Here is a 72,089-nt window from a genome sequence, read left to right as displayed (position 1 = left end):
TGATGTAAGAATGTCATTTCTTGAGTCTAAGTTCCTAGTTCCATGTCTAGTGTAGATTTCTTGTATTAAACAATATTTGTTGTCAAGGTGCAAGTGTGGGGTCTTCAGCCTTGTTTGGCCTATCAAACCTTATTAGGTCATTCTTGTAGGTTGTACTTTCCTAATCTACCTTATTAACACTTTGCCACTTGTATCACTTAGACCCTTTTTTATGCCTTTGAATGCCCTTGCATTATCCTCATAGTTACTAGTGTATAGGTCAATATTTGAATCTTAACATGTGAATAGTTTTTCTTAGTCCTCATATGTAGTCAAGGTCCTTGACATCAATTACAAGCCATAAGTTACATGCATTAACAAAATGAGATTGGGTCTCACAAGCTTGACTGCAAGTTTTCTCATGCCTAAGTGGTTGGCAGGCCTTAAGACCAAACCAATAAGTCATCCTTCTATGTTCATAGGCATGTATTGTAATCAAGTCTCTAAGAATTGATTATAAGCTCTTTAAGCATCTTCATATGTCACTAGTTTAATTCTTGCATCCCTAAAATATAGTTTGAAGACCTAATTGTGTATCACCCTCTTAACATAATCATAGTTAAGTATTTGACACCTGATTGCATATCAACATGTATTTAACTTACAACTTGTAATGTAGCTTTATGACCCAATTACATATTGTATCTCTTCTACACTTGCAATAAATTCTTTAGGGTATGATTACATATCTTCATTATATACACTTGTAGGAAAAGTGATGTAGAGCAAGATGGGCCCTTCCAAGTTTTATGAGAAAATACTCCAAACTATGTGTTTTCCCAAAGGTTTTTGAAATAATGCTTAAGTTTCTTAAATTAGGTAAATGACTTATCCAAAGACTTCTTAGTAATATAATGGTTTTTAATACCTAATACACCCCAAACAACTAGTTTACCAAATACCAAGAGCCTATCGCTAGGGTAATCCAATCATCCTAGCCTACTAGGCCTACAAGCCCCAATTAGCACTCAAATGTTTTCCTCTTGCATTTTTCTCCACATTTTTCCATAAAATTAAAAAAGTAAATTGAAGATTAGATATTTATTTGGCTTCTCTATAACATATCAAAAGACAAGGTATGGGTTTTGTGTACCAAGTCTTTGTTGTTACACTATGGGACACCTTTTAGGTATAGAAACCCCTCTATTTGCAATGGAACTATATGGAATAATTATCCCCCAACCATAAAACTTCATTAAGTATCTTAATATGATCCTAAAGCAAGGATTATTCAATTGGATTGAACCCATAAACTCTTTATATGTGCCTTTTATGAAACCCTCACTAAACAAGGCCAAAAATTCAGGCCTCTTCAAATTTGACCATAAAATGACTTCCAGGACCTATTAGTTGCTCCTACACCATGTTTATGATGATAAATTTGACTATTTTACATAAAACCATGGCCTCCTTTAGCCAGATCTCCCACTACTATACCTATGGCATCAAATTTAATGCATCTTCATGCATCCAGGCACTCCAAACTTGTCCAGTTGGATGCAATTATAGTTGCATGTCTTGGGTTTAAATCTCTCTTGCATTATATTTTTTGGAAAATAATATTGAGAATTCAATTCAAGATGCAATAAAAATACTTGCTAAACACTATAAAGAGTGGAATATGATAGGTTATCATATCATCTAAAATGAGTTACATGATTAAAAAATAATCTTGGCACAAATTTCCATGAAATCTATAGATGCATTACATAGGCCCATATCAAAACATACACTTTTCACTTTATTAGATTAGGTGGTTAAGGGAAGATAAGTTTTAGGATCTCATATGCAAAACATTCTCTTCATGTTTTTCTAGAAGTCATTGATAAACTTCCATGAATTAAATCTATAATGATGAGAGGTCAAACTATTAGCAAATTTATTTATAATCATACAAGTGTGTTCAATATGATACCTTCCTTCACAAGTAGTAATGAATGTTATCCAAAATGACAAAGTTTTCTACCCACTTCTTTGCATTCCAAACTCCTTGGTCATAGAAGAGAAAATAAATATTAAAAAACACATGAAATTTCCACAATCCATATTGATGGTTTCTTAATATTTTTGAATTTGACCATATGGAGATTTTTTATTACAAGGCCAAATCCAAAAAAGCACTAAGAAAAATTGATTTTTTTTAATAGAACAAGCTGAGATAGGTTTTCTAATCATTTGAAGTATATTTATATACTTTGTGAGATCTTTATTCATATGAGAAAGAATTGCACAAATGTAGAAGTCTCCAATTAGAGTTTTGAGACTGACTGGTGGGAAAAACGGTGTGGATTATTCATATGAGCAATCGATACAACCAAGGGGATCATCAAGTCTAAAATACACAATAGTCTGAAGGTATACATGCTAATATACACCATCATAATGATAAATAGGATTAGTAGACACAATGTTCCCTCCATTATCTTAAGAACTATCCCAATCTAGTGGTTTTTAAAAAATTCATAGAGACATACAAAGGTATCAAAGGGCCTCTTCAAATACATCATGAGATTTCCTATAATTTAATGGAATGATAGAAAAACATGGTAGAGTTGTCATCATACTAATAGGAAAAAGCATCAACCTCCAATTTAGGTGTTATACCAAATTTGAAACCGATAAGCCAATAAGTGCTTGCAACTTGGTTTATATTTTGGTTTTCATGTTTATTCACCTACTTAGGCTAGAATAAACAACCCTTGGATGAGAAGTCCATGGTTGTCAAAGAAAGACACCATTTTACATATGCTTAAGGCACTTTATGCAATTTATAAGCAAAAGTTGTTCATTAGGAAAATTTGGGATTTTTAATGTTTTTCGTCAAGAAATCATAGGACTAAGTTTTTCTTAGTTGTTTTTAGATATGTTGGAACCTTTTCCAAGTCCTATAAGTGGAATCGAGTGAAAAATGTAAAAATTGCACTTTTTGTGCAAAGTTGCATTGTTGAATGTTGCAAAAGTTGTTGAAATTTGCAACTTAGTGGGAAAAGGGTTATAACTATTAAAATATTGGTTCTAAATATTATGGAGGGCATTAATATATGGATTGGAAGAAGTTACAAAGAAAGAAATTTAGCTTTTGAGTCATTTTTACTATTGTTTGCATACTTGACTAAATTTATGGACTTTTAGACCAGATGTGATGATTTTTGAGATATAGCTTTGAATCACTTTTCTTTTTCTTCTAGTCTCATCATTCTACATGTTTTCTAACTCAAGTTATTACATTTTTAGTGAAACTAGGTTTTTAGGATAGCATTTTGGTGCATACAGCAAAAATGGGCCACTAACTGCAATTTCCTTGGTTAAAATTTCATGCCCACTTGAGAAATGGTAGTTAGTAGGGTCCTTTTTAAGATTCTAGGGTTTTAATATTGGAGGATGTGTTCTGTGATTTTTCCAATCAAGCCCTAAGTCAAGTACCATGAAGGATTTGACCTCTTATAGTGAGTTGATTTGTGAATGGTAGAATTTTGGAAATTGGTGAAGGTTTGAGTATTTGGAAATAAATTATTTTAGTGTTGCCAAACCTTTTCCAACTTGTAGAAGTGGAATCAAGTGAAAAATGTAAAAATTGCACTTTTTGTGTAAAGTTTCATTGTTGAAAGTTGTAAAAGTTGCTCAAATTTGCAACTTAGTGGGAAAAGAGTTGTAGGATCAAACTGTCTATTTTTTTAGCTCTGAGTGGATAGGTAAACCCTAGTCCCAAGCTTGTCTAGTCTTGTTGATTTCTTGAACATTCTCAGGCATGTCGATCCAAAATGTCCCTAAGAGTCACTTAGGGCAGCGACCTTTTATAGGGCATATCTCGAAGCTCATACAAGGAATGGATGCAATTCTAGGTCATATAAGACCATGTTGTGGAGACCTACAATAACCTCTCTCTCTCTCTTTGGAAATCTTACTCCATTTTGATTTTGTGATGCAATCTCGTCTGATTCTGAAACTCATAATGTTGGCCAGTACAAAGTTGCCAAATGCTAAATCTCCCTCACTGTTCATCATGGGATCAAACTTTCAATTTCATTCACTTTGGGTGGCTAGGTAAATCCTAGCCCCAAACTTGTCTCATCTTGTTGAGTGCTCAAAAATTCTTAGGCATGCTAAATCGAAACATCCCTAAGGGTCACTAAATGCCATAGGGTAGTGATCTTTGACAGGGCATGTCTCAAAGATCATGTAAGGTATGGAAGTGATTCTAGGTCCTATAGGACCATGTTATAGAGACCTACAATAACCTCTCTCTTTTTTTTGAGATCTTACCCCATTTTGATTTTGCGATGCCATCACATGTGATGCTGAAACTCATAGTGTTGGCTAGTACAAAGTTGCCAACTACCAAATATCCCTCACCATTCCTCATGGGATCAAACTAACTATTTTTCTAGCTCCAAGTGCTTCGGTAAACCATAGCCCCAAGCTCATCCCATCCCACTAAGTTCTTGAATGTTCTCGGGCATGCCGAACTGAAACATCCCTAAGGGTCACTAAATGTCATAGGCCATCAATCTTTGATGGGGCATATCTTGGATCTCATATGAGGTATCAATGTGATTAAAAGTCTTATAGGACCATGTTGTGGAGACCTACAATAAACTCTCTCACTTTTTAGAGATCTTACTCTATTTTGATTTTGTGATGCCATCTCGGGTGATTTTGAAACTCATAGTGTTGGCTAGTACAAAGTTGCCAACTGCCAAATCTCCCTCACCATTCATTGTGGGATCAAAATTTCTATTCCATTAGCTCTAATTTACTTGGTAAACCTTAGCCCCAAGATCATCCTATCTTGTTGAGCACTCAAACATTCTCGGGCATGCCTAACCAAAATGTCCCTAAGGTTCACTAAATGCCATAGGACAATGATCTTTGACGGGGCATATCTCAGAGATTCTGAAAGGTATCGATGTGATTCTAGGCCCCATAGGACCATGTTTTAGAGACCTAAAATAACCTCTCTATTTTTATGGATATCTTACTCCATTTTTGATTTTGGGATGTCATCTCGGGTGATCTTGAAACTCATAGTGTTGGCCAATACAAAGTTTCCAACTACCAAATCTCTCTTACCATTTGTTGTGGGATAAAATTGTCTATTCCATTAGCTCTAAGTGGATAACTAGACTCTAGCCCCAATCTCATCTTGTACCATTGAGCACTCAAAAATTCTTGGGCATGCTAAACTGAAACATCCCTAAGGGTCACTAAATGCCTTAGGGCAGTGATCTTTGAAAGGGCATATCTTAGATCTTGTGTGAGGTATTTATGCGATTCTAGATTTTATAGGACCATGTTGTGGAGACCTACAATAACCTCTCTCACTTTTTGGAGATCTTACTATGTTTTTATTTTGTGATGTCATCTCGAGTGATGTTGAAACTCTTAGTGTTGGCTAGTAAAAAGTTGTCAACTACCAAATCTCCCGCACCATTCATCATGGGAACAAACTTTCTTTTCTATTAGCTCTAGGTGGCTAGGTAAACCCTAGCCCCAAGCTCATCTCATCCTATTGAGTGCTTGAACGTTCTTGGGCATGCCAAACCAGAATGTCCCTAAGGGTCACTAAATGCCATAGGGCAGCAATCTTTGACAGGACATATCTTGGAGCTCGTGTGAGGTATGGATGCAATTTTAGGTGCTATAGTACCATGTTGTAGAGATATACAATAAATTCTCTCACTTTTTGGAGATCTTACTCCATTTTTATTTTGTGATGCCATCTTGGGTGATGTTGAAACTCGTAGTCTTGGCCAATATAAAGTTTCCAACTACCAAATCTACCTCACCATCTGTCATGTGATCAAACTATCTATTCCACTAGTTCCAAGTGGCTGGGTAAACCCTATCCCCAAGTTCATCTTATCCCATTTATTGCTCAAACATTCTCGGGCATGTTGAACTAAAATGTCCCTAAGGGTCACTAAATGCCATAGGGAAGTGATCTTTGAAGGGCATATCTTGGAGCACATGTGAGGTATAGATGTGATTCTAGGTGCTACAACATGATGTTGTAGAGATATACAATAAGTTCTCTCACTTTTTGGAGATCTTGCTCCATTTTTATTTTGCAATGCCATCTTGGGTGATGTTGAAACACATAGTGTTGGGTAGTACAAAGTTACCAGTTGCCAAATCTCTCCCACCATTTGTCATGAGATCAAACTATCTATTCTATTAGCTCCATGTGGCTATGTAAACCCTAGCCCCAAGCTCATATCATTCCATTGAGTGCTCAAAAATTCTTAGGCATGTTGAACTGAAACATCCTTAAGGGTCACTATATGCCATAGGAAAATGATCTTTGACGAGGCATATATTAGAGCTCGTGTGAGGTATGGATGTGATTACAAGTCCTATAGGACCATGTTTTAGAGACCAAGAATAACTTCTCTTTCTTTTTGGTGATCTTACTTCATTTTTATTTTGTGATGCCATCTCGAGTGATGCTAAAACTTGTAGTGTTTGCTAGTACAAAGTTTCTAACTAACAAATCTCTCTCACCTTTCATCATGGGATTGAACTATCTATTCCATTAGCTTCAAGTGGCTAGGTAAACATTAGCCCCAAGCTTGTATCATTCTTTTGAGTGCTTGAACATTCTTGGGCATGCTGAACTAAATCATCCCTAAGAGTCACTAAATGCCATAAAGCAGTGATCTTTGACTGTGGCAACCGGATACATCATCTCATCTAATGATTGAGACTCATGATAGAAGATAAATGGGTGATCATACACATAATTTTGAACATGTTATTTTTTTATAGTAATAAGGTAATCCTTGTTTGTAAGGTGAAGGAACTTGAGGTCACCTAAAGACTCAAATTACCTTAGTCCTAACGATTTTCCTTTTTTTGTTATTTTTGTTAATAAGTTGACTCAATAAGTATTTTGAGAGTTATTAAACCTTATATAGCTACATGTTATCACTGAATGGAGTTAGTGGAAGATGTTAATGATCTTATTGGTTGTCTTAATAGTCATTTAATGGGTTTGAAACATAACCACTTCCCTTTGTGAAGAGTTGTCCAAAAATCAAAAAATTTCATTTTGTTGCAAAGAAAATACAGTCATAGGATGTTGGAATAGGATGTTGAAGAATCTCTTGGAAGTTGGTGAAGGAGAAAACTTTCAAGGCTCCCACCATATCATTTTTGGTGTGATGAAATTCTTTGAAGAAGTATGTGAATACAATAAGGGCATTTAGCTCATGCTTATGTGTCCAAGCTAGGATAGGTCTTAAAGTTTCTTCTTTGGTCTCTGTTGAAAATGGTACCTTAAGTTTGGGTTGGTATCCTTCTTAGCTCCTTGTTGGGGGAAGGTTGATTAAGAAGTTTTTATTGCATTTTAGGTATGGGTGTGCACTAAAAAAACCTTCCAAGGTGAACTATTTGTTTAGAAGTCCAAAGTGCATGAACAATGCAATGTTATGTAAATATTTCACCTTATGGAAGGAATGTTATTATGAGTTTGAGGATTATTAGATCAAGAAATATAGTGAAATTTTCACTCCCAAGGATATTTTGGGAGGGTATAGCATCATCTTGAAATGTGAGTCAAAACAAGACTCCAAGACATCATTACATCCCTTCAAGATTGTGTCTTCTATACTTTTGAGTGATTCTCCCTCATTCATCTTACAATTCTCATATCTTTTTATGTACTCCATCATGCATCCTTCAAGGGAATCTACTAAAGAATGAAAACTCTTAACAATGGAGTGGTGAAGATCCTCTCCTACTCAAGCAGGAGAAACATAGAGGTCGATAAGGAGGGCTGTGCTGAACCTAATTGCCATTGTGTAAAGGCGTTGGCAACAAATAAAAAATATATTGTCAACTATGTATCCAAAAACTGTTATCATGTTGAAATTGAGTATGAAAATCAGCAACCCATAGTCATATTTTCTCTTTATCTTGGGGAAGAAATAAAAGAATGTTGCACTTGCTCCAATGATGAAACAAGAAAGAGCAATAATGATAGGCTCTCCAACTACACCAGCCAACTCTACAATATGACTAACCAATATAGCAAGAGAACTTGCTACCACTATGCCCATTCCTCTATTGAGCCCCTTATAGAGAGTAGCACTGATGACTTGTCCATATGCACTTCCAAAGACTAGAGCAAATTTGTAAAATGTTGGGCCTCTGTTTGATATGTAGTTTTGAGTAGCTAGTATAGGACTTCTGGATCTCCATTGATGGAAGCAAAATCCATTGCAGTATCTTTCCCTTGCTCATATGGATAGAAATATGCACTCATTTCTACATGCCTCAACACTCTAAATAACCAACTATGAATGCATATAGCCATAGGTTGAAACTCCAGTAAATGTAAAATACTAACTTTAATAAGTACTTCAATAATATTATCTCACTATATTCAAGCCTAAGGAAATTACACATTGTTTTTACAATTTAGATCACCTCCCATTACACAAAAAAAGAAAAGCCATTCACATATACAACTTCTAATGGAGAAATTTCAAATAGGTTAGAGAAATTTTCAAGCAGGTTAATAACTGTCTCAAAGAGGTTAAAAAAATACATGCTTTTGGAGAGGTTAATTAACCTCCTCCAAAATACATTATTTGAATCTTATGATTAACCTTTTTGAGAGGTTAATGAGTACGTGTTTTTGGAGAGGTTAATTAACCTCCTCCAAAATACATAATTTGAAACTATCATTAACCTGTTTGAGACTTGTTAATGGTTAATGATAAACTTGAAAATGCGTAATTTGGGTCTCTCCATTAACCTACAATAACTTGTGGCTCAAAAGCCAAATTTTGAAAATTTCAAGTGCTAGGTGGAGCTAGGAACGAGCTAGAGATAGGAAGATTCAAAAATTCACAAAAATTTAGAGATAAAATAATCATTTCAATGATCAAAATGGGATGTATTTCACACATAACCATAAAATCAACAAGGTCAAAATTGAGGCATTTTGATGACCATGCAACAACTTGCTCTATCTGGGGACAAGGACTAACAAGGACAAAGCTCAAATCCAGAATAATGAGAATACTACTTTATCCATGGGGCTATAGAGTCATAAACAAATAAAAATGCTTTGAGTGAGTTTGTCGTTGGACTCACCCTCTTTAATCACCCATCAATTTAACCATTGGTTGCAATCTCAGTGCCATCTATGGGGATGGGTCCACCTAAGAGGGTGTTAAGTGCTCCACGCAAATCAAACTCTACTCACTTGGGTTTTTAGTGGTTTTTATAAGTTAAAAAATTCTTTGAATGCGCATTAATCTCGCTCACACTTTATTTGGGCATAAAAATTGGACAAATCTTGACGTGGAGGGCCTCTGGGAGCGCGCTTGAAATTGAATCTCACACACCTTTGTTTTGGGCTTAAAATAAACTCACACTCAATCTTGAATGCCTTAAAGAAAAATCAATCGATACTTGATGTGGAGGGCCTTCGGGCGGACGGGTTTACCTTCTTGTTGACCCTAACTCTTCTTCTTGTTCGCATTCTTCGATCAATTTTATTTTTGTCGATGCTTCAAAGTTGGAATAAACATTGTATCTTAAACATGAGTGCTTGCAAAGTCTAGATCAGAAAACTTAAGCGTCAGTTGGTAAAAGAACAAGCGTGTTTTTTAGCCCAAGATCATCCAAGTCTTCTCTCCCCTTGTTGTCTTTTGAGGCCATCTTGGGTGCATAAGATTAGGATCCAAAATCTTGTCTTAGCTTTTTAGGAGGCCTGCTTGGGGATTTCATCACCCCTTGGGATGACCTCAACTCCAGCGTTCCGACGGAGTATAAAGATCGAGAGGTGAATCCAAAGACACCTCTCTTGGGATCAAGATTTTGTCACTCGGGCTAAGCCTCAAGGAACTTTATACCCTTGAGAAGTGAAAGAGGAGAAGTGGGTTACCGCTCCTCTCGGCTGTGTGACATCTTTTTGGTTTCATCTACGGATTTGGGCCTCACGTACCTTGCGTATATCGAGGACTCCCTAGCTATAAAAAATTTCATCTTTGTAGAAAGCTTCCTAGGATGTTGGTGTGTTTGACATGCTTGCTCAAAACTTTTGTCTGCTTGTTTGTTCATAGCTTTTGAATGAATGTTTGCCAATTTTGGTCGAAATCCCAGAAAAGCAAAAATCTCCCAACTTGAGGCATACTTAGCATAGTCACTGCCTTATCAAAAAATCATCCAAGCTCCCCCGATGCAACCGAATCTATCTAGTTCTTTGCCTTAGAACAATCCCAAATCCAAAGTCCATCCAAATCATCCCCCCAGCCAGCTAGCAACCCAATCCAAAATCACACCCAAGCCTTTAGAGAGTTGTTGTCATTCTGCTAGAATTTGTTATCCAATCAATCCGACCAATCCACCAGCCTCACCATGGTTATCCTTTTGACAGAGCTTTGTCTAGGGTAATCTAGCTTTGTCACCTATTATCCCTCATCACCTTGAGCTAAAGGTTGGGATCCACAAGTGATCAATCTCGTGTCATGCCCATAGGATCATTAGTCTATTCTTAGGTTGACACAATCTCCACCAATCCAGCGCATAGGAAAGAAAAACTCTCACTTTTTGACAACATGCCCTTGAAGTCTTCCATCCATAGGAAAGCCAAAAATCTCCAGCCAATCCTCCTTAGGTCCGTCATGCAGCTTTGACTCTCCCTAGGAAATCTTTCATCAGCCAATCCAAAATTTGTGCTTAATCCAAATCCAACCATGAGCTTCCGTGTTAATCCATATGCAAGACCCCATCCCCATCAAACTCATCATCAAAGCATGAAGTACCAATCCTATCATGATGTGTTTGGTCGCATTGTCCTTGCTCCCGCCACCTCCTATTCCAATGATGATGAAAATCTTGTTGACTATGATGGGTATATTGAAAGCCTTAGAAACATTCCCCCAAGCATCCCCCAAAATCCAAGAGTTATTCCAAACTATCTAGTCATGCCATCTGATATTCCAGCTTCCCCTCCATCACCCCATCAACCAAGCTTCCAATCTTCCACTCCCATTACACTAGCTATTCCTGTCAATCCACCTCCACCTTCGACACACAAGTCTCCAAGGAATCTCCAAGAGGAAATACAAGAAAATTTGCCTCCAACAGTCGATAAGCCATGTCATCTAATCCAACCATGTGAAGTAGTCAGTGATGAAGCTTCCCCATCTATAATATCACCTCCATCTCCCATAGCTATCATCCACATACCATCCATCAAATTGCTTAAAATCCTTCCACTTCCCGCAAGCATCAAAATCCCACCACCTATCAAATCCCTCCAAATCCTATCCACATCGCCTCCAAGCATTTCCCAAATCTCTCATAATGACCCTTATGCATCCATCTTCTACTCACCCATCTCCACTACTGAATCTCACATCTATCCATCCGCTGCCTTTGAAGAATCCATCCCTTCACCTCCTATCGCACCATCCACTCCAAACCAATCCTATCAAGATCCTGCCCAAAAGCATGTTGACATCCCCCAAAGCATAAATGAAGATATCATCATACCATGTCTTCCATCCATAGTGCAGTCACCATATCCTCCATCTCCAAAACCTCGAGCCATATCTCCTCCACTACAAGATATCTTGTCATCCCACCAGCTACATCAAGATCCTATCCTTCCATCTCCCCCGCTCCATGCTTCCATCTTACCACCTATCCAAGCTATTCCACCATCTATAATCTACCCTCTTGGTTCACTTACATTCATCCACGGTGGCCCTCTCTCAGTAAAAGAATTAAGAACAGTATCTCCCCGTTGCAATACACCTAATAAATCACTTCTACCATTTTCTAGAAGCAAAAAGTTTCCTCAGCTTGTTCAAATGCTCAATCGATGGCATTATCAAGGTCAAGGTTTAGGACCACAAGAGCAAGGAATCAAAGAGCCTATTATTGCACAAAAAAATCTAGGATTTCATGGTCTTGGATATGTATCCAAAGACTCACCATCTAAAGGTGTTGGTAGACCACACCCCCAAACCAAGCCTATCTCCAAGCCCACCATGCCAGCCTCCCATCACTCCTTCAAGAAATCTTATGTCATCCCCCCTCCACCATCTTTGCAACCCAAAACAACCTACCATATCCCCCCTTCATCCGCTAAATCCATTTTTGGTCCCTATGTCCCAAAATCTACCATCCTCCATCCTCCTATTAGCCATCATAAAAATCCTATTCCATCCATTCCTATGCAAGATCAACAAAGGCACATATCAGGGCACATCATCCATCATCATCCCCCTACATGCTCTTTCATATCCTCTCCATCTCACAAAGCTTCTCCTAACCATCTTCCCAAAGCTTACCACAATAATGTAAATGCCAACTTCAAAATGCATAAAGCTAAAAATCCACATCCTAGGAAATTATATGTCTATTCTAAAAGACATACTCCAAAAAGGAAAAATCCAATCAAAGAATGCAAAACAATGCAAAAGCCTATGAAAAGAAAATCCAAAACCATGTGGATCCCCAAGAAAAAATTTGAAACCCAATGCATAATGGCATCCACCATTGCTAATCCCCCATCTAGTGACTCATGTCCCCCATCTCCTAACTCCATCTTGGGTGCCTATATCCCCAAGCACACTTCCACAAATCCTCCATCACGCCCGCATCTACCATCTATCACCCATATGCTCTTTTCACACCCGTTCCAACATGTGCCAATGTTTCTCTTGCAAGCATCCCCATCTCATGCTCCTTTCCAGCATTTTCATCCCTCCATCTCCTACCATCAATCCCATCTAATCCAATCTATTGCATAAATCACACATCCGGTGTACCAACAACTAGCAACAAAATTGAACATTCCAACAGCTAGTGAAAATCCCAAAAAAGCCAAAATAGCTGAAGAAAGCCAAAATCATTCCAGCTAAGTCCAAAGTCAAAAAGTCAAAAAAGAAAAGAAAAATAAAGCGTCCACTGGTGAAAACTTGGCAATTCAAGCGCCTTGGACAAGTACCATGATGAAAACTTGGCAAACAAGCATCATGCGTAATCTAGCCATCCCCAGCTTAGCCTATCATCCTCATGCTTTTGGTCATCTCTTGACATCCAACTCCATCTTCCAATCTATCCACCTATCCTCCATCCTCCAGCTTCCATCTCACACCATCCACTAATCTTATGCAGCTTTAGCCAATCATCTCAGCTATCATCCATCTCCCTAGCCCCTTCAGCTTTTTCCATCCTAGCTTCAATCCTATCACATACATCATAAGACCTCCTTTCGCATGTTATCTTCTGATTGGGGGCACTATATTCCTTGGAGATCTTGTCTTGTCCATCCTCCCTTGTCATTGGTATCTAGCTCTAGGCTATCCTCATGCAAACCCAATGTCATCTCTTTATATCCATCATAATCCTAGCTATCTACCATCCTATCCATCCATCTCATCCTGCTCCTCTAGGTATCCTTGGTCACAAAATCTCTCCTCATCATTGGATGCATCCTACCAAATCCATATCTTTCACTATCACCCCACCCTTAGCTTTTGCATCTTGCACAACATCGCACCATCCCGCTATCCTCTCATCTTGAGTTTTTTATCCATCTGTATCATACCTATCATTGGTCTATTAGCTTGTACCATATCTTGATTAGCCCGCTTGTAAATATCTTGGTCTGTCAGCTTGTACATCCTCTTTAGCTTAGTACCATTGTATCTATCCAGCGTTCTTGTTAGTTCGTCCTTGATCAGCATCTTGCACCCATCACACATCTTGGTTAGCTATTCCAACGCATCCTTTAGCTAGATTTCCTATCACCAAAGTGTTATCTTTCTTAGTTCAGCTTGCCAGACGCATCACTCATCCAAATCCACTAGCTTCGGTGCTCTCCAATAGGTCCTTGCAGGATATAGCTTTCCTCATGTTTGATCTTGGTCCGTTAGTACCTTGTCCTACCCATCTCGTTGGCAAACAGTTCTCTTTTGGATTTTTGCTTTCTTTTGATTTGGGATCTTCCCTTTTGGGTCTTGAAATATATTTTCCAAGCAATCTCCTTGTTCCCTCCTCAAGGTTGCCACGATCTTCCATATCATGGTATGCTGCGAATGGGGCAATTAGAGCGTAAGGTCTTGATCAGGTCTTTTGCTTGTTTTCTTTTTCTTCTTGTGGGTTACCTAGTGTCGTTTCCACGCTGCTTCCTCTGGGATTCATGTGTGATATTGGGGCAATCCTTATGTGTTTTTGAGTCAGTTCGTCAGTCCTCTGGACGGTTGGTAAAAAGGCCTTGATGTTCTTGGTAACCCTGACAATTAACCAACAGTCCTATAGCAAATCTAGTGCTCAACTATATGGTGGTACTTCTCTTTGAAGTATCCCCCCGCTCAAAAAGCTTCAATGGTTTTCCTTCATCTCCATTATCCCCCATCCATATCCAACATCCATCTCTCCTACCCCAGCTTATGCATCAGTATCTCTTTGAATTACTCATCACTCTTAGCTTTAGGGATCCACAATCCTAGTCTTAGGGATCCACCAATCCAAATCAATCCACCAAGCCTCATCTTTCGAGATCCACAATCCTAGTCCTAGGGATCTCCGAAACCCATCTTCCACCAATCTGACTCTTTGAAATCCTATTGCATGAGCTTTATAATCCCCTCATCCATCTCCCTATCCTGGATTCCTTTTTATAGCGCTCTGCTCCTTCATCCTCCACCTTCCCTAAAGTCTTAAGCTTGCTTCCTCTTGTGCATCTGATTCTCCTTTATCATTCTCCCATAGTGAGAGTTTGAGCTAATTTAGCCCCTTCTCTTTGCCAATCTGAGTTTCCTTGCTCATCCGAGATTCTTGTACATTTCAAGAAGCCATCGAGCCTCACTTTCTCTCCCCGCTGCCTTCTTGAGGGGGCATCTCACAGTCCATTCTCTCCTCTTCTGCTCTAGCCTTGGGCATCTTATTTTCTTATCTTTGATGCCATGCCACTTGCGGCATCACATCAAAGAGGGGCAAAATGTAGACACCTAAAAACCTTTAGAAAATAAAGTATTTTTATTTTCTGAAAAAGTCCTGATGACATCATCATTTATTAATTAATTAATTAATTAATTAATAAATTAATTTTTATGCCATTAAATCCCTTTATCTTAATTAAAAATATTTAATTAAGGAATCCCTCCCAAAAATGTTTAAATCTTATTTAAACATTATTTCTTTATTTATTAATTATTTAATTAATAAATTGACCAAAAATCCTAAAATAAATAAAAAATTTATTTTTTGCCCAAAACTTGGCCAATTTCCTTATGACCAATAACCTCTTCCAAAATCTTCTAATCCTTCTTTAATTTTAATTAAAGGCTAATCCCATCATTTCCTACCCCTAATCCCAACTCAAAATATTTAATTAAGATTAAATATTAATCCTCATGTTTATTAAAAAAGTTTTAATAAATATCTCCTCAACCCAAACCCTTGAAATAAATAAAACTTTATTTATTTCCTAAAAATCTAATTTATCCTCATCCTAAGAAGTTCTAGACTCTTCTAGAAAGTCTTCATCCTCATCCTAGGAAATTCTAGACTATTCTAGAAAGTCTTTATCCTCATCCAAAGTCTAGACTCTTCTAGAAGATGTCTTTAAACCTAATCCTAATCCCCTCCTAACCTTGTCACATTCCCTAAACATGGGTTAAAACGTACTAACCCAAGCCAAAGTTAACAAATATCTCCTCCTTCACCCACCCTCATTAAATGCCATCCACTTGCCTATCCTTAAGCTAATCCTAAACCATCCTAATCCATCCTCTAATCATTTGCACAAGCCTAAGCAAGCTTAGAACCTTCCTAATCAAGCCCAAGTCGAAATTTCTCTCATCACCCTCAAAATATCTCAACCATAAAACTTTATGAAGTCCACTAGGTCATAAATGACTCTTACAAGCCCTTTTATTGCTCTTACAAGTCATTATGAGGGTCTTTATGAAGATTTTATCTCTTGAGCCTCCTTTGTTGACTCATCCTTGCCCTTTCCTCCATCCTCTCACCATGTGACATGTGTCACTCCTTGATTGGCTATAAGGAAGCACAATCCATGTGCTCTCCTCTCATGCAATCTAAGCCCTCCATGAGCTTTTTCCCATCCTTGCATCTTAGCCCTCAATCCCTCAAGCCTCTTGCCTATAAATTGGATCCTTCCCCTTTGCAAAATAACACAATCCATGAAGTAAACTTTTAATGCTATTTTGAGAGCCAAATCCATACTAAAGCCATCTATCCACACCAAAAATCCACAATCATCCATTGAAGCCTTTGGAAGCATATTGAGCATACATCCTATCCATTTAGATAAAGCCACTCAACAAGAGAGCTTCTCATTGAGAGAGTCCATTAATGGCTCATATTCTCAATTGAGAGCTCATCTTAGTCTATCTTGAAGTTTATGAATTTTTTTTAGTTTGTAGAAGCTTTATTTAAATTTGGTTTCTATTAGCATACTAACAATTCTCATATACACAATTTACAAAAGAGAGGAAACTAGCACCCAAAACTAGACAACTGAAAGAAAACTAGGCACAGCAAAAACTCCTAACTAGACTATATACAAGGTAGGTTTTCCTACCTCTAGTGACTCAAGGTATAATCATGTAAATCCATTCACTAGTTGAGGAAAATAAATACCATGGTATACCAATGTGACAATTATTAAGCTTCCATGGGTTCAAAGATAAGTGTGCTACTTGAATTATAACTTTGAAATTCATAGCACACCCCACATCTCTGGATGAAAGAACATATCCAAATAACCAGGCTTCATAAAAAATCTCAGACTTCAAAATTGACTTTGGCTCTTGTGGCATGGCATTGATAACTTCATTTTCAAAGTGTTCGAGTATAAGATTATTAGGTTTAAGAATGCATCTCTGATCTTCTCCTTTACTTGGCAAGCCTTCTAGTTGAATTTCTAGTGATCGATCATCATGGAGTCTTGAAATCATTTTTGACACTAGATGCTCCTACTTTTCCATTGGCATGATCATGGTTGAATCTTCTATAAAATTATTCCAACAAGCATGTACATCCATATTATATTGAATCTTCTCATGATCCATTTCTTCTTCCTTATCTTCTAAAAGAACATCTTGAATTTTTAGGCACTTCTAAGTTACATGGGTACCATCTTCAACATTGCAGGCCATAACTTCATTCTTCATCCCATTAATATCAAAATTTCCCATCTGAAGTGTCTTCTTATGGTTAAGATGAGAAGATACCAAACTTCATATTGGATTTCCTTCATACAATCTATGGAGTGAAGTAATCTATGGAGTTATAGCCATTGAACCTTGTCCTTGAAAACCTATTTGAGAAGTATCAATAGAAATGATTTCATCTAGAAACAAAGGATTAAAGTAAACACTTTCTCCATAGAGGAAATTACCATCCAAATCTTTTGAGCACAAACTTCGGATAAAAAAATCATTAGAGTTGCCTTCATTAAATTCTTCCATGAGATCACCTACTAACTCATTACTCATTTGATCATCATTATTCTCCTCATAAAATTTCTTAGACATAGAATCTCCTATTTGATGAGAAGGCTCAAAAAGAGGATTTCTTTGTCCTTTGAATGATCTATAGGATTTTAATTCCACTTCCATTTGATTAGAAGAACTTGTTGACATATTCATACAAATTTGATTTTCAAAATGTTCAATGACATTTATGTCCTTATGAATCACTGATTTTTCTCCAATACATCTTTCATGAAATGTAAAAGTTGGCATGTATGATAAAGAATGAAGATTATATAGTTCATCTTCTTCTCCTAAAAGATGATTTTTAACCTTTTCATCAATTGATCTTCTAATCACAAGTTCATCAATATCATCAAATGTAAAGGTCTCCATTTCCTCAGGGAAAGTAGATATTTGTAGAAGTTCATTGATGCTTTTATCTTCGTCAATGGTAGTCATTTCAAATTGTTTCATAACATTTGAAGTATTGATGTCATCAATATATTCATCATCTTGAATGATCATGGAAGGGTGATTAGGAAGATTTTCTCCACATAGGAAGTCATCATCTGAAGCATCCAGGCACCAAGTAGGAATAAAAGTAGTATGAAATTCACCTTGATTCACATTTTCCTCATCTTCAACCATATTTTGCATAGTTTCTTGAGATTTTGATATTTTTTTTTCTTTCTCATTAGGATTAAGCTGATTGAATAATTTCTCCTAAATTTTGAAATCTTCATAGTCATGCCTTAATACATTAGCAAACCCTTCTTCTTTTATAGGCACCATTTCTCGACCATCTCCTTGATTAGACATAGAATCTTTGTCTTCTTCCATGCATGAAGATTTAGATGAGACATTTGGATTTGGTGATGTTCTCTTATCAAGAAAATAATTCTTACATGTGTCTTCTTTCTCAAGTTCTCACAACATTTGAAGTAAAGAAGGATGTACTTTGTTAGGATCCAGGCATGCATTTCCATAGAAGCTTTTTAAAAATTTAACCAGATTGGGATCAATGGAAGTATGAACTTGATGAGAAATAAGTGCAAGCATGCAGACACCTTTTTGACCACCACTATCCATCTTTAATTGACAAGAATCACTTTTATTATCAAGTTCTTCCTTATGCTCACATATGGAACTTACTTCTGAAAATGATTTGGGTCTATGAGAGAAAAACTGATTATCTTTACCATTTTCTTCATCCATCTTTAGCAAAGTTTGGAGCAAAGATGGATGAATCCCTCTGGGTCTAGTTTCTGTCCACCATAAAAAAATTTCAAGAAGCTTGCCTGCTTAGGATCAATCTGATTTTTCTGAGATACAGGTGCATGAGAGACATTTTTAGTATTCTTCATTGCTGATTTAGGTGAAACACATTTTTCAGCAAAGCCTTCTTTATCTTTATATGCTGAATCTGTTTCCAAAAAGAATCCTTGATCACGAAAAAGAAAACCATAATCCTTTCCATCCTCTTCTTCAATATTTTCAAAAACTTGAAGTAAATGGGGATAAACCATTTTATGTTCTAGCCCCCTGCCACCATAGAAATTCTTTAAGAATTCAACTTACAGAGGCTCATCAAGAATCTGTTTCTTAGGATATTGAAATTATTCATCATCACTGTGACTATCACTATCACTTTCAACTTTTCCCTTGTACCAAACCATGATTTTGAATTACCACCTTCAAATAGAGTCATCGATAATCAATTTTTAAAATAGAGTCACCAAACTTCATTCCAGGGAAGGTACCTTTTATCAACTATGTTATTGATTATTGTGCACTTGGTTTTGGATATGACCAAGATTTTGCTTGTTTCTTCTTGGGATAACTACTATTCTTTCAACAATTACAACATTGTGACCAATAGGAGCTCTTGACAAAATTTTCTCAAAATCTTCTTCTTCTTCGAAAACTTGATTCACCAGATGGTATTATTGAGCACTTCATCTACAGCTCTAGGATAGAGTGTTCAAATCTGAAATAATATCCTCCTAGGTGTCTTGGAAGCCAAGGTTTGGTTGGAGAATTGGAAGCACATTCTCATGTGGCAACATCATGTCATTTCATCATAGGAAACTGATTAATATTTCTCATTTGATCCCCAATGGAGTCACCAACAATCTATTGGTAAATATATTTGTCACAGTAGAATTTGCCCAACAGAGTATGTGAGAAATCATTCAAAATAGTTGGATAGGCCCTTGATATGTAGCCTTCCTCTATGTTTAGAGGGCAGTTCCCTCATATGATATAATTTTTAAGGGGTTTTCAAATAAAGAATCTAAAACTTCAAAGATCAAGAGAAAGGAATTCACGATGAATGCACAACATGGCCTCACAACCTTCTTAGGTAAACAAGAATGATAACAAAGGTGATCAAGAACTATACTTGAAAGAAACCAGTATTACAAAACATATTCATTAATCATAAACACTCGCACAATACCATGAGAATTTTTACTATAGTAGATAAAAAATTTGATTTTAGAATAAGAAACTCAAAGCACATCTCATTTCATTTCCTTGCACCAAGAAGATAATAGAGATTTTTTGATTTCAGAGACAAAATGTCTACGTACTTTCCAAAATTTATGTCTAGATAAAAATTTCAGCATAGCGTTCCCTTATTTTTAAAACTAAAAAGTCCCCTTCTCCTTTCAAAGCCCATAAGGAGTCCTTATATAGACCTTTCCTTAACTACGTGATTTGGGTGAGGTTAATTAACCTCAACTAAATTAACCTATATGCCCTAAAACTTGAACCTTAGATATTTTGAGAAGATGATTGAATAATCAATTCTTATTGATCCCTCTAATAGATTAAGTGCACAAAAGAGGATGTTACTAAATAATTTGCAACAAGGTTCCCCTTCTTCTTTGAGCTTCCAAATGTAAAGAAATCTGGCCAAAACTATCCTTGGCATATACTTTTAACTGCCACTTAGCTACCCAATCCTTACAAAAGTTGGCTCGTCCACTGAGTACTACCTAGTCAAGAAGGCTTCTTCCCCATTTGTCCCTTTTGTTCTCTCTGTACACATCTCCATGTGTCTCACAAGAAATTGGAAGACTTTTTCATTTCTAGAATCGGTTGCATAATGGAACAATGGCTTTCCATATTTTTCTTGTTGGAGCTCATTACCAACTTTTTCCTTTAATAAATTTGAAAAATCAAATAGGCATTGTAGATAGCCTTATGCACGGCCCCTTTTGCAACCTCCAGATAGACATTTTTGGTGAGTTGTTCAACATAATCTCTCAATTTTAATAAATCTTGTACAATTTGAGCATACCCTCTTTCAATTGCCTCAACAAAAATGTCTCCAAACTTATTTCGAATCTTAGAAATCTTATTTTCCAAGGAATGTTGATCAAATATAGACAAGAGCTTTTTCAATGCGGGAATAAAATATTGAGTTTTATTTAATCACATTATGTATATTTATAATAACAACTATATATATGATTTGTCCATTATTTAACTCACTCCTAGATTATATATGAGCTAAAGTTCAAACATAGCAACCTTCGCAAGTTCATGTATACTCTTTACAAGATGCTCCAATCTACCTACAATCTCAATCACAAGTGAAGGAAAGGAGGCAAATGGTTCACCACCTTTTGCCACATTGCATGTACTTTCACACTGCATCTTCATATCACCATTTCTCTTCTCTGATTCATTAAGGTGAGGTATTGTAATGCTAATATGCACTAATTTTTCGTAATGCCCGCTTGGGTTTCTAGTTAAATTAGTGATTTTCATAGTACTTGTGAGCTTTTCATCTAGATTGATAAGATGCCATATTTTATGCTCACTATAGACTAAGGAATTGAGCTCCTCAATTGCAACTTTCAAATTCTCCATCATGGATTTTGTAGGAGGACATTTCTTCATGCATTTTATGCTCTGACCCAATTCATGCATAACTTTCGTTGCCTTCATGCCCACTTTATAAAACCATGGCTTTGTAAATTCAAATTGGCTAAAGTTGGATTTCTCATGTGGGGAGTGAATTCAATCATGCAAGGTGAGCACACAATAAGCCATGTGATGAAGCATGCCTCCTACTTTCACATATTGCTTCCATGGATTCCTAAATCTAAACTTGCCATGGGTTGGTTCCCAACATGAAAAATTTTCCAAGGATTCTTCACTAGTTTTAGACTCCAAGACATCATTACATCCCTTCAACTTTGTGTCTTCTATACTTTTGATTGATTCTCCCTCATTCATCTTACAATTCTCGTATCTTTTTATGTACTCCATCATGCATCCTTCAAGGGAATCTGCTAAAGAATGAAATCTCTTAACAATGGAGTGGTGAAGATCCTCTCCTACCCAAGCAAGAGAAACACAGAGGTTGATAAGGAGGGTTGTGCTGAACCCAATTGCCATTGTGTAAAGACATTGGCAACAAATAAAAAATATATTGTCAACTCTATATCTAGAAACTATTATCATGTTGAAATTGAGTATGAAAATCAACAACCCATAGTCATGTTTTCTCTCTATCTTGGGGAAGAAATGAAAGAATGTTGCACTTGCTCCAATGATGAAACAAGAAAGAGCAATAATGATAGGATCTCCAACTACACCAGCCAACTCTACAATATGACTAACCAATATAGCAAGAGAACCTGCAACCACTATGCCCATTCCTCTATTGAGCCCCTTATAGGGAGTAGCACTGATGACTTGTCTGTATGTACTTCCAAAGACTTGAGAAAATTTGTAAATTGTTGGGCCTCTGTTTGATTCATAGTTTTGAGCAACTAGTATAGGACTTCTGGATTTCCATTGATGGAAGCAAAAGCCATTGTAGTATCTTTCCCTTGCTCACATGGACTGAAATATGCACTCATTTGTACATGTCACAACACTCTAAAAAACCAACTGTGAATGCATACAACCATAGGTTGAAACTCCAACAAATGTAAAATACTAACTTTAATAAGTGCTTGAATAATATTATCTCACTATATTCAAGCCTAAGGAATTTACATATTGTTTATACAATTTAGATCACCTCCCAGTACACAAAAAAAGAAAAGCCATTCACATATCCAACTTCTCATGGAGAGTTTCAAATAGGTTAGAGAAATTTTCAAACAGGTTAATAACCATCGCAAAGAGGTTAAGAAATACACATTTTTGGAGAGGTTAATTAACCTCCTCCAAAATACATAATTTGAATCTTATGATTAACCTTTTTGAGAGGTTAATGAATATGTGTTTTTGGAGAGGTTAATTAACCTCCTCTAAAATACGTAATTTGAAAGTTATCATTAACCTGTTTGAGAGGTTAATGGTTAATGATAAACTTGAAAATGCGTAATTCGGGTCTCTCCATTAACCTATGATAACTTGGGGCTCAGAAGCCAAATTTTGAAAATTTCAAGTGCTAGGCAGAGCTAGGAACAAGCCAGAGATAGGAAGATTCAAAAATTCACAAAAACTCAAAGATAAAATAATCATTTTAATGATCAAAATGGGATGTATTTCACACATAACCATAAAATCAAGAAGATCAAAATTGAGGCATTTTGATGACTAGGGAACATATTTATAGAAAACCTAAATTTATGAGTCATGATAATGATTTTTCAAATCAAGAATAGTGATAAAGTTTGCAAATGTAATGTATTATTTTTAGTTTTAGATTTGTTATATGTTTGTAATAATAATTTATGATAAATGTTTAGATTCTTAACATAGAAGGTAGACTTTAAACATGAACAAGAAGATCATAAATCATATGAAAATGATATATTGCAAATGATAAATATCTGGCTTTAACACTGATACAATTTATTGTTGATCAATATTATATCAAAGTTTCAAACTGATTAGGTATTGAATTAAGCTTGATAAATAAATAACATAGAAGGAAAACTTTAAACATGAACAAGATCATAAATCATATGATGATGACATATTGAAAATGATAAAATTATTCTTGAACAGTGATAAAGTTTATTGTTAATCAATATTATATCAAAATTTTGAACTGATTAGATATCAAATTAAGCTTGATAGACAATGAGCCGATACAAAAATAAAAAAACCCAAAAAATAATCAAAAATATCAATCAAGGTCCTTAGCTATGATTCTCTCCACCGAGTACCCAATAGTTTGGATATGTGTACCTAGTACTTGGGTATGTGTGTAGGAGTACCAAGGGTGTGGGTACAAGTACCCATGCAACCTCATAATATATTATGATAATCAATAATTTCATACATGAATGAACATATAATATATTATGATAATTTATAATGTCATACATGAAAAAACATATAATATATTATGATAACCAATAATGTCATACATGAAAAAACATATAATATAAAATGATAACCAATAATGTCATACATTAACAAACACATAATATATTATGATAGCCAATTATATCATACATGAACAAACATATCATATATTAACCAATAATGTAGTAAGTCTAATAATGTCATGCATCAAATATATGTCATACATCAAAAAAAAAATATCATATATACATCAAATGTATATTGAATATGTCCGCTGACATAAAATCCAACATATGTGTCCATTGATGGCTATACATGTGTGAATATCAAATATATCTTCTCCTTCCCCTAAAGGAAAGGAAACATATCTCTAGAGGTCTTCAGTCATTGTGTGGAGGGAGATGATGGGGATGATGGGGTCTTCCTAACACACTTGCTCATCCTCTTGTTTAGGCTCTTCTCTAACTCAAGCTGATACAAAAAAAGTAGATATGAATCTATAATTATTATAAATTAAAATCAAATATGTGTACACACAAAATTAATTATTTTCTTACCACCATCAAATAGTTTCTCTGCAAGTCCACCTTAAAGGCTCATGGATGACCGAGTGTAACAAGACCCTACAAAAATTCAATCAATATAACCACTTATAAATAACATTAGAAATTTTGATACTAACTATTATAAACAAAAAATAAAACTAAGAAAATTCTTTCATACCTCAGTCAATTGCTTTGAACTAGCCATAGCTATAGCCACTCCACAATCAATGGATTGCCAAAGATGAGGAGGAGTCTCAGATGTCAAGAGTTGGATGTCATACAATACACGTTACATGTGTATATGAGAAATGTTAGTATGCTAATAGAAACCAAATTTAAATAAAGCTTCTACAAACTAAACAAAATTCATAAACTTCAAGATAGACTAAGATGAGCTCTTAATTGAGAATATGAGCCATTAATGAGCTCTCTCAATAAGAAGCTCTCTTGTTGAGTAGCTTTGTCTAAATAGATAGGATGTATGCTCAAGCTTTATGCTTCAAAAAGGGCTTCAATGGATGATTGTGGATTTTTGGTGTGGATAGATGGCTTTAGTATGGATTTGGCTCTCAAAATAGCATTATAACTTTACTTCATGGATTGTGTTATTTTGCAAAGGGGAAGGATCCAATTTATAGGCAAGAGGCTTGAGGGATTGAGGGCTAAGATGCAAGGATGGGAAAAAGCTTATGGAAGGCTCAGATTGCATGAGAGGAGAGCACATGGATTGTGCTTCCTTATAGCCAATCAAGGAGTGACACATGTCACATGGTGAGAGGATGGAGGAAAGGGCAAGGATGAGTCAACAAAGGAGGCTCAAGAGATAAAATCTTCATAAAGACCCTCATAATGACTTGTAAGAGCAATAAAAGGGCTTGTAAGAGTCATTTATGACCTAGTGGACTTCATAAAGTTTTATGGTTGAGATATTTTGAGGGTGATGAGAGAAAATTCGACTTGGACTTGATTAGAAATGTTTTAAGCTTGTTTAGGCTTGTGCAAATGATTAGAGGATGGATTAGGATGGTTTAGGATTAGCTTAAGGATAGGCAAGTGGATGGCATTTAATGAGGGTGGGTGAAGGAAGAGATATTTGTTAACTTTGGCTTGGGTTAGTAAGTTTTAACCCATGTTTAGGGAATGTGACAAGGTTAGGAGGGGATTAGGATTAGGTTTAAAGACATCTTCTAAAAGAGTCTAGATTTTGGATGAGGATAAAGACTTTCTAGAATAGTCTAGAATTTCCTAGGATGAGGATGAAGACTTTCTAGAAGAGTCTAGAACTTCTTAGGGTGAGGATAAATTAGATTTTTAGGAAATAAATAAAGTTTTATTTATTTCAAGGGTTTGGGTTGAGGAGATATTTATTAAAACTTTTTTAATAAACATGAGGATTAATATTTAATTTTAATTAAATATTTTGAGTTGGGGTTAGGGGTAGGAAATGATGAGATTAGCCTTTAATTGAAATTAAAGAAGGATTAGAAGATTTTGGAAGAGGTTATTGGTCATAAGGAAATTGGCCAATTTTTGGGCAAAAAATAATTTTTTAATTTATTTTAGGATTTTTGGTCAATTTATTAATTAAATAATTAATAAATAAGGAAATAATGTTTAAATAAGATTTAAACATTTTTGGGAGGGATTCCTTAATTAAATATTTTTAATTAAGATAAAGGGATTTAATGGCATAAAGATTAATTAATTAATTAAATAATTAATTAATTAATAAATGATGATGTCATCAGGACTTTTTCAGAAAATAAAAATACTTTATTTTCTAAAGGTTTTTAGGTGTCTACATTTTGCCCCTCTTTGATGTGATGCCGCAAGTGGCATGACATCAAAGATAAGAAAATAAGATGCCCAAGGCTAGAGCAGAAGAGGAGAGAATGGACTATGAGATGCCCCCTCAAGAAGGCAGTGGGGAGAGAAAGCGAGGCTTGGTGGCTTCTTGAAAAAGTACAAGAATCTAGGATGAGCAAGGAAACTCAGATTGGCAAAGAGAAGGGGCTGAATTAGCTCAAACTCTCACTATGGGAGAATGATAAAGGAGAATCAGATGCACAAGAGGAAGCAAGCTTAAGACCTTAGGGAAGATGGAGGATGAAGGAGCAGAGCGCTATAAAAAGGAATCCAAGATAGGGAGATGGATGAGGGGATTATAAAGCTGATGGAACAGGATTTCAAAGAGTTAGATTGGCGGAAGATGGGTTTCGGAGATCCCTAGGACTAGGATTGTGGATCTCGAAAGATGAGGCTTGGTGGGTTGATTTGGATTGGTGGATCCCTAAGACTAGGATTGTGGATCCCTAAAGCTAAGAGTGATGAGTGATTCAAAGAGATACTGATGCATCAGCTGGGGTAGGAGAGACAGATGCTGGATATGGGTGGGGGATAATGGAGATGAAGGAAAACCATTGAAGCTTTTTGAGCAGGGGATACTTCAAAGAGAAGTACCACCATGTAGTTGAGCACTAGATTTGCTATAGGACTATTGGTTAATTGCCAAGGTTACCAAGAACATCAAGGCCTTTTCACCAACCGTCCAAAGGACTAACAAACTAACTCAAAACAAACACACAAGGATTTCCCCAGCATCACACATGAATCCTAGAGGAAGCAGCGTGGAAACGACACTGGAGAACCCACAAGCAGAAAAGAAAAACAAACGAAAGACCTGATCAAGACCTTACACTCTAATTGCCCCATTCGCAGTATACCATGATATGGAAGATCGTGGCAACCTTGAGGAGGGAACAAGGAGATTGCTTGGAAAAGATACTTCAAGACCCAAAAGGGAAGATCCCAAATCAAAAGAAAGTGAAAATCCAAAAGAGAGTCGTTTGCCAATGAGATGGGTAGGACAAGGCACTAACGGACCAAGATCAGACATGAGGAAAGCTATATCCTGCAAGGACCTATTGGAGAGCACCGAAGCTAGTGGATTTGGATGAGTGATGCATCTGGCAAGCTGAACTAAGAAAGATAACACTTTGGTGACAGGAAATCTAGCTAAAGGATGCATTGGAATAGCTAACCAAGATGTGTGATGGGTGCAAGATGCTGATCAAGGACAAACTGACATGAACGCTGGATAGATACAATGGTACTAAGTTAAAGAGGATGTACAAGCTGATGGACCAAGATATGTTACAAATGTACAAGTTTGTTCATGTTTTGGTTTTTTTTGAGATGGAAATGTTTGTGAAGGATGGGATGTCTATAATAGGTGATAGGTGGATAGGTAGATGGTTTGCGAAAAGCTTAAGGAAAATGGATTTTTGTGTGTGCACGTGATAGTATACAAGCTAGGATACAGGATTATTTATAGGCTGGAATATGGTACAAACCTTGGACAAGATTTGGATAGACAAGGTATGGTACAAGATTTACAAGGTATAATACAAGCTTTGGTACAAGATTTACAAGCTGTACAGGAGGTATTTACAAGCTTCATCAGATTTTGGATATTTGGTTGGAACACCAAAGGAACAAGCAAGTGTGTCTTATGGGATGGTGGGTAAATGGATGAGGGATAGGATAGTGATAGATAATGGATTAGTCTTTAGTACACAAGGCGCCTGAATTACCAGGTTTTCACCAAGGTACCTATCCAAGGTGCTTGAATTGCCAAGTTTTCACCATTGGACGCTTATTTCTCTTTACTATTTTTTTCTTGTGTATTTTTCAAAAGCTAGGTATACCAAGGATCTTCAAGCATAGAACTTCTTGAGATGACTGATGTTAGTAGGATCATTCAAGAGTTCTCCTTCTGGTGTAGATAGCTGATAAGCTCCAGAGCCAAAGGAAGCAGTGACAACATAAGGACCAAGCCATGTAGGTTCAAACTTGCCTTTCTTTTCTCGATCTACTTGGACTTTCATGTTTTCTTTGAGGACCATGTCACCTGGCTGAAAGTGTCGTGGAAGCACCTTCTTGTTGAAATTTCTTTTGAGACGAGTTTGATAGACTATGAGATGATCATAGGCTTGTTGCCGCTTCTCGTCTAAGAGATCTAGCTGGGTGAGTCGAGCTACTCTATATTCTTCATCTGATATTTGCCCTTGCAAAGATATGCGCAAGGAGGGAAGTTCAACCTCTATAGGTAGTACCGCTTCGGCACCATAGACTAGGGAGTATGGAGTTGTGCCTGTGGATGTACGGAAGGAAGTTCGATAGGCCCATAAGGCTGGATTTATTTGTAGGTGCCAATCACAGCCGGAATCATTGACAACTTTCTTTAGAATTTTGAGGAGGGTTTTGTTAGTTGCCTCTGCCTGGCCGTTACCTTGTGGGAAATATGGGCTAGAAAAGCGGTGATGGATGCGGAGGGAAGTGCATAATTCTTCCATGTTGAGATTTTCAAAGGTACCTCTGTGGTCGGTGAAGATGGTGGATGGGATGCCGAAGCGGCAAACAATGTGGTACAAGATGAACTTGGAGACCTGAACTCCTATAGCTGAGACTAGGGGGACTGCTTCCACCCATTTAGTGAAATAGTCTGTAGCTGTTATTATCCATTTATGTCCATCAGATGAGAGGGGTGTGATAGTTCCAACTAGGTCAAGGCCCCAACAAGCGAAAGGCCAAGGTGGTGCAATAGGCTGTAGATCCTGTGCCGGAGCGTGCACAAGATTTGCATGCTGCTGACATGGGAGACACTTTCTGAGAAAGTCACAGGAGTCTTCTTCAATGGTAGGCCAATAGTAGCCTGCTCTAAGGATTTGTCGTGCTAGGACAATACCACTCGTGTGGGCACCGCAAAGTCCAGAGTGTACTTCCTTTAACACCATCACGGCCTCATTTTGGTCTAAACATCGAGAGAGAGTATCGTGATAACCCCGACGATATAGGGTATTGGCTATGATAACATAGCGGGATGATTTTCGGATGAGGTTCTGGCGTTGGGTACGTGTGAGGTGAGGGGATATGATACCATCGTTAAGGTAAGCATGAATCTCATGGTACCAAGGGGATTGGGGACCAACCAAGATACAAACACGGTTTGAATCCTCATTCGCATAGGCGGGTGTGAGGAGCTGCTCCACTAAAAACTCATATTGTGTAGCTGCTTGGGGAATTTCCAAGAGCGAGCCTATAGTAGCCATAGCATCTGCTGCTTTGTTCTGTATTCAAGGCACTTGTGTAAACTGAAGCTTTGTAAAATGTTGGGTTAGCTTATCAACTAGCTCTTTGTAGGGTAATAGCTTTTCATCTTTGGTTTGATATTCATTTAGGGCTTGCTTGATGATGAGCTGAGAATCGCCAAAGATTTGTAGCTCAACAATGTTCCATTCTACAGCTATCTTTAATCCTGCTATGAGGGCCTCATATTCAGCTATATTGTTGGTGCTAGGGAATTGTAGCTTGAAGGCTTTTGGAATGTAATCTCCTTGAGGTGTGACCAACAATATTCCTGCCCCTGATCCATGAGATGTGTATGAGCCATCAAAATAAAGTTTCCATGGGGGTTGTTCTTCAATTAGACAGATATGCTCATCTGGAAATTCTGTGATCAACGGATAAACATCTATTAGAGGTGCATCAGCTAGGTGATCTGCTATAGCTTGCCCTTTGATTGCCTTTCTATCCACATACTGGATGTCAAATTCACTAAGGAGCATAACCCATTTGGCCAAACGGCCTGTAAGTGCTGTTCTAGAGAGCATATACTTGAGAGGGTCAATCTTGGAGACTAGTTGGATGGTATGACTTAGCATGTAATGGCGAAGTTTTTGAGTTGAGAAAACAACTGCCAAACAAGCTTTTTCCATAGGAGTGTAATTGAGTTCATAACCAACTAGGGTTCTACTGATGTAGTAGATGGCTCTTTCTCTGTTGTAGTCATCAAGCTGTGCTAGAAGTGCCCCTAAAGCAGTAGGTGTTGCTGATATGTACAAAATCAGGGGACGACCAGGAACTGGTGGAACCAAGATAGGGGGATTGATGAGATATTGCTTGAGATGGTCGAAGCTGCGTTGACATAAAGGATCCCACTTGAAGTTTTCATCCTTCTTCAGTAAATGTGAAAATGGTGTACACTTATCTGCAAGCTGGGAGATGAAGCGCCGAACAGATTGGAGCTTTCCTTGAAGAGAGCAAAGTTGTCGCAGTGTTTGGGGAGGAGGCATGTCTAAGATAGCCTTGACCTTCTTGGGGTCAATCTCTATACCTCGTTTAGAAACTATGAAACCTAGAAGCTTGCCAGATGTGACCCCAAAGACACATTTCTTGGGATTCAGCATGAGATGATATTTGGCTAACCTATCAAAGACTTTCTCCAGGTCAGCAAGATGATCCATGAAGGTATGAGACTTGACCAAGATATCATCCACATAATCCTCCAAAATGCTATGGATGAGATCATGAAAAATGGCTGTCATAGCTCTTTGATAGGTAGCCCCAGCATTCTTTAGGCCAAAAGGCATCATGTTGTAGCAAAAGGTTCCCCAAGGGGTAGTGAATGCTGTCTTATGCTGATCCTCTTCTGCAATCTTGATTTGATTATACCCAGAAAATCCATCCATGAGGGACAAAATTTCATGTCCAGCTGTAAGATCTACAATCATATCTATGTTGGGCAAGGGAAAATCATCTTTTGGACAAGCTTTGTTAAGATCTCTAAAATCAGTGCAGATTCTGATGTCACCAGAAGGTTTAGTGACAGGGACCATGTTGGAGATCCACTCTGAGTAGTCGATAGTTTGGATAACCTTAGCAGCTAGCATTCTTTCTAATTCAGCTTTGACCAATAATGCCACCTTGGGGTGCATTTTTCTAAGCTTTTGTCTGACGGGCTTGATCTTTGGATCAACTGCAAGATGATGAACTACAAGCTTTGGATCAAGTGCTGGCATGTCCTGATATGACCATGCAAATCGGCCAATATTCTCTCTTAAGACCTCAAAGAGGAGGTCAGCTTGGTCTTGTGATAGGGACGCAGCAATGTGAACAAGTCTGGGGATCTCTGAAGAACCAATGTTGACTTCTCGAGTATCCTCAATTAGAATAGAAGATACCTCTGGTCGATTAAGATATGAATCTATAATTATTATAAATTAAAATCAAATATGTGTACACACAAAATTAATTATTTTCTTACCACCATCAAATAGTTTCTCTGCAAGTCCACCTTAAAGGCTCATGGATGACCGAGTGTAACAAGACCCTACAAAAATTCAATCAATATAACCACTTATAAATAACATTAGAAATTTTGATACTAACTATTATAAACAAAAAATAAAACTAAGAAAATTCTTTCATACCTCAGTCAATTGCTTTGAACTAGCCATAGCTATAGCCACTCCACAATCAATGGATTGCCAAAGATGAGGAGGAGTCTCAGATGTCAAGAGTTGGATGTCATACAATACACGTTACATGTGTATATGAGAAATGTTAGTATGCTAATAGAAACGAAATTTAAATAAAGCTTCTACAAACTAAACAAAATTCATAAACTTCAAGATAGACTAAGATGAGCTCTTAATTGAGAATATGAGCCATTAATGGGCTCTCTCAATAAGAAGCTCTCTTGTTGAGTAGCTTTGTCTAAATAGATAGGATGTATGCTCAAGCTTTATGCTTCAAAAAGGGCTTCAATGGATGATTGTGGATTTTTGGTGTGGATAGATGGCTTTAGTATGGATTTGGCTCTCAAAATAGCATTATAACTTTACTTCATGGATTGTGTTATTTTGCAAAGGGGAAGGATCCAATTTATAGGCAAGAGGCTTGAGGGATTGAGGGCTAAGATGCAAGGATGGGAAAAAGCTTATGGAAGGCTCAGATTGCATGAGAGGAGAGCACATGGATTGTGCTTCCTTATAGCCAATCAAGGAGTGACACATGTCACATGGTGAGAGGATGGAGGAAAGGGCAAGGATGAGTCAACAAAGGAGGCTCAAGAGATAAAATCTTCATAAAGACCCTCATAATGACTTGTAAGAGCAATAAAAGGGCTTGTAAGAGTCATTTATGACCTAGTGGACTTCATAAAGTTTTATGGTTGAGATATTTTGAGGGTGATGAGAGCAAATTCGACTTGGACTTGATTAGAAATGTTTTAAGCTTGTTTAGGCTTGTGCAAATGATTAGAGGATGGATTAGGATGGTTTAGGATTAGCTTAAGGATAGGCAAGTGGATGGCATTTAATGAGGGTGGGTGAAGGAAGAGATATTTGTTAACTTTGGCTTGGGTTAGTAAGTTTTAACCCATGTTTAGGGAATGTGACAAGGTTAGGAGGGGATTAGGATTAGGTTTAAAGACATCTTCTAGAAGAGTCTAGATTTTGGATGAGGATAAAGACTTTCTAGAATAGTCTAGAATTTCCTAGGATGAGGATGAAGACTTTCTAGAAGAGTCTAGAACTTCTTAGGGTGAGGATAAATTAGATTTTTAGGAAATAAATAAAGTTTTATTTATTTCAAGGGTTTGGGTTGAGGAGATATTTATTAAAACTTTTTTAATAAACATGAGGATTAATATTTAATTTTAATTAAATATTTTGAGTTGGGGTTAGGGGTAGGAAATGATGAGATTAGCCTTTAATTGAAATTAAAGAAGGATTAGAAGATTTTGGAAGAGGTTATTTGTCATAAGGAAATTGGCCAATTTTTGGGCAAAAAATAATTTTTTAATTTATTTTAGGATTTTTGGTCAATTTATTAATTAAATAATTAATAAATAAGGAAATAATGTTTAAATAAGATTTAAACATTTTTGGGAGGGATTCCTTAATTAAATATTTTTAATTAAGATAAAGGGATTTAATGGCATAAAGATTAATTAAATAATTAAATAATTAATTAATTAATAAATGATGATGTCATCAGGACTTTTTCAGAAAATAAAAATACTTTATTTTCTAAAGGTTTTTAGGTGTCTACAACATGTAACATGAAACATGAAACAAATATAATCAAATGAATTAAACTAATATGAAACAAATGTACCTCTACAAAGCTTGTATCGTGCCTAGGCTCAAAGCCCCTAGTGAATGTCGATGGTCTAGTAGAGAACTGATGCACATGCATAATTTTTTTTTTTCAATCTTTCATATGATTAATTAATAAATATATGTATTAATTTAAATGATTAAGTCGATACATACCTCCAGACTCATCAATACGACAAAAATTAGGGTTGAGGGATCACTACTAGGGCTACCAACACTCTAACCCTAAATTTTGAACAATGTCAATACATGCTAGTTAATTATTCATTCACTATAAATATGAAATGTGATCAAATTATTTTACTATAATTGTAATTTACCTATGTATCAATGAAAAATGTCTCATTTAGGAATTGATCAGTGACTAGCCCATCATCCACACTATCTTTAGCATGACTTCCAAATGTGCATAAGGATCCACATGATGTGCACATCTGACTACGATGCATAGAAGACTCCTCCTCAACTAATAGAAAGATACAATGAATAAAGGTTTGCATCAAAGCATTAATAGTCCCTAAAGTGTTTTCCTCTACATGTTCCTTCACAACTGAAGGGATAATCACATGCTCACCCTATGGCTTGACAATAGGTTCCCTAACTACATTAGGGTCATGACGTGCCCTCGACCTCTCAAATGATGACCCCTCACCTCTACCTTGAGATTTTAATATATCAAAATAATTGGGGATCTCCCCAAGGAAAAACTCACAATACAATTTATTTGAGAAATACATTGGGACCTCATGATTATTGCAGGGAGGGGCATCAAAAACTATCCACCATCTATCTTAAAAATTATTTCTAATACCATCGTGTATGCATCAATGGATGGGGAACCGTTTAGTTGTCTCTCTAACAATATTTTCTTCACCAAGCTTTCTATACAATACACAAATGTTACCGTTTCATATATATATATATATATATATATATATATATATATATATATATATATATATATATACATCTTAATATGATAATTTTTTTGCATAATATCTTTTTTGTTCATCCTTCTTAACTTGCCAAATATCCAACTGATCACTAACAAAGGCTACATGGGTCATAATGGACTCAAGGGAGGATGTCAATTGACCTCTCATTGGATTTTTTTGTCTATAAGCATTCAACCTACCAATGAGTGCTTCAAATTTATTTTTGTCTCTTTATATTTTATTTATTATGTTTTCTTGTGTGCTAGGAGGAGGTCTTCCAATTAGTGCAAGTTGTGAAATTTCTTGTTCTTGTTGTGGAGGGTTCTAATTATCATCTTGTTGAGGGTTTTAATTTGGATCTTGTTGAGGGTTTTGGTTTTGATCTTATTGGGGATTTGCTAGTTCATTATTCACATTTCTGGATAAGAAACCAATTGAAATCTAAATGAGTAAAAAAATTTAAAGCAAAATTGGAAAAAACCTACAAAATAATACAAAAACATATGAAACAGTGCAAAAACAATGCTAGACAACATATAGCATGATTGCAATCTCAAACTTTGATGATGAGGAGGCATATTGAGCAGGCGGGTGGCAAAAATTATCAGTTTCCTCAATTTGTGTACTTGACATAAGGAGAAGAACTTGCAACATGAAGAAAAAATGAATGGACTGCAGGTTCGCAGCCCATTTATACATATGTTTTCTTTCGAAAAGCATGTACACAATATAGCACATATGTACTATAGTGTGTACATGTTGTAGCATTTTCATGCTCTCTAAAGCTAGAAAAAAAAGGGTGTCATCTTTTTCACACCATAACTTGGTGCACTTACCCCTCATCTTCTCTAAAATCTATTCTCCCACAATATGACTAAGATTATCACTCACCCTAGGGTTCAATCTTCTTGGAGGAATCTTTCAATATTTTCACAAATCCTAAGGAAAAGATCCACAAATCCAAAAGATCAATATGCTCCACCAAGTCAACTTACTCCAACCCATGATCATGGTGCAAATTGCCTTAGCTTCAGTAATCTATCTAGATAGTTAGGAAAAGCCTTCACTCTAATACCACTTGATTTGGTGCAAGCTAGGAGAATTCCCAAAGGAGATGTCCTAGCCCCCAATAGTAACACATAGTAGAAACACAACACAAGATAACAACAATGCAAGATCTAATACCAAATCACAACACTTTATAAAATAACTATTTACCTGAAATATGCTTGGTTGTAAGGTCTTCTTGGTTAGGGCCAAATACAAAAACAAATATAATAATAGTTTTGCTAGATCCCACAAGATCCAACTCACAACACTAATCTTAGCTAGACTAGATCTGCACTCTACTAGAAACTTCCAAGGAAGATCTCAACATGTGCTTGCAAGACCACCAAGTAATCTCCTTGCTTTCCAAGCGACAACTACTAGCTCTTCAAAGTTCACTTCTCCATTTCATCTCCTTCTCCAAGTTGGATGATAATATCTAAAGACTCTACAAGACTCCTTATTTATACCCAACTAAGCCACAAGTTAGCCTAGTAATTAAAAATTAAATAAAACCTCTTGCATTAAATGTATATTTAAGCCACAAGTTGGCTCACAAAAAAAATTAAATACAAAATTTTCACCCTAGTGTTAACCTGAAGTTAACATGTGATAACTACACAAAAATATTTAGGACAAGCCCCAAGTTTACAACACATATTAAATGCACATACAAGAGATAATCAAGATCACTCATAGGTCCACACAAACTCTCAGATTGAGTCACATCATGATCACACACCAATGCACCAAGAACTCTAGTCGGCACTAACACATTGTCGAGTTTCGGCAAATTCCCAAGCATTGCCAAGTAACCAACACATGTTGAGTAGTCAACACATGCCAAGTAACCAATACATATCGAGCAACTAATACATGTTGCGCACAATAGTGAGTGTTGAGCAATAGTATCTGCCAAGCTCTTTAGTTACTAAGCCCCTTCAATGACTAAATACTTCAATTAACACTACTTTTAACAATGACTAAGAAAAAATCCTTTGGTGACTAAGTCCACAACTCCAAAGCCAAATACCCTCAACAAGTAGGATCACAAGAAAGCCTAGGATGCTCCTACATCGGGTGATCTCATCAACTTTGACCTTGTCAATTTTAGTTTGAACATTGAGGAAAGGAAAAATTAAGGTAAATTACCTTAATTTATGTTTAATAAAACTATGTGGTGCACTAGTTAATATGATTAAAATGGTTAGTTTAATGCATAAATGTATATTGTATAATTGAATGTCACATTTAATTTTCAATAATGATTATACAATAATGATTCATCATTGTGAAATACCATGTCACGATTTTATTTTGAAAACTCTATAAAGATACTTTGTAACTCCTTTCCTACTCTTGGCTTCCTCCCAAGCTCTATGCCCTCTTAGACTTTAGGGAGATGGTCTCAGCCACCTAACACCCCACCCTCATTGAAGTTGGGGCATGTGTGTTCGGATCTAGAACTGGCTTTATTCGCTAAGGCCCAAAATGTTTGTGACTTGCATTGGGAAGAAATTCCTCTAACAAAATCTTGCACTGTCCTTGATGATTGTTCTCGTTTTGGCCCCAAACCCCTGAATGGTCTCTTGTTGATGTGTATATTGATGGTATCCCCTAAGTTAAATTGGTTGGGCATTATTATTAGATATAAGTTTTATGTGGACTTTGATATAAAACTCATGATCTCTCTAGGTTTGCTCTACCAAATTTAGCAGGTGATTCAATAGCCTCGGGTTTTATCCATTGTCTTGTTGGAAAGTTCATGTCCTTTTGAACCATGGTTGATATGGTAAGGAAATAGTGTTGTATGAAGTGGAAGCTATTGGGTTTAGTGTCCATTTCTATGATGATTGGCCCCTTCTTCCTATTTAGATTCATTGTAGAAAATGATAGTGAATTGGTCATGGTGGTCTCCTAGAGTTTTGGCAAACACCACTTACTAATGGTGAAATGAAAACTTGGATTCAACTAGGAGAGGGACCTCTACAGGTATGCTCCAGTCTAGATAAGGTTTCATGGTCTCCCTTTATAGTTTTGGGATGAGTGGGTGTTTAGATGGATTGGTCACACCTTTGGTCAGTTCATCAAAATGGATAATTTGACCAGCTCTAGAACTAAACTAGGCTTAGCTAGACTCTATATCAATGTAGAAATGAACAAACCCTTGCCAAAAATGGTTGACCTAAAAATAAATGATGCAAATGGTCACAATTGATAGTCTCTGAGGATACAACCCCCTTTTTCCAAAAGTGTAACATGTTTGCTCATTTGGTTTTGGATTGTCTGAAGAGGGAGAAACTTAAAGACAAAGTGTCCTCATTGGGTATGGTGGTGGTCCAAATCTTGAAAACTACTAAGATGGCTAAAACAACCAAAAGCCTAATGAATGAGGAACTAATAGGCATGAATGAAACATGTGTAGTGGCCTCTCAAGACTTGTTTGAAACCCCTAGAAAATATGGTGAGAAGATTAGAACCCCTATGAAGGAGGACATCATTGGACAAGGTAAAGAAGTCCAAACTATTAGGAATGATGAAGTTGACCATGAAGAGGGGGAAATTTTTGACGCACTTGCTCTCCAATTGTTTCAACCTAGGGAAGGATAGATGAATAAAGTGATGGGTGTTGATAGGAGTGCTAGTCCATATTGGTCATCCCTTCTCTTAGGGAATGGATCACCGCTCATTGATGACACCTTGGTTGTCTCAGTTCCAAGTACTGTTGACCTTCTCAACAATTATGTTTAATAGATGGTCTTAAAGCATAAGACTAGAGGAGGATATCAAATAGATGTAACGGTATCCACAACATGTGGGAGACATTTGACCAGGAACATACATCAAAATTAAATAGAGAATGATATAGCATAGAGGAAACAAAAAACCTTGAAAGAAACTTAATATCATAAAAGATGAAGTTCATATCTTGAATGTGAGAGGGCTAAATAGCCCCAAGAAACAATATGAAATAAAACAAAAGATCATAGAGCTTAAGTCTGACTTGATTCTTTTGTAGGAAGTTAAAATGACTAAGAAAGTTTTCTCTAGGGTTGTTATTTACATTTGGCCAAGGGCTAAATTTTCTTACAGTGAGGTTAATGGCACTTATACTAGAATTTACATGATATGGAGCCTATAAAAGGTGGTGGAATCGTCACCTATATTAATCCCCATTTTTTGGTCATGTGTTTCGCCTCTAGGATGTTGATAGTTGGAATCTTTCAACTTCTTGATATAGAGGGCTTAAGGTTCCAACTAAACAACCTTTAGTTAAGGTTCAACTTTGAATCTTCCAAACATTCTTGTTCTTTCCATTATCACCAATATAAGCCTCCAAGGCTTCTCTACCAAATTATCTCCTAGGAATAGGGATGTATGTGCAAGATCATGGTGTGCCAAAAGGTGGCGGCCTAAAAATTATATAGTTATGAAATTCCTCAAAACATTTCAAAATATATTCCAACTTTTTTTTCCCACCCATCTAGTACCAAACCAAAAAACTAATACCTACACAAGGCCTATCATATCTTTTGATAGCAACCCTACATGGGAAACTTTAAAAATGTCTCAAAAATGTGTTTTTAGCTTGTTCTTTTTTGTTTTTTAACTTCAAACATGTAGCTGAAAAAACATTTCACCCAAATTTGTTGCAACAAAAAGGGTTTCTTAAAAATGTTCTTAGATTTCCATAAATTCAATTCTTCTCAAATTATGAGTTCAATAAAAAATTATTTCTTATTTTCTAATGGAGTTATTTAAAGTGTTGATTGACATATTGGTTATAAACAACTATAACTTGCAAATGTTATAACATTTTTAAAATCCAAAAGATGCACCACATTCTATGCTTCTTTTACTATAAGGGAAAAACAAATTAAATATTGCAAAGTTTTGAATTATTTAAGGTGGTTAGACATGAGAGTTCTCTTATTCCAAAAATACTATAGTAGAAAATCAATAATTAATTAATTATTTAGAATAAAAATACCAGAGAATATGTGCCACATCCTTGAATGAGTCTAATTCTTATATCCAAAAATTTATTAAAAAATATTTTCAGTTTATTTTGATTAAAGTGGTTAGACATATGTCTACTTATTTTTGTCCTTTTTGTACTATTGCATTAAAATTCTAATTTTTGAGCAATCAATTTTTATTTTTTAGATAAGGCCTAGTGGTTAAGAAATTAAATCAAATGTCCTAGAGATTCTTTTCTATCAACCTTTTTATAGTTAAAGTACATAACAAGTTTAAAATTACATGGAAAGTTGACATATAACCCTAATTTGTTTATTTGTTATTGCCACTTAAGGACATGGTTTGGTTGATCATGATCCTACACATACCCAATATTTGATTTGATGTGGACTTCACTCACTTCTCAGGCACTAGTTCAACTAGTCCCCTCCTATACCCCAAGCCCCTTCTTATGATCTTAACCTTCCACTACCATGGGGTCTACTAACCATGTATATACTCTCCATATCCTTCCTTGCCTCACTTGCTACTTCTAGTCACAATAAACTACTAGGAAGTTCCAAACACTTCACATAGGGTAAATAGGCCTATTGTCTATTAGGTCTAATGACCCCGTGTTTCCTCCATTCATCTATGTTCTCCAATCAACCCCCAAAACCAACTTAGGAATATGGTAGCTATCTTCTAGCATACCAAAAATCCAAACTTGAAAGGCTCCATGACACCAACAAGCCTAATTAGTGCCAAGCCCTAGTTTTCAGCCTTAACATTAGGCCTCTATTGAATCAGCAAACAAAAATCTCCTCAACTCCTCAAAATTTACAAGAAGCCTCCATTCCTTTTTCAAATTTAACCTAACATCCTAGGTCTTCTATGAAGGCATTGGTTTTCCTCAACACAACCATGGTTGTGCCCTACATTGACATTTGTTAAAATGTCCTGGCTCACTAATTTGTAACAGTCAGCCTAGGACTTTAATTCTTGACTTGGAATCCCATAAAAAAAGTGAAAAAAAGGAAACATTACATACATCTTCTAACCTATCACCCCGCTTGGTATCATACATTTTTCACCATGGGCTAATTAGTTTAGATACATGTTATGCAAACAACATTGTGAACTAATACACATACTAGATAGTAGAAAAAAGGTTGTAACTTGCTAACCCTAGAATTGAAGTACCAAAATAAATATGGAAAAGAATTAGTAAAACCTAATATATGAAAAACATGAATTGGATCTACTGTTCCAATATGTACAAGGCCATACTACTACATGAAAACACAAACAAACCCTATAGAGGTGTTCATACAATATTGTCTCAAGTTAATTCTTCCAAACCATCAAAATATAACCTAACCTAATCATATACCCAAGACTACATAGTTATAACCTACAAAATTGATAAATGCAATTTCTCGAAAACATTGCAAAAGTTGCTGAAGCAATATTTTTGCAATTTTGCAGTTTAGGAGAAACTTTTTGCTCAGAAGACTTTGTGGCCAAATGGGTCCACCTAGGACCTATTTGGCTATTCAAAGGCCCTCCTTACTCATCCCTTCCTATATTTTACATATTGAGAAAATTTGGCTCAATGAACAATTTTTTGAATAATGAAGACCTAGTGAGCATTTTAACTCTTACAAATGTAGTTATCTTCCAAGGACATGTAGAATTTATTGAATAAACACTCACACCTAAACAACCCCTAATCACATAAAAAAACCATGTTTAGGGATGTTTCTTACACCACTTCTATGCCCCCAACATTAGAAATGTAGATTAGTTTTCTAGGATGATGCTACTATAGTTGTTGACACTATGAGATGAGAAAGAATTTTGTGTATGGGGGATTTTAACACCCCTCTCTACCTATCAGAGAAACTAGGGGTTTGAAAGACTTTTATGATAGTATGCAATATTTAGAGGGATTTATTAGAAGGAATGACTTGATTTATATTGATCTTCAGGGTCTTATGTTCACTTCATCTAATAATAAATTGGGGAAAATTTTGATTTAGGTTAGACTTGATAGGGATCTTATTTCTTCTAGTTGTGACATTCTTCAAAATTCTACCTTAAAGGCAGAGTCAAGCACCATTTTAGATCATTATATGCTAGTGTTTTCTTTGTTGGAGAATCAACCTAATAGATGGAGGCCTTTCAGGTATGAAATCATGTGGTATTCACACATTGAATTTATAAATTGTATTGCATGGTAGCAGAAGGATCAGGTTGAGGGAATGATCATGTTTTGTATCACTAGAAAACTTGAAAAAATCCAAAAATAAGTGTAGAGATGGAGCAAATCCTCATTTGGGAACATTTCCAAAGACAAGAAATCAACTGAGAAGAAGTTGGAATCCCTCCAAAACCAACTTATTTAGGGAAATAATAATGTTGAACAACAGCAGGAGAAGAGGGAGTGTTGGAACTTACGGAAGACACTCCTTATGATGTAGGAGCATCTAGAGGCATAAGGGCAATCCTGTGTCACCCAAAAAAATGTACTTAGATTTAGTTTCTGTTTCATGTGTTTTCATATTTGGACACCCATTTGGGACAAATAAAGTTTCCAACTCTCACAGTTCCACTATCAATATGCTAGAAAATCCTAAAAAAATAGGAGCATGTAATTGGGCCATCATTTTGGTAAACTAAAAGGTGTGAATTGGCCAGATGAATGTAATTGTGATTTAGAGCATTCCAGAAAAAGAATCAAGTCAAAAGGCCACACGATTTGAAAGTTATTGCAGTTTTTTGGGTTTTGAAGACCTCATAAGAATGCTTCAAAGTCAAGTTAGGGACATTAAATGACCTCAAAAAGGGCCAAAAAATGGGGGACAAGCAAAGCTTGACCATAGGGCTATAGAGCGCTTCGAGAGCTTTTCAAAAATGTAAGTGGTTCGTCAATCGAAGCTACGGTTCAAAAGTTATGCCTCCCGAAAGTTTGGTGACCATTTCTAGATTCTTCTAGATTTGTGCCGACTTCTAATGCAGCTTTTGGAACCTTCTATTTGGTCAGTGGATGCCTACTAGCACTTTCTAGAATGTACTCCTAGTCCTTAACCCTCCGGGGTCTATTTAAGGAGATTTTTGGCATTGTAAAAGGCAGTTCGGAGGGGAGTTTGAGAGCAGGTACTGAAGGGAGAAATTATCTCCACATTTATGCTATTGTAAGCCCTTAGGGCATGTTTTGAAGTTTATTTTCTCTGTGCTGAATGTACTAGCTTATTTTTCAGTTAATACAATTTCCCTTTTCTATTGTGTCCATTTTGTTCTTGGGTTGTGTCCCCATCACCTTAATTCGGAGGAATTTTTCTAGAGACAAAGATCAAAAGTTTAGTGGTTGGAGGAGGGTGACCAAAATATGGCCTTTTTCAATAGATGAGCATCAAGAAGAAAAAAATGTAACACCATAAACATTTTGGTGGATGATAATGATTAGGAGATTAATGATATGGTGGTGATAGAAGGTAAATTCAATCTCTATTTCAAGGACCTCTATAACCACCCTATTGTGCAGGTCAACAATAACATGCAAAATGATATTTTGAGATTTTTTACCTAGTTGTGTATAACTAGATGAATGAGTACATGTTTGCTAAGGTCAAGGAGGAGGAAGTCTAAAAATTCATGTTTAGCATGAATCAATACAAAGCCCCCAGTCTTGATGGTTTTCCCCCTACCTTTTTTTTAGGAATTCTAGGATATTATCAAGTATGATTTTATCCATGTTGCTAAAGACCTTGTCAGAATGGGAAATTTATTGAAGAAACTCAACTAGACCTTCATTTTTCTTGTCCCTAATACTGATAACCATATACATGTACAAAAAAAATTTCCTATTAGTTTGTGCAACACAATTTATAAAATCCTTTCCAAGATGATGGTAAACTGAATCAAGCCCCCCCTTGGTAAGTTATTGGTCCCTACCAAAATGATTTTGTCCTTGGGAAGTATATTTTGGATGTAGTCATAACTACACATGGGTTATCCACTCTATCAATAGGAGCAAGAACTCAAAGATGGCTCTTAAAGTTGATATTTACAAAGCTTATGATAAGGTTAGGAGGGTATTTTTTATTTATATTCTCTTTAAACTTGGTTTTAATGAAAATCTTATCAAAACTATCAAAAATGTGGTTAATACTACCACCTTCTCGGTGCTTGTTAATAGAACTCTTGGAGGATTTTTTTCTTCACCCCAAGGGCTACGCCAAGGTGACACCCTATCCCCCTATCTCTTCATTATTGTCATAGAGGTCCTTGGTAGAAATTTGGTTTCTACAAACAATGCTAGTAGGTTAAGAGGTGTTTGACTTGTATCCTTGTGTCTTATGGAAACTATTCAACAATTTGTGGATGACACCTTCTTATTTGATATCTTGTCTATACATGAAGCTAGGGAATAGAAATCTATCCTAAATCAGCATATAGAGGTCTCTAGACAATGCATAAATTATCAGGAAAGTAAAGTGTATTTCTTCAACATTATTGCCAACCTAAGAGGTAAGGTTACTCAAATTATGGAATGTCAAGAGGTGTTTCTCCTGGATACTTATCTTAGTATCCCACTCATAATTAAAGAAGTCTCACATTAGTTTTGAAATTATTTTGTTGAACACTTCTAGAGAAAACTTGCAGGTTGGAAAGACAAATTTCGAGTAGCACTGAGAAAATCCAACTTCTTTCTGCTCCTTTGTAGGGCATCCCAATTTACTTCCTTTCCATTTCTAAAATCTCTAGTAGATTCAAAGATATCCTTGAAAAAATATAGTGGAGCTTCTTATGCTCTGACATTGAGGAACAAACTAGGATGAGTTTGGTTAACTAGGAATTTTTTTGAAATCCTAAGGACCTTAAAGGTTTAAATATAAGGAGTGGACATATGAATAAGGCCCTTCTAACCAAAATTGGCTGGAAGTTGATGATTTTGGTGGGTAATTGGTGCAACATTATGAGGGTCAAGTACCTTGGAGGAGAATGATTTCATCATGCCATATGGACCCAGGCTCTCCCCCAGGGCTCTAAAATTTTGAATAATATGAAGCACACCAAGAAAATTTTGAAGATGGGGTGCCATTAGATTATTGGTAATGGTGATAACATTGATTTCTAGGAAGATCAATGGCTCAAAGATTACCTAATCAAGCACACTAAATTCCTTCATTTGCATGAGATATGCACCAGAAGTAATGGATCCATAACCTAAAACTATATCACCTCGAATCACCAATGGATTGGGATCCAACACTAGGTATAGGTGGGTCTTTCTCTAGAACTTCAAAACCTACTAAACAATTATAGGTGAAGGGACTTCTTGGTGAAGTTGGCTTACCTTTGTTGCCTTGGAGAATGGATGGCCTAGAGAGATTGGAGAAAGGTCTAGCACTCGTGGATCTTGCCAAAGATTTTTTTTTTTGGTGGATGGCTTTACATGGTTCTATCCTTACTACATGAACAATCTCAAAATGAGAGCATGCAAAATTGAAAACTACTTTGTTCTTTATCTTTAGGACATAGTATCTATACCACACCCTCTTATTCATTGCCCTTTTGCATCAGAGGTGTCGAGAGAGGTACTTGTCTTATGGGGAATCTATTGATGTGCTAATGAAGGTCTAAATAATTTTTTCACTAGAATGACCCATCTCCCCACCAATACCTAAATAACTTATGGCTAATAACCCCCTCTTATGTTCCATGGGAAATCTAGAAGGAATCAAATAATAGAATATTTAGCGATAAAGATACTACCAATTTGAGGGTAGCTTATCAGCTTATCATAATCCTAAATTAATGTAGTGGAATCTAGTGGTAGAAACCCCTCGCCCCCCTGAACCCTTTGCATAGACTTGATATGAAGTGGACTTCAACTTGAGGAGTGGGCCAAATGGTGGCATAGTTTGATAACTCCAAAGCTTTCTCTAGGAAGAATATAGTGTGGAGCCTGCCCCATGAGACATGGTTTAAGCTTAATTTTGATGGCTCAACCATCATGGGTAGTTTTGCTACTAGGGATGTTTTATGAAAAATTAACACGTCTTCAAGTTTCTATGTGGCTAGGAAAGAAAATGGGCTCATAAAGTTTTCGTTTGAAAATATTATATGTGGATATGCTTTTATGATCTCCTTTTATTTCTGCAAAAGGATGAAGGCAATGGATTTTCTTAGATTCAAAAAATTGACAAAAAAAGATAATAATGACATCTTTCTCATACCCTAGTGCAATTATAGATGGTGTTAGGTGATCATAGAAGGAAAGGGATAATTAACATCTGCCATGGAAAGAAATTATTTGGGCTTCGGGAAACCTTGTAGCCTTATGATGGCCTTCTTCTAACTCTACATTTGCATCTTGATTATATTTTATTTGACTTCTAAAGACTACCTTACCTACAACATAACAATGTTAGAAAATTTAGAGGAGTTGGTGGAAAAATATGAAGAGTTCATGGTTGAGTTAGCTAGAGTTATGGGTGTAGAACAAGAATTAGTATTCAAAGAACATTTACAAATAAAGTAAACATTCACAAACCAAAAACTAAATTCACATATATGCTTAGACAAAGAAAGCAAACAAGAAGTGCAAACCTCACAAGAGAAAACACTCCATGCTTTCTTGATTCTGTAGATGTGTCCTTTTTCTGTGGATGTATGCTCAAGATGCTCAAAAGTTGCTTCAATGGAGATGGGTAATGGCAGATTGGTAGCTTTGTGAGCTCTCAATTTGGCATTATAAGGGTATGGGTATGGCTTTTGGCTCTCAAAAGGGCATGGTAACTTTAGCTCAAAGATTGTTGATGAAATGGCTTGGGATGGGATTCAATTTATAGGCTAAGGGGTAGAGGTATGGAGGGCTTAGATGCAAGGATGGATGAAGGCTTAAGGAGGGCTAGGATGAAGACCTTCGTGGAAAAATCTGTCAAGTAGGAAGGGGTGACTGCGGAGAGGGATGGACTTGAGGTGAAGGATGTTGAGGAACTATATAAGAAGGAGGGTAGTTAGCCCTATTGTCTATTTTCCTTTTTTCTATAATGATATCATTTAATTTGAACTTGATGCCCTATGGGGCTTTTTGTTTTTTATATAAGTTTAATTGTTGGACTATTAGTAGTAGTATGTTGTTATATAGCTAGAATACATTTCCTTTTTATCTATTTGATCATAGTAGGACTGATGTTGTTAGGGTTGTTATGGATTATGTTAGTTTTTTGTAGTATAAAAATAGTATTGGTTGGATGATAGGGAGGTAACCTCTGGTTGATCTTTCATCCCTTCTATACTCCTAAGTCAGCACCCCATCTCTCTTGGCTATTATCTATATACTTCAAAAATGTCTCATCATTTTGTTAATATTATTCATGATATTTAACATGGATATTGAATCATGATGGATACTAACTTCTTTATTAGTGCAAGTGTTTGATTGGTTGTAAGTTTGACAAGGCAGAGTGTGGTGAAGGTAGAGAAGGCTTTCTTCTCCAAAGGCAATGATTAGTTGTCTTAAACAACCTAGAAACCACAAAAATTCAAGAATATTTATTTAAATTATATTTTGCATTTTATTTCTACTCTACTCCCTACATGATACAATGTGCTAGAAAAATAGAATCTAATGACAATTAAAAGTTTAGAAGATATATTCTTTTTACTTTGTTTAAGGCTAAACTCATTGGTGTTTGATCAAATTATTATATTTAAACGTCATTATTATAGGAATTGGAAATGTTATGGAACTTATTATTAACCTTATTATACAGGTGGAAATGGTATTTAAATGATTAGACAATGATGATTAACCCATAAATAATTGCAAAATACGTTAGTCAATAAAAGACATTCTAAGTATAGATCTTTTTGAAAAGAAGAATTGTTAGATGAGAAAAGTAGTGTGAAGAGAGAAAATTGGGTCAGTTATGGATCTAGGGGTTTCTTCAAAACAAAGCTTCTAGGAAACCTCAGAGGGGAGTATAGGATTTGGTAGTAGGAGATCTTTGAGTTATGGAAGGGGAGAGCACGTTCAACAAGGAATTGGAACCATAAAAATAACACAGGTTCTCTTCTTATTGATTCTTTGCTAAATTACATTAGAAAAGTGAAGAAATGTGTTACAATTTGATTAGATTATTCATTTATGCATGTATTTCTTGATCTAGTTCTATGCATTACATGGGTTTGAATGGGAATAGACTAAAGTTATAGTACATGGAAAGTAAACTTTACAAAGGAATGTCACTTGCAACTCCCTTTTGTGTGAAGTGCTTAAATATGTTGGGATATGAAGTCCCATTATCATGATTGTTCCCTCTCTCTCTTATCTCTTCTTATTCAATGGACTTTCTATAAATGACTTGTGTAGTCATGTACTCTATCATAGCAAAAGTTTTGCTAAACCACAATAAATAGTTGTGTCATTATATTTAGTCTTCTTCGTTGATTGATTTAATTTTCTTTTTTATTAAGTTACAACTAGTACCAGAGCTAATTTGACTTGAACAAAGATGGGATAAGAATATGATGATGGTGATTTTATTATTGAACAATTTCTTGACAATTTAGATTGGAAAGAAGAGGAGAATGCTGAAAGAAGCAAGAATGAAGATGAGGAAGCTGAGGTTTACTTTAATAACTTACAAAAACATGCCTAATTGTATCATAGCTCACTATTGTTTCCAGTTATTATTCAATCCTCTAGTTTTGAGAGAGACATATGGGTCTAGTTTTGTAGTGCATATGAAACTCATTTAAATTGTCATCCATTGGATTATCAAGCCAATGTTAGAGAGCTCCCTATTAGATGATCTAATTTTGTCAATCAACGCATAGTTGGGCATTTGAATTAGTTCCCTTCCACCCGGATGGAATAAAACCCTTGTAACACCTACACCAAAATGTCCTATGTACACATTGTATGGAATCCCTAAACTAGTAATTAAAGAATAGTGTTAACCAACATAATGGTTGTGTTGTCTCCAAAGGACAAGGATATCAGTATTTTCCTTTTAAAACTTCTTCTAATGGAAATTATAAATTAATTGTAATCCTTTTGTATTTAAACAACCCCACCCAAACTCTAGAATAAAACCTTCTAATGCACTCAAAGCTCATAGCACTGTAGATAATGTGAATTATTTAGACTTATTGTTACATTAACTGTCTCGTTTTGTTTTAGAAACTTCAATATATGCACGTCTGGTGATTCAATAAGATTTCACAATATAAGCTACAATATTGTGTTGGTTGATTTTTCTTAATTATGTATTATGTTTCTTAAAACTACATATACGAGGGACATAGTAGCATTAAAGTGCATAGATACTTCACAAAAATACTTGGTTGATACATCTCATATTAAGAATTAACCAATTCCAACCTTTGGGGGTGGTAGAAGGGAACATAACTATTGTCCTTCAAACCCTCAACTCCTATTGTCTTATCACTATGTTGACCATGATGACATTGGAAAGTTGGCAAAATGAGTGCACTTGAATGTTAAAAGGTGGTGAATACAATTGTATATATGACATGAGGCAATATTTAAAATATTTTGTAAACGTGGCCTATTGAAATCAAAAAAAAATAAAAAGAAACTCAGAAGTGCTATTTTGACGGCAATGATATTAAAGAAAAAGGTTAAAAATTGATGTTGTTAGTATGTGGTCTTAAATGAACATGCATGCTCACACCAAGTGTGAGAATACTATGGTGGACTTGAAATGTTTATGGAATTCAATTTTCTTTGTGGGTGATTTGTGATTGAAGGAAAATGCATTTTGTGAGAAAAGTTTTTTGACTTCCTTTCAAACTAGTAATCACTTGATTTTTGAAAGCAATTTGATCATAGTCTTCTCTGCAAAGCTCACTTGATATGGAAGTTTTCTTTTGTCTTTGGCATGCGATCTTGAGATTTAGTTCTTCAGTGGAAGTAATGTGTTCAATCAAAAGAATGGAATAGGTTGCTGGCACAGGTCTTCATAATGTGACATTTCTTTACTAGTTTCATACATACTCATTTTATTTTTTATCTCATGTGCATGCTCGAGGTGAATGATGATATCTTTGTTTTCAAATAAATAATTTTTTTTGGAGCAAATACATAAGGGTTTTTAGGTAAAAAGGAAATGGTTGTTTCAAGTATGCTATTTCTATACTAGTGTAGTGTATTCAAATTTTTAAAAGAAAATGATGAGGATTTGAAATTTCCACCTATAGTTTTAGCTACTTGAAATTTAAAAGTTTAAGTTCCTTCTTCAAATCTGGTGACCTGATTTTATAAAGAAGATTTTTTTTCTTTTCTCAGTCTTAGTATGATTAACAAAGTTTGGGATAAATTATTAATGAAAGCCCTAAATGTTTTTTTGAAAAGAAAAAACAATCAGAGATAATCTTTTTTGTTTTGGGTTTAAAAGATAATGTCATTTTCTTTTAAAAGAAAAAATTTTCAAAGGGGTTTGAAGGAATGAAAATTTTGACTGAATTGCTCAGGTATAAAGGAATATTTTTCTTCTTCTTCAGATTTTCTTAAAAAGGAGAGGCAACTTGTTCAAACTGAATGATGACATTTTTTTGAGCAAAAAGATTCAATTTGTTTTGCTCATTGCTATTGGGTTTTCTCTTCTAAATGGAAAAAAAAATTTACTGTCAAAAGAATTTTTCTTTGGAAACTATAAATAGAATTTTGTTTTGGAAGTAAAAGAAAATAAAAATAGAGTTTTGGAAAGCACAAACAGAGGTTTCTTGTCTTCAAAACTAACTTCAAATAAAGACTGATTTAGAAGCACTATATGACTCAAACCTGAAATACTGAATGAAGGTTCATTAAAGAAAAGTAAAATGACATTTTTTGAAGTTTAAAATGGATTCTTTCCAAGATATTTTTGAGGGTTTTAAACTTGGCATACTACCTATATAGTTCTAAAAGAGAAGGAGTTATGGATGATAGTTTTATAAGAGAAGGCCAAATTTGAGTCTTAACTGATTATAGTTGGTTTTTCAAACAACATTTAAAAAAGGGGGTTTCTTAACAACCCTAATTGGTTCAATTGATTTCATGTAATCGATCAAGTTCAAAGTTTATCTCTATTTATATAGTTCATTTGTAAATTTGAAGTAAGATGTGTGTGAAAAAAGGCATTGAAAGAGGCATACATACATTTATAAAAGTGTTGAAAAGAAGTTGTATTTAAAAGCTATATTATAAGCTTGTATACATGTATAGATGCAACATATACACTTGTATGTATATGTGTATATGAGATTGTAAGAATAGCAAGATAGAGAAAGGGTTGAACACCCTGAGAATTTCTTTCTAGTGATTGTAAAGGAATCGAAGCAATAAAGATTACAGCTTCATGGAGTGGTTTTTCTCCCTATAACGAATCCCATTTGAGGAATTTTGAGGGTTTCCCACTCGATAAAATTTGTGTCTCTATATTTTATGAGTTGACATTTTCTTTTAGTTTATGGTGAATGTCTGAATTTTCAGCACTATTTTATTCTTTTATAAATGGTTAAAGGATTGTAATCAGTATTCTTGAATTAAATCTACATAGTTATGATTCACCTCCCCTCTCAGAACTCTTACGCTTCACACATAGTTAATAGAATATCTCTCCCTAGGATAGTAAAAATATGTTCTGGTTATAAGATAAGGACCAAAGTTTTACTTGCATAAACTAATTCCCAAACTGAATGACATTTAAGGATGTTGCATAATTGTGAATGCTAATATTTCTTTCCATGCTAAATGTTTCAAGCTCTACATTTATAACCTTTATATTTCCTTCCTTACTTAAGAGATGCATGAGGATTTTAGTAATATATTCAGGTCTTATGCTTATGGTTTTGAGTAGGAATGTTCACCGACCACCTTGACATAAAAAACCAACGACTGGGGATAGGTTGTAATTTAATGGTGTTGTTTTTATTCATCAAAATGATGCAAGAAGAACATGAAATTGGTAAGATGTATCTGTCTTAATGAATTCTTGAATATTATGAGTTCTAAGACATGTTTCTTAAGAGTTCTCTTGCCTAAATCCACAACTCTACAAAGTTAGATTTCCTAAAATGGATTCAATTTATATGTTATTATAAATCAATGTATGTCTTAAGCTAAATGTAGATGAGTACTAACTCTAGATCTATTGAAATCCTTTTTAATTACATGTTTATTGTTCAGAGCATTTTAGACTCTATTGTGAGACTCTAATGTGGCAATTTAGGGGGAATATAAATGAACACAGTATGATTTTTTTCTTTATGTCTACCAATATTGTTAGAATGAATTTGATAGGTTTCATTTTTTCTAATAGTTAAACTTGGCTTTAAGTGATTTGGCTAAAGCCTTTATTGTTGTTATTATTGCAATTGAGTGGGTATGTTGCTATTTATTTCACTATATTGTATATAAGTAGTTATGCATTCATTATTTGCATGTGTAGATATGTTTTTGTTCTATTTTCCTTGGCACATTTCTTGATTAGACTACTTAGACATATGTGGAAAGTAATATATTTCATGGCTGCACCAAATTCATTCAATCCTCATGTTCCCCATTTCTAGGCTTTTTGTGCTATGGTCAGGGTGTTCTTTGTATCAGGAAGGACCCTGGGGAAGCTAAACACTCTGTCAATGGGAATTGAAAACTTGACAGAAAGGGGTGTATGTGAGAAGGGCCTTTAGGTGGTGGTTGGCCTAAAGTTCAATGTTTTTGTGAGCCCTTATAATAGTAGGCTTTTTTACTCTGGCCTAACATTTTTTTGATTCATTTGATTTGATATCTAGATTCATTGAGATCATAGTAGTTGTTCGAATAATATAATAAGGGGTAGCCCCTCAAATTTGACAGGCTTCTCAGATAGCAGATTAATGATTTTTGGTGGCTACGGAGACCACAGCTTGTAGATGGACACTTGATCGAGCCATATTGTTGACTGCACATTGAAGTACTAAATCCATCATCTTATGATGATCATTTGGACATAATTTTATGTCATGTCCCCTATTCAAATAATTTTTAAAAAAAAAACTTTGTTAAGGCAGGCAGGCTCCAAAAAGGTGAAATTTTGGAAAAAGGGGTTAATCTTTGGAAACCAATGGACTAATAAATAAAAATTATTATTAAATTATATTTTATTAACCCCTCTTGGACGTGAGTTAGGGTTATGCCCTCTTTAAAAGGGGTTTGGAGGCATTTTGGGCTCATTCTACATCTTGATTCTTGCTAATTTTCTTGTTGTTCTTCAGAGGCTGCCAAACCTGTGGAGAAGGAGACCCAAGAACGGGAGTTTGCAGGTTTCCAGGAAGGCTAAGGATGGGACTTTGAAGCCATTCCATTTGCATGCTCATACAGAGTTTGCCTTTGTGCTGAATAGTGTTGATTTGGGTGTTTTCGGAGTTGTTTTTGGTTTGAGTTTGGGTTTCAGTTGAGTGTTTCATATCTGTTTGGTTTGCTACTGTATTTCAGACTTTATGATGTTAAAATAGAGCTGAATATATGTATTGGGTCGTGATTAAACTTCTGAGATAGTTTATGAGTGTTTTTGTGGTGTTTCCGGGCATTTTTGTGTTAATTTCGGGAGCCCGATTGAGCATAGTTTTGCCCTACATTTGTGAGCTGTTGTGTAAAGGCTATACAAATCTGGAAATTTCATTTTGTGGGCTGTTATGCTACTGAAATTTCTGTAAAAATATCCATTTTCAGATTTATTAATAATTTGTGAAGTTGTAAAGTTTTTGGCACTAATTTGGACATACCCGATTTGGGTTTTATTGGGAAATTGGCAGATCTTTGTAATATTGGTTGTTTGATTTTAAAGTTCTGATTTGAGGCTGGAAATATCAATAAAAATCAGTAAAGGGACATTTCATTTTATCTTATGGATAATGTATCTAGTGATCCTAAATGTACTATTAATCATGCATTTTGATAGATGGATGATATGTAGGTCAACATGATGTAAAATGTAATGTAAATGTATATTGTAATGGTGATCAAATTACTAACTCTTGACTATGGTAAATAAAATTATTATTGACTTTTCAAAATTGGATTGTATTGGTTAGTTTCCACATTTCTAGCAATTGGATGATGTGGCAATTGTTAATAGGACATGGTTACTACACTATTCTTGCATTGAATTTAAGAAAAATAAAATTGTGTAACTATTGCAATGCCTATGAATTGATTAGAAATTAAGACTTATATTATTTTTTGTGTATTTCATAGTTTATATGGTTAAATTAAATTTTTAAATATGTGAAAATTATTTGTTGATAAGTTGATTGGCTAAAGGAATTGAATCCTTAAAAGTAAGTAAATATAATTAATTAAAAGTATATAATAAGATATAGATTATTTGAACCAAAAACATAATCAAATTACCTTGCATGTGCCCTACAAATAATATAAATATAATTAAAAATAATCCAAATCCACTAAAAATCTAACCTTCAATTTTAAAATATGATTCAAATTCTTTAAACTAGAAACATTGAAAAAATTTAAACATAAATAATACTTTTCTTTGATAATTCTAATAAAAGTTATTTAATGTATAGTATTTCTAAATCATTACATTATTATATTATTAAGTAAATGCATAAAAAAAAATGATATTTATATACATATTTTAAAAAAATATATAGATTTAAACATAAATATATGACACTTGTTATTGATTGTTGTTAAGTAAGACTTTTGATAGTATTACAACAATAAAAAGGCATTCTAAATTGTCAAAACTAAAAGTAAAATAGTTATAATCTCTCATAAATATGTATAGAGTAAAAAAAAAGAAAATTTTGTTTAAAGAATATAATGAACTCATCCTTATCATACAAATTTAATTCTCATATATTAAACTTATCATCATCAAAAGTTGCTATGGGTGCTCAAGGTGTGTAGTTCAAAATTAAGTAAAAATGAAAATTATAAAAAGAAAAAGAGAACTATATAATGTTTAAGATTAAGAGTAAAAGAAAGAGATTATAAAATAATTAAAAGATTTTACAATTTTATTTCAAGTATAATATAACATAATAATATGATAACACTAATTAATAGTTAAAACATATTTTGTGAAAAATATGTACACATTTTACTATTACGGAAACGGCGCCTACAGATGCAACTGAAAAAAATAGTTAGTTATTTACATTGATTGGATTCAACAGGTTAGCATGGAGGCTTTCGAAGCTAGTGACCACCTCTCCCATAGAGGGTCTAAATCTACTTTCCAAATTAACGCACCGCTTTGCCATAGAAGCCATATCTTTCAGAGCATCAAACTCATCTTGTTGTAGCACTGGAACTCGATTGTCCAAAATAGCTCCCAAATCTCCGTTCAGAATGAAAGGTAAAGAAAATTGTATAAGACCTCTTGACCCGTTGTTGTCTTTATAAAATGGCATCTTTCCTGTAATCAGCTCTAGAAGTACAACCCCAAAGCTAAACACATCACTTTTCCCTGTAAGAAGCTCTGATGTTTCGTACTCCGGATCAAGATAATATCTTGTTCCTGCTGGCGGAATAAAAAAACTTGTGTTTGCATCCATGGGTGCTTGTACGGAGAGCCCAAAATCTGATATTCTAGCGTTCCATGTTCTGTCCAAAAGTATATTTTTACTTTTAATATCCCGATGGATTATTGGGGGCAGAGCAAAGTTATGGAGATAATTCAGACCTCGCGCAACATCCAGCGCAATCTTTATGCGGAATGCCCAAGAATCCCAAGGTGGGCTTATCACCTCTTTATGGAGATGTTCATAAAGAGATCCATGCTCCATGTAATCATACACAAGGATTCTCTCATCATCTTCTTCGCAGAAGCCAATGAGGCTTATCACATTCCTGTGGTGGACACGTGTTAGGAATGAGAGCTCATTTCTGAATGCAATTTCATTCTCCATCTGTTTGTTGGCATTCCGTGCATAAGCTCTCTTGATGGCAACTTGTCTGTTGTTCGCAAGCCTGCCCAAAAATACATGGCCAAAGCTTCCTGAACCAATCTTTGATTGGTTTGTAAAGCCACTTGTGGCAAGCGACAGGTCTGCCAAGGAAAGTTTCTCCATTGTAACACCATGATGTCCTGGAGCTTCTATTGACTCCTCCTCCTGTTCTCCAGCACTCCGCTGGACAAATAGGAATAATAGTTAGAATTGATAATATTTACTTTGCAAGTCAAGCAATTAAGATTTTATAAAATAAAATTAACCTATTACAGTCAATAGTTAGAGTAGTAAACAAGAGATGTATAAATAGAAATAGAAACACGAAAAACAAGATAAAGAAAGATTAAGAAAGAGATGGAATTAAATTTATTTATTATCCAACGAAGTGTGGGAAGAAACGGTGGTATTAGTGTGTAAAACGGGATCCCGTATAAAACGAAACCCTGCAATAAAAATAACGAAATAAGAATTCTAAAATTCCTAAGATTCTCCAACATGATTGGTGAGTTAAAAATAAGATATCATGGACTAAGAAATATAATTAAACAAATTAAATACTTGCCTTCTGCTCTCCACAGCGCTTGGAGAAAAACTTCCAGTAGATGGCCGCTAAGGCCATCCCAATGCTAAAAACGATGCCTAATACAGTCAGTACGATTATTGTGGTGGACACTTCAGCAGGACAATGCACTGAAGGTGCAATTGCTTTCGGGTCGACACGAATCGGCTTGTTTATGCCCATTTTACAAGGTAACAACTAGAGACTGGGAGAAATCAACAAGAATGAACAATAGACTGGCTAAAAATTTGATAAACACATAGTGGCTGCTCACAACGCCCATGCCTGGCTAAAAGTCATCCACCCGCGCCCAAAATTTATGGTATGAAACATATGCATGAGTTGGGGACGTTGGAAATTGTTGGAGATTTTTTAAGGAAAATGCTGGAGATGGTGTGAAATGTATCTCGCCTTGTAGATTTGCTTGACAGAGTGTGTTCAAAATTGTTGTGTTGCAAATGTTTGTTTGAAATGTTTCTGCTGATTTAACCTATGTAATATACTTTTTTAATATTTCATTTTACTTAAATAAAATAAAAAATTAATTGTAATGATAATTAGAAATGGATAATTATAATAAAAATAAATATAAATAACATGTTAATTATTAAATACTAATTCATCAATATTAATAGTCAATTATATTAATAAAGTAATAGTAATATTTAATATATTAATGTTAATAAATCATTGAACAAATAAATGAATATTAGTAAATGTCAAATAATAAACAACTACTATTATAAGAAAAATACTAAATATGAAATGAGTGAACAAACATTTAAGTGAGCATTCATTCCATGACCCACTCATATTTAATGTTTGTGAGGGATGAAAAGGAAAAAACTAAAGGTTTAAAAGAAAATCATTGTATAATGGGGCGAATATGCAATTTTTAAAAGATGGACGAAAATATGTTACAAAAGATAATTTTACACACACCTACACATTCCCCTTTTTTCTCACAATGGGATGACACTACCATCCAAAATTCTAAATATTTGTCTAAACCCATGTGAGGCAATAGGACTCAAAGGTAGTATGGCTCATTAATTGAAAATTATTTTTTCAATAAAATAATATTTTTGTTACAAGACATTCTATTAGGAATGTGTGTGTAAGTCAAAAATATATATTTCTTCAAGAATAATATTTAAAAGTTTATGTATAATAGATATTTATTTTGATAATAGTATGAGATAAAAGCCATTATTGAATAGCAAATTCTTCAGTGGGTGTAATTCAAATTTTTATGGGGTTTATTGTGTAGTATACGAAATTCATGGAGGAATTTTCTAGTATTGCAAAACCTATTATTTCCCTTAAGCAAAAGGGAAAGAGATTCAAGTGGATTGAAGTTTGCGAAAAGGATTTTTAGGTACTAAAGAAAAGGATTACTTTTTCTACTATCTTGATTATGGGGTAGCATTACTTATTGGAAAAAAGCCATTTTGACTAAAAATTGATCACATAAATTTGAGGTATATTTTCACTCAACCAAATCTTAATGCCAAACAAAGGAGATGGCTATAGTTCCTTAATGAGTATGATTTTGGCATTGAATATATTAGAGAAAAAAGAATAAGTAAGAAGATTCTCTCAATTGCAGAAGATAGATTACAACTATCAGTACTTCTAGGACCCACATGAGGGAGTACATTCTATAGTATTTTCTTGGTGGCACCCACTATGAATGGGTGAAGTCAACATTGCATACCAACTCATCTAATCCACATTTTCATGGATACTCTTTTGATGATGATGGATTGCTAGGATAGCACAATAGGATATATGTTCCTGATTGTGAAGGTTTGTAGAAGTGGTTCTTGAGGAGATGTATTGCACTCTATTTTTAGGGCACTCAAGGGTGAACAAATTGATGGATTATTTGAGGACACTATAATTTTGGTTCAGACTCAAGTGAGATGTGATAGAGTATATTTACCAATATTCACCAAGCAAAACTTCTTTACCCACATGAGATTCCCTAGTACAAATGGAATGTTATTAGTATGGATTTTGTGAAATTATTTCACATTACTTAACCCAAACACGATGTTATCTTGGTTGTAGTTGATAAATTAAATAAGGTATCCCACTTCATCGCTAGTAGTTTGAAGGATGGATCACCTTTTTTGGCTAGCAAGTTTGTATAGTAGATATTGACTCCATGACCTATAGTAGAAACCATCATCTTTAATAGGGATATTTGAATGAATTCAAGGTTATGGACAACCTTTAACTCTATTTTGGGTACACACCTAAAATTAAGAACCTCTTATCACCGTAAGAGTGATGTGTGGACTAAGGGAGTGCTTGATGATTTGTTGCATATATATTGCATGAATCAAGAGTAAAAATGGGAGGAGTACCTTCCATTAGTGGAGTTTTCTTATAATAACTCCTATCATTCTTCTTTTTACATAGATCCTTTTGAGGCCCTCTACATACATAAGTGCCATACACCTATCTGTAGGGGTAACTTCAAGGAAAGGATTATTACTAGTCCTGAAATATTGAAAGAGATGGACAAGAAAATGGTTCTAATTTGTAGTTCGCTGAATGAAGAAGTTGACCATGAGAAGAGTTGTGCTAACAAGAAGTGCACTATCTGGCACTTTCAAAAAAAGGTATTCTTGTGTGTCAGACCACATAAGAGGTCAATCTTATTTGGCATGAGTTCAAAGCTTGCACCAATATTTTTTGGCAACTTTGATGTGTTAGATGTTATCAACCCTATCACATATTGACTTTACCTACCATGAGTGCTAACTCAATTTCATAAATTTTTTCATGTTTCTCTTATTAAGTCATATCATCCCGACATGTCTCATGTACTTGACTAATAGGCATTGCAAGTGCATGATCTAGGGTTGCTAGTACTTCATCCCACTTGTCTCATTGACTAGTGTACCATTAGGGTACATGATAGGGACATTCTACAACATAAGGTCCAATGGGACCAATTTAAGGTGGACAATTCCACTTGGGAGGCCAAAAAGAACTTACCAAAATACCTCTTATCTTTTTTGTATCGACTATTTTGTTTCAGTTAGTCACTAGTTTTCATTTTGTTGTATACTCTTTTGATGTGATTTGACATTGAGATGATGCCTCTTCCTAGTGGTGACAAATGTCACATCTCACCTTTATACATTCTTAGATTACTTTCTTATGTAGTGATCTCGTTGACTTTGACCTTGTCAATTTTAGTTTGAACATTGATTAAAGGAAAGATTAAGGTAAAATACCTTAATTTATGTTTAATAAAACTATGTTGTATATTAGTTAATATGATTAAAATGGCTAACTTAATGCATAAATTTATGTTGTATAATTGAATGTTATATTTAATTTTCTATAATGAATTTGTAATAATGATTTATGCTTATGTAATAACATCTCATGATTTTATTTCAAAAAATCTATAAAGATGCTTTGCAACTCCTTTCCTACTCTTGGCTTCCTCCCAAGCTCTATGCCCTCTCTAACCTTTGGGAGATGGTCCCCCCACCTTTAACGCCCTCCCCCCCCCCCAACCATTGGAGCCGAGGTCTATGTGTCTAGATCTAGAACTGGTTTTATTTGCTAAGGCCCACAATGTTTGTGACTTGCACTAGGAAGATATTCCTCTGACAAAACCTTGCTCTATCCCTAATTATTATGCTCATTTGTGTTCCAAAACCCTTGATTTTCCCCCCACTAACATCTATATTAGTGATGTCACCTAAGCTAAATTAGTTGGGGGCTATTTTTGGATCAAATTTTCCTATGGAATTTGGTACAAAACCCGTGATCTCCCTACATGCCACTGTCCCCATGATTTCTCTACCAAATTTAGTGGTCAATGTGATCACCTTAGGTTTTATCCTTTGTCTTGTTGGAAAGTTTGTCTCCTTCAGACCCATGGTTGATATGGTAAGGAAGTGGTGCTCTACGAAGTTGAAACTCTTGGGGTCAGTGTCCATCTCTGCAATGACTGACCCACACTTCTTGTTCAAATTCATTATAGAAATGGATCATGACTTGGGCTCCTCGAGTTTTGGAAAACACCCCTTGCTAATGATGAAATGAAAATTGGGATTCAATGAGGAGAGGGACCTCCATAGGTATGCTCCAATCTGGATAAGGTTGCAATGTCTCCCTTTATACTTTTGGCATGAGTAGGTGTTCAAATGGATTGATAACAGCTTTGGTCAGTTCATCTAAATGGATAATATGACTAGCTCTAGAACCAAACTAGGCTTTGCTATATTTTGTATCAATGTAGGAATGAAAAAACCCTTGTTGGAAATGTTTGAACTGAAAACTAAATAAGGCAACTAGTCACAATCAATAGTCTATGAGGATGAACCCCAAATTTTCCAAAAGTGCATCATGTTTAGTCATTTTGTTGTGGATTGTTTGAAGGGTGAGAAACTCAAAGACAAAGTCTCCTCACTAGGTGTGGTGGTGGTCCAAAGCTTGAAAACTACTAAGATGGCTGAAAAGGCCAAAAACCTAATGAATAAGGAACTAATATGCCTAAAGGAAACATGCAAGGTGGCCTCTCGGGACTTGTTTGAAACCCCTAGAAAATACAGTGAGAAGGTAACAACCCTTGTGAAGGTGGACATCATTGGATAGGTTAAAGAAGTCCAATCTCTTATGAATGATGCAGTTGACCATGAAGAGGGGGATATTTTTGACATGCTCACTCTACAATTGTTTCAACCTAGGGAAGGATATATGAATGAAGTGATGGAAGTTGATAGGAGTGCTACTCCATGTTGTTCATCCTTTCTCTTAGGGAATGGATCATTGCTCATTGATGGCACCCTGGTTGTCTCACTTTCTGGTATTCTCAACCTTCTTAGCAATGATGTTGAATGGACAGTCCCAAAGCATAAGTCTAGAGGAGGACATAAAGTAGATGTAGGGTCATCCACAAGGATTGGGAGACCTTTAACTAGGAACATACATCAATAGTAAACAGAGAAGGATATAGCATAGGGGGAACAAAAAACCCTGAAGGAAACTAAATATCATAAAAGACGAAAATCATATCTTGGAATATGAGGGCTAAATAGCCCCAGGAAATAGTATGAAATAAAAAAAAAGATCATAGAGCTTAATGTTTACTTGATTCTTTTTTAGGAAGTTAAAATGACTGAGCATGTTTTCTCTAGAATTACAACTTACATTTGGCCAAGGGCTAAATTTTCTTATAGTGAGGCTAATGGTGCCTCTAGTGGCATTTTCATGATGTGGAACCTAGACAAGGTGGTGAGAATGGTCACCTATATCAATCCCCATTTTGTGATCACGAGTTTCACCTCCCATACTATTAGTTGGAATAATTTCAACCTCTTGATGTAGAGGGCTTAAGATTAGAACTAAAAAACCTTTAGTTAAGGTTCAACCTTGAATGTTCCAAAGATTCTTATTCTTGTCCTTATCAACAATATAAGCCTCCAAGGCTTCTCTACCAACTTACCTTCTAGGAATAGTTGATTTGATATGGACTCCACTCCCTTCTCAGGCACTAGTCCAACTAGTCCCCCTCCTACAACCAAACCCCTTCTTACAATCTACAACTTCCACTACCTTGGGATCCATTGACCATGGAGATAATCCCCATAGCCTTCTGGGCCTCACTTGCCACTTCTAGTCACAATAAAACACTAAGAAGTTCCAAACATGTCACATAGGGTAAATAGGTCTATTGGCGATTACGTCTAATGACTCCTTCATTCCTCTATTTTCTCCAAAAAAACCCCCAAAAAAAACTTAGGAATTTGGCAGCTATCTCCTAGTACACCAAGAATCCAAAATTGCAAGGCTCCATGACATGCACAATCCTAATTAGTACCAAGCCAGCCTTAACATTAGGCCTCTGGTCGAGTTAGTAAACAAAAATCTCCCTAGCTCCTCAAACTTCATGAAAGGCCTCCATTCCTCTTGCAAATTCAACCTAACATCCTAGGGCTTCTATTAAGGCATTGGTTTACCTTAGCACAATCATTGGTGTGCCCTGCATTGATATTTGTTAAATTGTCATCGCTCACTGATTCCAATTAGTCAACCTAGGGCTTTACTTCTTGACTTGGAATCCCATCAAACAAATGAAAAAAAAAAAAAGGAAAAATTATGTACATATTCTAACCTATCAAACCCCTTGGTGACATGCATTTTTTACTATGGGGTGATCAAGTTAGAGGCATTTTGTGCAAACAACACTTTGAATTGATACAGAGACTAGTCAGCAAACAAAAGCTTGTAACTTGCTGACCCTAGCACTCCAGTACCAAAATGAATATGGAAAAGAATTAGAAAAACCTAAACTACCAAAAACATGAATTGGATCTACTATGCCAATCTATACAAGGCTAGATACTACTTTATGAAAATACAAACAAACCTTGCAGAGGTGTTTGTACAGTGTTCTCTCATGTGTAAAACTTGATGTTAATTCTTCCAACCCCTCAAAATATCATCTACCCCACTCATATACTCAAGCCTAGGTAGTTACAACCTCCAAAACTGATAAATGCACTTTCTTACAAAAATTACAAAAGTTGCTCAAGCAACTTTTTTGCAATTTTGCAATTTAGGAGAAACTTTTTGCTCATAAGACTTTTTGGCCAAATGGGTCCACCTAGGACCATCCTAAGACCTTAAATAGAATACGTAGGGGGTAAAAGCATAGATCTATGTCACTATTTAGGATACCAAAACTTGTTTTGGTCTAATCAAATTTCTTTATGAAAAATCAATATCGTTCAAAAACTAAAAATACCCTTTTATAGATCTCAGATTCAATATCATCATTATATAAATTGTTTGAGTATTTTGATTATTTATAATACATTATAATTTAAAAATATTATAAGTTAATATTTCAAAACTCTAGAAGATGCTCCCTCAGAAAAGGATAAAAATAGTAAATCATATCAAAAATTTAAAAAGCTATATTTGTCTCTAGAGGAGAGAGTCCTCTTCAAGAATATGTAATTTTTTTTCAAGAATGTGTAAATTTTATAGGGAAGTTTTGACAAGATTAAAAAACTCTTGGATTCTAATAAGGTCAATCTTGAGTATTCATAACAAAAAAAATATACATGGAAAATAATTATTTCTTTTTTTTCCCCTAGCTATACATGTCATCTATAAGATATTTTCAAATCAAAGAAAAAAAAGATGATTTCCATAAACTTATTTGATGGGAACTACAACCTATATTATTCCTAGTTAGAATAGGGACTTTGAAATAAAAGAAAATGGATAAATTCTTACTTTAAAAAATTATAGAAATTATAGGCGTGAAATTAATCCAATTCTACACATTTCATTAGTTTGCATCATCTTCAAATTCTAAACACAAATACCATTTTTTTTGTCATTAATGTTAAACTATCACAATCTGATAGCCCATTTCTTTAAAAAAAGGGGCATAGGTTTTCACTTTTACTCTAGGACCTATTTGGATAATCAAAGACCCTACTTACTCATCCCTTACCATATTTTCCCTATTGGGCAACTTTGGCTCAATGAACAATTTTTTGAACAATGAAGACATAGTGAGCATTTTAGCTCTTACAATTGGAGTAGTTATCTTTCAAGGATATGTGGAATTTGGTGAATACACATTTACACCTAACCAAACCCTAATCACAACAAAAATTCAAGTTTATGGAGGTTCCTTACACCACTTCTATGTCCCCAGTACTAGAAATGGTGGACTAGTTGTCTGGGATGAGGCTACTAAAGTGGCTGAGACTATGAGACAAGAAAGAATTTTGTGTGTGAGGGATTTTAAGACCCCTCTCTCTATCCATCCAAGAAGCTAGGGGGTTTGGAAGACTTGTTTGATAGTATGGAAGATTTGGAGGGATTTTTTGGAAGGAATGACTTGATTGATATTGATCTTCACGGTCTTGTATTCACTTTGTCTAATAATAGATTTGGGAAAATTTTGATTCAAGTTAGACTTGATAGGGATCTTATTTCTTCTAGTTGTGACATTCTTCAACATTCTTCCTTAAAGGCAGAATCAAGGACCATTTTAGATCATTCTATGTTAGTGTTTTCTTTGTTAGAGAATCAACATACTAGATAGAGGCCTTTCAAGTATGAAATCATGCGGTACTCACACATCGAGTTTACAAATTGTATTGTATGGTGCTAGAAGGATCCAATTAAGGGAACAACCATGTTCTGTATCAATAGAAAACTTGAAAAAATCCAAAAAAAAGTACAATGATGGAGAGAATCCACGTTTGGGAACATTTCCAAAGAGAAGAAATGAACTGAGAAGAAGTTGGAATCCCTCCAAAACCAACTCATTTAGGGAAATACTAATGTTGAACAATAGTAGAAGGAGAGGGAGTGTTAGAACTTATGGAAGACACTCCTGAATTGGAAGGAAATTTTTTGGAAATAATGGTAAAGAGTTTAGTGGTTGGAGGAGGGTGACCGAAATAGGGCCTTTTCCATAGATTTGCATCAAGAAGAAAACAACATGACACCATAAACATGTTGGTGGATGATAATGGTTAGGAGATTAATGATATGGAGGCGATATAAGGTAAAGTCAATCTTTATTTCAAGGAGCTCTATAACCCCATGTTGTGTAGGTCAATAGTTACATGCAAAATGATATTTTGAGATCTTTTTACCAGGTTGTGAATAACTAGATGAATGAGTATATGATTGATAAGTTCAAGGAGGAGGAAGTCTAAAAATTCATGTTTAGCATCAATCAATGGAAAGCCCTTGGTCCTAATGATTTTCCCCCTACTTTTTTCAAGAATTCTGGAACATTGTCAAGTATGATTTGATCCATTCCACTAGAGACTTTGTCAAAATGGGAAATTTATTGAAGAAACTCAACCAGACCTTCATTGTTCTTGTCCCTAAGACTAATAACCCTAGTCTTCTGGAAGATTTTTTTCCTATTAGTTTGTGTAGCATGATTTATAAAATCCTTTCCAAGATTATGATAAACTGAATCAAGCCCCTCCTTGATAAGTTTATTGGTCCCTACCAAAATGGTTTTGTCCCTAGGAGGCAAATTTTGGATGTAATCATAACTACACATGAGGTTATCCACTCTATGGATAGGAGCAAGAACTCAGTATGGCTCTTAAACTAGATATTTGCAAAGCTTATGATAAGGTTAGGAGAGAAGTTCTAATTTCTGTTCTCTTTAAACTTGGTTTTAATGAAAATGTTATCAAAATTATAAAAAAATGTGGTTAATACTATCACCTTCTCGGTACTTGTTAATGAGACTCTTGAAGGATTTATTTCTTCATCCCAAGCACTGCACCAAGGTGACCCCCTATCCCCCTATCTCTTTATTATTATCATAGAGGTCCTTGGTAGAAATCTGGTTTCCACGAACAATGCAAGAAGGTTAAGAGGTGTTAAACCCACATCCTTGTGTCTAATAGAAACCATTCAACAATTTATGGATGAAAACTTCTTATTTTTTATCTTGTCTTTCAATGAATCCAAGGAGTGGAAATCTATCCTTGATTAGTATGTAGAGGTCTTTGGACAATGCATAAATTATTAGAGAAGAAAAGTGTATTTCTTGAACACTATTGGTAGCCTAAGAGGTAAGATTAATCAAACTATGGAATATTAGGAGGCATTTCTCTTAGAGACTTATCTTGGGCTCCTGCTCACAATTAAAGAAGTTTCAAATTAGTTTTTGAATAGTCTTGTTAAATGCTTCCAGAGAAAACTACAGGCTAGAAATGCAAGATTTTGAGTAGCATCAAGAAACTCCAACTTCTCTTTGATTCTATGGAGGGCATATCTATTTACTTCCTTTCCATTTTTTAAATCTCTGGTAGATTCAAAAATATCCTTGGAAAGATATAGTGAAACTTCTAATGCTTCGACACTAAAGAACAAACTAGAATGAGTTTGATTAGTTGGAAAAAAATTTGTCATCTTAAGGACCTCAGAGGTTTAAATATAAGGAGTGGACATGTGAATAAGGCCCTTCTAACCAAATTTGGATGGAGGTTGATGAATTTGACAAGTAATTCGTATGACATTGTGAGGGCTAAGTACCTTGGAGGAGAATCATTTCATCGTGCCCTATGCACCTAGGTTCCCCCCAAGGGCTCTAATATTTGGAATAATTTTATGCACACCCATAAATTTTTGAAGATGGGGTACCATTAGATTATTGGGAATGGTGACACCATTGATTTCTAAGAAGATCAATGGTTCCAAGATTACCCACTCAAGCACACCAAATTCCTCCCTTTGCATGAGACATGCACTAGAAGTAATGAATCCATGACCTAAAACTATATCACCCCAAATCATGAATAGATTGGGATCCAACACCAAGTACCTGTGAGGGTGGGTCTTTCTCTAGAACTTCAAAACCTACTCAATAATTATAGGATCCCCCTCATTCTTATTGAGGACTCCTTGGTTTGGAAGCTTACTCCCTTGGGGGAATTCACGATGAAGTTGGGTTATCTTTGTTGCCTTGGGGGTGGGGTGGCACAAGGAGATTGGAGAAAGGTCTGGCACTCGTGGATCCTTCCAAAGATACATATTTTTCTAGTGGATGACTTTACATGGATCTATCCTTACTATGGACAATCTCCAAAGGAGAGGGTGCCAACTTGCAAACTATTATGTTCTTTGTCTTTAGGACACATAATCTATACCACACCTTCTTATTCACTGCCCTTTTTCCTTAGAGGTGTGAAGGGAGGTACTTATCTTATAGGGAATCTAGTGGTGTGGTAATGAAGGTGTGAAACAATTTGTTCACTGGAATGGCCCATCTTCCCACCAATACATAAATAACTTATGGCTAAGAAGTCCCCCTTATGTTTCATGGGAAATCTGGAAGGAACAGAATAATAGAATATTGAGGGATAAAGATATTACTAGTTTGGGGGTGGCTCGATAGGTTATTAGACTACTAAATGTATCTAGTGGAATTTTTTGGTGGAAGCAAACCCCCCCCCCCCCCCGCCCCCCACCTTGGGTAAACTTGATATGCAGTGGGCTTCAACCTGGGGAGTGAGCCAAAAGGTGGCACAGTTTCTAAAGCTTTTTCTAGGAAGAATATAGTATGGAGCATGCCTGTTGAGACATGTTCTATGCTTAAATTTCATGGCTTGACCATGATGGGAATTTTTGCTGCTAAGTGTGTGTTATGAAATTCTATAGCAAAAATGGTTATGGCTTATTTTAGAAACTAAAAATGTGGCCCAAATAATAAAGCTAAAGCCTTGGCTCTTCTATGGAGATTGAGAGTCATGAGGAAACATATAATTAATAGGTTGATGGTGAAGGGGGGATCGATGTTAATTATCAAAATCGCTAAACAGAATAGTCAGAGTAGTTAGGCGATCAAGGTGATAATTGAGGAAATTTGTAAGTTGATGGAGGAATACTAGGAAATCTAGGTGGATCATATTTACCACGAAGGTAATGGCATGGCAGATGATTTGGCTAAATTTAGACATAGTGTTATGAGGCTAACTAAATGGGAGGACATCAGCCTAATTCCATCATCAACTAAATTTTTGATGGAACATGAATATACTTCTAACATAACATGGGTGAGAAAGAAAATGACCTCATAAATTTTATGTTTGGAAAGGTTATATGTGGACACACTTTTATGATCTCCTTGTCGTAAGTGCACAAAAGGATGAAGGCAATGGATTTTCTTAGATTCAGAAAACTAACTGAAAATGATATTAATGACATGTCACTCATACCCCACAATAATTATAGGTTTTGTCAAGTGATTATGGAAGGAAAGGGACAATTAACATGACCTATGGAAAGAGATTTTTTGGGCTTTGGGAAACCTTGAGGCCTTATGATGGCTTTCTTCTGCCACTACATCTGCATCTTGAGTATATTTTATTTAACTTTTGAAGACTTCCTTACCTACAACATGACAATATCGAAAAATTCAGAGGAGTTGGTGGAAGCATCTGAAGAGTTGGTGATTGAGTTGGGTGGCATTATGGGCACCAATGATTGTATTGAACCTACGGGAGTGGAGGAGTACATTCACAAGAGTGAAGTGGTGACTATTTATTTGTAGGAGGGTAGTGTGTTACCCTTTATGGAAGGGATGATAAAACATGAGGAAAACATCTCTATGTAGTATTTCAATGCATGGAATGATAGAAGGGTGGCCATCAATGGGATAAGTTTTGAAATCACTAATGATCTCATTTCTAGGGTTGGTGGATTTCCCATGGGTGGTAGTAACTAGTGCAAGCAAGCTCATGTGAACAATGAAACCAACCTTCAAAAATTCTTCAAGTTTAATGAGGAATCAATTCGTATACGAGGTGGATTTCCTATGGAACACCTTCGTAAGTCTTGGGACATCATCTTCTATTTTATCATGAGATACATTACCCTAGAGAATCAGTTTCAAGTAATTTATTTTTTACTATTTCTCCATCCTCAACCATTATAGAAATCTAGATCAAATCTCCTTTCTGTTCCTTTTGTTGAATTCTATGGAAGATAGTATTTTCAAGGCAAAGAGAAAGAAGGAGGAGGGAAACCCTTTTACCTCATCCACCAAAGTTTCATGAATAGCTTGTATACCTATCACCTTGCCCATAACTTGTTGCTCCTAGTTAACCCTCTAGCTACTACTACCCCCCATGTCTCTCCTGACCCTAGCCATAAAAAAATCAAGGAAACCCCCAATCATAAGGTTAAAATTGGTCTCATTGACTATAACATGGATACTAGGAAGAGAAAATAGAGTGCTTGTAGAACCAACACATGCCTCTAATTGGAGAACTTTAAGTCCCCTCCCAAATAGGTCTTCATCTCAAAGTGTATTGAAAGTGACATTAACCCCCCTAAGAGGAAGAAATCCCACCAAGACATTGGCAAGAAGTCTAGCTCCAATCCTCCTAACACCTCCCATAATTCTAATACCCTAGAGGCTAACTGTTTCTCAGCTAGAAGCAATGTTGAGGAAATTACCTCCACCATAGAGGACAATCCTAAATAGGGGTGAAAAAAAGGAAAGCGTAACCATGACTGGAATCATTGCAAGGCTCGTCGTGATAGGCTTGAATAGTTAATGAAGGAATTTAAAAAAATCATACTAGCATCTAATAAAGATTTGAAACCTTTGATGGGTTCTCCACTAAAGTGATGCATTCCACGACAACCACCCATTACTTTCTATAGGTGAATATGGATGTGAAGGACCTAGGCAAGGAGAGCGAGACTTCCCACTCCATAAAAAATTCTTGGTAGAGGATTGGATGAAGACCCTCCTAGAAAAACTTGTCAAGGAGGAGGGGGTGACAATGGACAAGGATGGACTTGAGGCAAAGGATGTTGAGGAACCAGATAAGAAGGAGGGTAGTTAGCTTGGTTGGTTGTTTTTCTTTTTTCTATAATGATATTGCTTAATCTAAACTTGATGCCCTATGGGATTTTTTTTGGGTATAAGTTTAATTGTTGGACTATTAGTAGTAGTATGTTGTTATACTATAGGAATAATTTTCATGTTTATCTTCTTGATCATAGTAGGACCAATGTTGTTAAGGTTGTTATAGATTAAGTTAGTTTTTTGAAGTATGAAATTGGTATTTGCTCGATGATAGGGAGATAACCTCTAGTTGATCTTTCATCCTTTTTGTTCACTAAGATAATCCCACCATCTCTCTTGGCTACTATTTATATAATTCAAAAATGTCTCATGATTTTGTTAATAATATTCATGATATTTAACATGGATAGTGAATCATCATGGATATTGACTTTTTTATTATTGCAAGTGTTTGAGTGGTTGCAAGCTTGATAGGGCAGGATGTGGTCAAGGTAGAGAAGGCTTGCTTCTCCAAAGTTGATGATCAGTTGTCTTAAGCAACCCACACATTACGAAAATTCAAGAATATTGATTTAAATTCTATCTTGCATTTTATTTCTACTCTACTCCCTAAATGATAGAATGTGCTAGAAATATAGAATCCAATGATGATTAAAAGTTTAGAAGATATATTCTTTTACTCTATTTAATGCTAAACTCATTGCTGTCTGATTAAATTATTACATTTATGTCATTATTATAGGCATTGGAAATTTATGGAACTCATTATTAACCTTATTGTACATGTGAAAATGAGATTTAAATGATTAAACATTAGCGATTAACCCACAAATAATTGGAAAAGATTTTAGTGAATAAAAGACATTCTAAGTCTTGATCTTTTTGAAAAGAAGAGTTGTTGGATGGGAAAAGAAGTGTGAAGAGAGATAATTTGGTTAGTTATGGATCTAGGGTTTTCTTTAAAAGAAAGCTTCTGGGAAATCTTGGAGGGGAGTAGAGGATTTGGCAGCTGGAGATCTTTGAGTCACGAAAGGGGAGAGCACATTCAACAAGGAATTGGAACCACAACAATTACATAGGTTCTCTTCTTATTGAAGCTTTTCTTAATTACACTACAAATGTGAAGAAATATGTTACAATCTGAATAGGTTATTCATTGATGCATGTATTTCTTGATCAAGTTCTGTGCATTACATGGGTTTGAATGGGCATAGACTAAAAATATAATACATTCATAGTAAACTTTATAAAGGAATGTCACCCTCAACTTCTTTTTGTGCGAAGTGCTTAAAGTTGTTGGGATATTAAGTTCAATGGTCATGATTCTTCCCTCTCCCTCTTGTCTCTTCTTATTCAATGGGCTTTCTATAAATGACTTGTGCAGTCATGTATTGTATCACAGACAAAGTTTTTCCAAACCACAATCAATAGTTGTGTCATTATATTTTGTCTTCTTTGTTGATTTATTTAATCTTCTTGTTTAATAACTTAAAACTAGTATCAGAGCTAATTTGACTTGAGCAAAGATGGAAGAAGAAGAAGATGATGATGATTTTATTATTGAACAATTTGTTGCAAATTTGGATTGGAGTGAAGAGGAGAATGCTAAAAGAATCAAGGATGAATATGAGGAAGTTGAGGTTTACTTTAATAAAATACAAAAGCATGCTTAATTGTATCATAGCTCGCTACTATTTTCAGTTATTATTCAATCCTCTAGTTTGGAGAGAGACATATGGGTCTAGTTTATAGTGCATATGAAACTCATTTAAATTGTCATCCATTGGAATATCAAGCCAATGTTAGAGAGCTCCCTATTAGATGAACTACTTTTTTAAATCAGCTCATAGTTGGGCATTTGAATTAGTTCCTTGCCACCTGGACAGAATTAAACCCTTGTAACACCTTCACCAAAACATCCTATGTACACGTTGTATGGAATCCCTAAACTAGTCCAAAAAATAGTGATAACCAACATAACAGTAGTATTTTTCTTTAAAAACTTCCTTCAATGGAAATTATAAATTAATTGTAATCCTTTTGTATTAAACCAATGCCACCCAAACTCTAGAATGGAACCTTCTAATGCACTCAAAAATCATAGCGCTATAGACAATGTGAATTATTTAGACTTATTGTTACATTAACTATCTCATTGTGTTTCAGAGACTTCAATATATGCATGTTTGGGTATTCAATAAGATTTCACAATATAAGCTACAATATTGTGTTGGTTAATTTTTCTTAATTATGTATTATGTTTCTTAAAACTACATATATGAGGGATTGGATAGCACTAAAGTGCATATTCAAACATAGATACTTAACAAAAATACTTGGCTGATGCATCTCATATAGAGAATTAACCAATTCCAACCTCTAGGGGTGGTAGAAGGGAATGTTATCATCCCATTGACAGAACTGTTGTCCTTTGAACCCTCAACTCCTATTTCCATTTCACTACTTAATAGAATATTTCTCCCTAGGATAGTAAAAATATGTTCTGGTTATACGATAAGGACCAACATTTTAATTACATAAACTAATTCCAAAACTGAATGACATTTAAAGATGTTGCATAATTGTGAATGCTAATATTTCCTTCTGTGCTAAATGTTTCAAGCTCTACATTTATAGCCTCTATATTTCCTTCCTACTTAAGAGATTCATGAGGATTTTAGTAATATAATAAATGTGTAGGTAAAGTCTAGATAGATTGTTATTCGTGTCCTATGCTTATGGTTTTGAGTAGGAATAGTAACCGACCACCTTGCACATAGAAAAACTTACTGAGTAGAGGTTGTACTTAAATAGTTTTGTTTTTATTCATCCAAATGATGCAAGAATAACATGGAATTGGAAAGATGTATCTATTTTAATGAATTCTTGAATATTATGAGTTGTAAGACATGTTTCTTAAGAGTTCTCTTGCTTAAATCCACAACTCTACAAAGTTAGA

The 72,089-nt window shown here is 35.4% G+C and overlaps 1 pseudogene; it reads right to left on the bottom strand.

The window, feature by feature from the left end:
* Positions 1-21,026: 21,026 nt before the first annotated feature.
* LOC149528010 (aluminum-activated malate transporter 13-like) lies at positions 21,027-55,965 on the bottom strand (annotated as a pseudogene).
* Positions 55,966-72,089: the final 16,124 nt, after the last annotated feature.

Source organism: Cupressus sempervirens, chromosome 11 (genome assembly GCF_028749045.1).
Source record: "Cupressus sempervirens isolate cs-2001-9-10 chromosome 11, ASM2874904v1, whole genome shotgun sequence".
In the NCBI taxonomy this organism is placed as follows: Eukaryota; Viridiplantae; Streptophyta; class Pinopsida; order Cupressales; family Cupressaceae; genus Cupressus; species Cupressus sempervirens.
The sequence above is the reverse complement of the archived record's forward strand: the minus strand, read 5'-3'. Positions and strand labels throughout refer to the sequence as shown.